Consider the following 72,089-nt stretch of genomic DNA (forward strand, 5'->3'; position numbering starts at 1 on the left):
TTATATAGTAGATATGATCAACATAGTGATGTTCACCATTGAAAACTACTCCATCTCACATGATGATCGGACATGGTTTAGTTGATATGGATCATGTGATCACTTAGATGATTAGAGGGATGACTATCTAAGTGGGAGTTCTTAAGTAATATGATTAATTGAACTTTAATTTATCATGAACTTAGTACGTGATAGTATTTTGCATGTCTATGTTGTTGTAGATAGATGGCCCGTGTTGTTGTTCCGTTGAATTTTAATGCGTTCCTAGAGAAAGCTAAGTTGAAAGATGATGGTAGCAATTACACGGACTGGGTCCGTAACTTGAGGATTATCCTCATTGCTGCACAGAAGAATTACGTCCTGGAAGCACCGCTAGGTGACAAACCTGCTGCAGGAGCAACATCAAATGTTATGAACATCTGGCAGAGCAAAGCTGATGACTACTCGATAGTTTAGTGTGCCATGCTTTACGGCTTAGAACCGGGACTTCAACGATGTTTTCAACATGACGGAGCATATGAGATGTTCCAGGAGTTGAAGTTAATATTTCAAGCAAATGCCCGGATTGAGAGATATGAAGTCTCCAATAAGTTCTACAGCTGCAAAGATGGAGGAGAATAGTTCTGTCAGTGAACATATACTCAGAATGTCTAGGTACCACAACCACTTGACTCAACTGGGAGTTATCTTCCTGATGATAGTGTCATTGACAGAGTTCTTCAATCACTACCACCAAGCTACAAGAGCTTCGTGATGAACTATAATATGCAAGGGATGGATAAGACGATTCCCGAGCTCTTCCCAATGCTAAAGGTTGCGGAGGTAGAAATCAAGAAGGAGCATCAAGTGTTGATGGTCAACAAGACCACCAGTTTCAAGAAGAAGGGCAAAGGGAAGAAGGGGAACTTCAAGAAGAACGACAAGCAAGTTTCTACTCAAGTGAAGAAGCCCAAGTCTGGACCTAAGCCTGAAACTGAGTGCTTCTACTGCAAAGGGACTGGTCACTAGAAGCGGAACTGCCCCAAGTATTTGGCGGAGAAGAAGGATGGCAAAGTGAAAGGTATATTTCATATACATGTTATTGATGTGTACCTTACTAATGCTCGCAGTAGCGCCTGGGTATTCGATACTGGTTCTGTTGCTAATATTTGCAACTCGAAACAGGGGCTACGGATTAAGCGGAGATTGGCCAAGGACGAGGTGACGATGCGCGTGGGAAATGGTTCCAAAGTCGATGTGATCGCCATCGGCACACTACCTCTACATCTACCTTCGGGATTAGTTTTAGACCTAAATAATTGTTATTTGGTGCCAACGTTGAGCATGAACATTATATCTAGATCTTGTTTAATGTGAGATGGTTATTCATTTACATCAGAGAATAATGGTTGTTCTATTTATATGAATAATATCTTTTATGGTCATGCACCCTTGATGAGTGGTCTATTTTTAGTAAATCTTGATAGTAGTACACATGTTCATAGTATTGAAGCCAAAAGATATAAGTTTAATAATGATAGTGCAACTTATTTGTGGCACTGTCGTTTAGGTCATATTGGTGTAAAGCGCATGAAGAAACTCCATGATGATGGGATTTTGGAATCACTTGATTATGAATCACTTGATGCTTGCGAACCATACCTCATGGGCAAGATGACTAAGACTTTGTTCTCCGGAACAATGGAGCGAGCAACAGACTTGTTGGAAATAATACATACTGATGTATGCGGTCCGATGAGTGTTGATGCTCGCGGCGAGTATCATTATTTTCTAACCTTCACAGATGATTTGAGAAAATATGGGTATATCTACTTGATGAAACATAAGTCTGAAACATTTGAAAAGTTCAAAGAATTTTAGAGTGAAGTGGAAAATCATCATAACAAGAAAATTAAGTTTCTACGATCTGATTGCGGAGGTGAATATTTGAGTTATGAGTTTGGTCTTCATTTGAAACAATGAAGAATAGTTTCGCAACTCACGCCACCTGGAACACCACAACGTAATGGTGTGTCCGAACGTCGTAACCGCACTTTATTAGACATAGTGCGATCTATGATGTCTCTTACTGATTTACCGCTATCGTTTTGGGGTTATGCTTTAGAGATGGTTGCATTCATGTTAAATAGGGCACCATCAAAATCCGTTGAGACGACACCTTATGAACTGTGGTTTGGCAAGAAACCCAAGTTGTCGTTTCTTAAAGTTTGTGGCTGCGATGCTTATGTGAAAAAGCTTCAACCTGATAAGCTCGAACCCAAATCGGAGAAATGTGTCTTCATAGGATACCCAAAGGAGACTGTTGGGTACACCTTCTATAAATCATCCAAAGGCAAGATATTCATTGCTAAGAATGGATCCTTTATAGAGAAGGAGTTTCTCTCGAAAGAAGTGAGTGGGAGGAAAGTAGAACTTGATGAGGTAATTGTACCTACTCCCTTATTGGAAAGTAGTTCATCACAGAAATCAGTTCCAGTGATTCCTACACCAGTAAGTGAGGAAGCTAATGATGATCATGAAACTTCTGATCAAGTTACTACCAAAACTTGTAGGTCAACCAGAATAAGATCCGCACCAGAGTGGTACGATAATCATGTTCTGGAAGTCATGTTGCTTGACCATGACGAACCTACGAACTATGAGGAAGCGATGATGAGCCCAGATTCCGCAAAATGGCTTGAGGCCATGAAATCTGAGATGGGATCCATGTATGAGAACAAAGTGTGGGCTTTGGTTGACTTGCCCGATGATCGGCAATCCATAGAGAATAAATGGATCTTCAAGAAGAAGACTGACGCTGACGGTAATATTACTGTCTACAAAGCTCGACTTGTTGCGAAAGGTTTTCCACAAGTTCAAGGAGTTGACTACGATGAGACCTTCTCACCCGTAGCGATGCTTAATTCCGTCCGAATCATGTTAGCAATTGCCACATTTTATGATTATGAAATTTGGCAAATGGATTTCAAAACTGCATTCCTTAATGGATATCTTAAAGAAGAGTTGTATATGATGCAACCAGAAGGTTTTGTCGATCCAAAAGGTGCTAACAAAGTGTGCAAGCTCCAGCGATCCATTTATGGACTGGTGCAAGCCTCTCAGAGTTGGAATATACGCTTTGATAGTGTGATCAAAGCATATGGTTTTATACAGACTTTTGGAGAAGCCTGTATTTACAAGAAAGTGAGTGGGAGCTCTGTAGCATTTCTGGTATTATATGTGGATGACATATTGTTGATCGGAAATGATACTGAATTTCTGAATAGCATAAAAGGATACTTGAATAAGAATTTTTCAATGAAAGACCTCGGTGAAGCTGCTTATATATTGGGCATCAAGATCTACAAAGATAGATCAAGATGCTTAATTGGACTTTCACAAAGCACATACCTTGATAAAATTTTGAAGAAGTTCAAAATGGATCAAACAAAGAAAGGGTTCTTGCCTGTGTTACAAGGTGTGAAGTTGAGTCAGACTCAATGCCCGACCACTGCAGAAGATAGAGAGAAAATGAAAGTCATTCCCTATGCTTCAGCCATAGGTTCTATCATGTATGCAATGTTGTGTACCAGACCTGAAGTGTGCCTTGCTATTAGTTTAGCAGGGAGGTACCAAAGTAATCCAGGAGTGGATCACTGGACAGCGGTCAAGAACATCCTGAAATACCTGAAAAGGACTAACGATATGTTTCTCGTTTATGAGGTGACAAAGAGCTCGTCGTAAACGATTACATCGATGCAAGCTTTGTCACTGATATGGATGACTCTAAGTCACAAAACGGATACGTATTTTTATTGAATGGTGGAGCTGTCAGTTGGTGCAGTTCCAAGCAGAGCGTGGTGGCGGGATCTACGTGTGAAGCGGAGTACATAGCTGCTTCGGAAGAAGCAAATCAAGGAGTCTGGATGAAGGAGTTCATATCCAATCTAGGTGTCATACCTAGTGCATCGGGTGCAATGAAAATCTTTTGTGACAATACTGGTGCAATTGTCTTGGCAAAGGAATCCAAATTTCACAAGAGAACCAAGCACATCAAGAAAGCTGCAATTCCATCTGCGACCAAGTCAAGGAGGGAGACATAGAGATTTGCAAGATACATACGGATCTGAATGTTGCAGGCCCGTTGACTAAGCCTCTCTCACGAGCAAAACATGATCAACACCAAGACTCCATGGGTGTTAGAATCATTACTGTGTAATCTAGATTATTGACTCTAGTGCAAGTGGGAGACTGAAGGAAATATGCCCTAGAGGCAATAATAAAGTTGTTGTTTATATTTCCTTATATCATGATAAATGTTTATTATTCATGCTAGAATTGTATTAACCGGAAACTTAGTACATGTGTGAATACATAGACAAAATGAGTGTCACTAGTATGCCTCTACTTGACTAGCTCATTAATCAAAGATGGTTAAGTTTCCTAGCCATGGACATGAGTTGTCATTTGATTAACGGGATCACATCATTAGAGAATGATGTGATTGACTTGACCCATCCGTTAGCTTAGCACTATGATCGTTTAGTTTATTGCTATTGCTTTCTCCATAACTTATACATGTTCCTATGAATATGAGATTATGCAACTCCCAAAAACCGGAGGAACACTTAGTGTGCTATCAAACGCCACAACGTAACTGGGTGACTATAAAGATGCTCTACAGGTGTCTCCGATGGTGTTTGTTGAGTTGGCATAGATCGAGATTAGGATTTGTCACTCCGTGTATCGGAGAGGTATCTCTAAGCCCTCTCGGTAATGCACATCACTATAAGCCTTGCAAGCAATGTGACTAATGAGTTAGTTACGGGATGTTGCATGGCGGAACGAGTAAAGAGACTTGCCAGTAACGAGATTGTACTAGGTATTGAGATACCGACGATCGAATCTCGGGCAAGTAACATACCGATGACAAAAGGAACAACGTATGTTGTTGTGCGGTTTGACCGATAAAGATCTTCGTACAATATGTAGGAACCAATATGAGCATCCAGGTTTCGCTATTGGTTATTGACCGGAGATGAGTCTCAGTCATGTCTACATAGTTCTCGAACCCGTAGGGTTCGCACGCTTAACGTTCGATGACGATCGGTATTATGAGTTTATGTGTTTTGATGTACCGAAGGTAGTTCGGAGTCCCAGATGTGATCACGGACATGACGAGGAGTCTCAAAATGGTCGAGACATAAAGATCAATACATTGGAAGGCTATGTTTGGACATCAGAATGGTTCTGGATGAGTTCGGGCATTTACCGAAGTACCCGGGGGTTACCGGAGCTCCCCAGGGAGTGTACGGGCCTTATTGGGCCTTAGTGGGAGAGAGGAGGAGGCGGCCAAGGTGGAGCCCCCCTTTCCTTTCCTCTTTCTCCCCCTTCCTTCCTCTCCTACTCCAACTAGGGAAGGGGGAATCCTACTCCCACCGGGAGTAGGACTCCCCCCTTGGGCGCGCCATGAGAGGGCCGGCCCTCCCCCTCCTCCACTCCTTTATATACGGGGGAAGGGGCACCCCATAGACACACAAGTTGATTGTTTAGCCGTGTGCAGTGCCCCCCTCCATAGATTTCCACCTCGGTCATATTGTTGTAGAGCTTAGGCGAAGCCCTCCGTCATTAACTTCATCATCACCATCATCACGCCGTCGTGCTGACGAAATTCTCCCTCGTCCTCAGCTGGATCTAGAGTTCGTGGGACGTCACTGAGCTGAACGTGTGCAGATCGCGGAGGCGCCGTACCTTCGGTGCTAGGATCGGTCGGATCGTGAAGACGTATGACTACATCAACCGCGTTGTCATAACGCTTCCGCTTACGGTCTATGAGGGTACGTGAACAACACTCTCCCCTCTCGTTGCTATGCATCACCTAGATGGATCTTGCGTGTGCATAGGAATTTTTTTTGAAATTACTGCGTTCCCCAACACTGTGTTCATCCCGCACCGCGCGGTACTACCACTCAGAGGAGTGGCAGTACCGCCCGGGCACTAGTGCAGTGCAAAGGAGCGGGTCCTCGGGCCGATAGTGCCACCTGAGGGGTACTACCGCTTGCCCCAGCGGTACTACCGCTGGGGTCGCAGTACATGGAAAACAGGGAAGGGCTCGGAGGGCAGAGCCACGAGCGGCATGTTGGAAATATGCCCTAGAGGCAATAATAAATTGGTTATTATTATATTTCCTTGTTCATGATAATCGTTTATTATCCATGCTAGAATTGTATTGATAGGAAACTCAGATACATGTGTGGATACATAGACAACACCATGTCCCTATTAAGCCTCTAGTTGACTAGCTCGTTGATCAATAGATGGTTGCGGTTTCCTGACCATGGACATTGGATGTCGTTGATAACGGGATCACATCATTAGGAGAATGATGTGATGGACAAGACCCAATCCTAAGCCTAGCACAAAGATCGTGTAGTTCGTATGCTAAAGCTTTTCTAAATGTCAAGTATCATTTCCTTAGACCATGAGATTGTGCAACTCCCGGATACCATAGGAATACTTTGGGTGTGCCAAACGTCACAACGTAACTGGGTGGCTATAAAGGTACACTACAGGTATCTCCGAAAGTGTCTGTTGGGTTGGCACGAATCGAGACTGGGATTTGTCACTCCGTGTAAACGGAGAGGTATCTCTGGGCCCACTCGGTAGGACATCATCATAATGTGCACAATGTGATCAAGGAGTTGATCACAGGATGATGTGTTACGGAACGAGTAAAAGAGACTTGCCGGTAACGAGATTGAACAAGGTATCGGGATACCGATGATCGAATCTCGGGCAAGTACAATACCGCTAGACAAAGGGAATTGTATACGTGATTGATCGAATCCTCGACATCGTGGTTCATCCGATGAGATCATCGTGGAACATGTGGGAACCAACATGGGTATCCAGATCCCGCTGTTGGTTATTGACCGGAGAACGTCTCGGTCATGTCTGCATGGTTCCCGAACCCGTAGGGTCTACACACTTAAGGTTCGATGACGCTAGGGTTATAAAGGAAGTTTGTATGTGGTTATCGAATGTTGTTCGGAGTCCCGGATGATATCCCGGACATCACGAGGAGTTCCGGAATGGTCCGGAGGTAAAGATTTATATATGGGAAGTCCTGTTTTGGTCACCGGAAAAGTTTCGGGTTTTACCGGTAGTGTACCGGGACCACCGGAGGGGTCCGGGGGTCCACCAAGTGGGGCCACCAGCCCCGGAGGGCTGCATGGGCCAAGTGTGGGAGGGGACCAGCCCCAGGTGGGCTGGTGCGCCCCCCCACCAAGGCCCAAGGCGCCTCCAAGAGGGAAAGGGGGCAAACCCTAGGGCAGATGGGCCCTAAGGCCCACCCCAGGTGCGCCTCCCCCTCTCCCCCTTGTGGCCGCCACCCAGATGGGATCTGGGGGCTGCCGCCACCCCTAGGGAGGGAACCCTAGGTGGGGGCGCAGCCCCTCCCCTCCCCCTATATATACTTGAGGTTTGGGCTGCCCAAGACACACGAGTTCCTCTCCTTCTTGGCGCAGCCCTACCCTTCTCCCTCCTCGTCTCTTGCGGTGCTTGGCAAAGCCCTGCTGGAGTACCACGCTCCTCCACCACCACCACGCCGTTGTGCTGCTGCTGGATGGAGTCTTCCTCAACCTCTCCCTCTCTCCTTGCTGGATCAAGGCATGGGAGACGTCACCGGGCTGTACGTGTGTTGAACGCGGAGGTGTCGTCCGTTCGGCACTAGGATCTCCGGTGATTTGGATCACGACGAGTACGACTCCTTCAACCTGTTCTCTTGAACGCTTCCGCATAGCGATCTACAAGGGTATGTAGATGCACTCTCCTTCCCCTCGTTGCTGGTTTCTCCATAGATAGATCTTGGTGACACGTATGAAAATTTTTGAATTTCTGCTACGTTACCCAACAGTGGCATCATGAGCTAGGTCTATTGCGTAGATTCTATGCACGAGTAGAACACAAAGTAGTTGTGGGCGTTGATTTTGTTCAATATGCTTACCGTTACTAGTCCAATCTTGTTTCGACGGTATTGTGGGATGAAGCGGCCCGGACCGACCTTACACGTACTCTTACGTGAGACTGGTTCCACCGACTGACATGCACTAGTTGCATAAGGTGGATAGCGGGTGTCTTTATCTCCCACTTTAGTCGGAACGGATTCGATGAAAAGGGTCCTTATGAAGGGTAAATAGCAATTGGCATATCACGTTGTGGTTTTGCGTAGGTAAGAAACGTTCTTGCTAGAAACCCATAGCAACCACGTAAAACATGCAAACAACAATTAGAGGACGTCTAACTTGTTTTTGCAGGGTATGCTATGTGATGTGATATGGCCAAGAAGAATGTGATGAATGATATGTGATGTATGAGATTGATCATGTTCTTGTAATAGGAATCACGACTTGCATGTCGATGAGTATGACAACCGGCAGGAGCCATAGGAGTTGTCTTTATTTATTGTATGACCTGCGTGTCATTGAACAACGCCATGTAATTACTTTACTTTATTGCTAAACGTGTTAGCCATAGTAGTAGAAGTAATAGTTGGCGAGCAACTTCATGGAGACACGATGATGGAGATCATGGTGTCATGCCGATGACAAGATGATCATGGAGCCCCAAGATGGAGATCAAAGGAGCTATATGATATTGGCCATATCATGTCACTATTATTTGATTGCGTGTGATGTTTATCATGTTTTTGCATCTTGTTTACTTAGAACGACGGTAGTAAATAAGATGATCCCTCATAATAATTTCAAGAAAGTGTTCCCCCTAACTGTGCACCATTGCGACAGTTCGTTGTTTCGAAGCACCACGTGATGATCGGGTGTGATAGATTCTAACGTTCACATACAACGGGTGTAAGATAGATTTACACACGCGAAACACTTAGGTTGACTTGACGAGCCTAGCATGTACAGACATGGCCTCGGAACACAAGAGACCGAAAGGTCGAGCATGAGTCGTATGGTAGATACGATCAACATGAAGATGTTCACCGATGATGACTAGTCCGTCTAACGTGATGATCGGACACGGCCTAGTTGACTCGGATCATGTAATCACTTCGATGACTAGAGGGATGTCTATCTGAGTGGGAGTTCATAAGATGAACTTAATTATCCTGAACATAGTCAAAAGGTCTTCGCAAATTATGTCGTGGCTCGCGCTTCAGTTCTACTGTTTAGATATGTTCCTAGAGAAAATTTAGTTGAAAGTTGATAGTAGCAATTATGCGGACTAGGTCCGTAAACTGAGGATTGTCCTCATTGCTTCATAGAAGGCTTATGTCCTTAATGCACTGCTCAGTGTGCTGAACCTCGAACATCGTCTGTGGATGTTGCGAACATCTGACATACACATTTTGATAACTACGTGATAGTTCAGTTAAACGGTTTAGAATTGAGGCACCGAAGACGTTTTGAAACGTCGCGAAACATATGAGATGTTTCGAGGGCTGAAATTGGGATTTCAGGCTCGTGCCCACGTCAAGAGGTATAAGACCTCCGACGATTTTCTTAGCCCACAAACTAAGGGAGAAAAGCTCAATTGTTGAGCTTGTGCTCAGATTGTCTGAGTACAACAATCATTTGAATCGAGTGGGAGTTGATCTTCCAGATGAGATAGTGATTTTTCTCCGAAGTCATTACCACCAAGCTGCTAGAGCTTCGTGATGAACTATAATATATCAGGGACATATATGATGATCCTTGAGATATTCGCGATGTTTGACACCATAAAATTAGAAATCAAGAAGGAGCATCAATTGTTGATGGTTGGTGAAACCACTAGTTTCAAGAAGGGCAAGGGCAAAAAGGGATACTTCATGAAACGGCAATTCAGCTGCTGCTCTAGTGAAGAAACCCAAGGTTGAACTCAAACCCGAGACTAAGTGCTTCTGTAATAAGGGGAACAGACACTGGAGCAGAATTACCCTAGATATTTGGTAGATGAGAAGGCTGGCAAGGTCGATAGAAGTATATTGGATGTACATTGTGTTAATGTGTACTTTACTAGTACTCCTAGTAGCACCATGGTATTAGATACCGGTTCGGTTGCTAAATGTTAGTAAACTCGAAATAAAAGGTTGTGGAGTAAACGGAGACTAGCTAAAGGTGAGCTGGCAATATGTGTTGGAAGTTTTTCCAAGCTTGATGTGATCAAGCATCGCACGCTCCCTCTACCATCGAGATTGGTGTTTGCGTTGAGCATAGACATGATTGGATTATGTCTATCGCAATACGGTTATTCATTTAAGGAGAATAATGGTTACTCTGTTTATTTGAATAATACCTTCAATGGTCTTGCACCTAAAATGAATGGTTTGTTGAATCTCGATCGTAGTGATACACATGTTCATGCCAAAAGATATAAGATAGTAATGATAGTACCACCTACTTGTGGCACTGCCACGTAAGTCATATCGGTATAAAACGCATGAAGAAGCTCCATGTTGATGGATCTTTGGGCTCACTCATTTTGAAGAGTTTGAGACATGCAAACCATGTCTATTGGTGTATATGCATGAAGAAACTCCATGCAAATGGACCGTTTGGACTCACTTGGTTTTGAATCACTTGAGACATGCAAATCATACCACATGGGCAAGATGACTGAAAGCCTCGTTTTCAGTAAAATGGAACTAGAAAGCAACTTGCTGGAAGTAATACATTTTGATGTGTGCAGTCCAATGAGTGCTGAGGCATGCAGTGGACATCGTTATGTTCTTACTTCACAGATGATTTGAGTAGATGTTGAGTATATTTACTTGATGAATCACGAGTCTGAATTATTGAAAGGTTCAAGTAATTTCAGGGTGAAGTTGAAAGATCGTCGTGACAAGAGGATAAAAGATCTATGATATGATCATAGAGATGAATATCTGAATTACGAGTTTGGCACAGAATTAAGACATTGTGGAAATTGTTTCACAACTAATACAGCCTGGAACACCATAGTGTGATGGTGTGTCCGAACATCATAACTGCACCCTATTGGATATGATGCATACCATGATGTCTCTTATCGAATTACCACGATAGTTTATGGGTTAGGCATTAGAGACAACCACATTCACTTTAAATAGGGCACCACGTAATTCCGATGAGATGACACCATATGAACTATGGTTTAGAGAAACCTAAGCTGTCATTTCTTAAAAGTTTGGGGCTGCAACGCTTATGTGAAAAAGTTTCAGGCTGATAAGCTTGAACCCAAAGCGGATAAATGCATCTTCATAGGACACCCAAAACAGTTGGGTATACCTCCTGTCTCAGATCCGAAAGCAATAAGGGATTGTTTCTAGAATCGGGTCCTTTCTAGAGGAAAAGTTTCTCTCGAAAGAATTGAGTGGGAGGATGGTGAAGACTTGATGAGGTTATTGAACCGTCTCTTCAACTAGTGTATAGCAGGGCACAAAGAGTTGTTCCTGTGGCACCTACACCAATTGAAGTGGAAGCTTATGATATTGATCATGAGACTTCGGATCAAGTCACTCCCAAACCTCGTAGGATGACAAGGATGCGTACTACTTCAGAGTGGTATGTAATCCTGTCTTGGAATTCATGTTGCTAGACAACAATGAACCTACGAGATATGGAGAAGCGATGGTGGGCCCGGATTCCGATAAATGGCTCGAGGCCATAAAATCTGAGAGAGGATCCATGTATGAAAACAAAGTGTAGACTTTGGCAGAACGGCTTGATGGTCGTAAGGCTGTTGAGTACAGCTGGATTTTTAAAAGGAAGACGGACAATGATGGTAAATGTCACCATTAAGAAAGCTCGACTTATCGTTAAGATGTTTTCCGACAAGTTCAAGGAGTTGACTATGATGAGACTTTCTCACTCGTAGCGATGCTAAGAGTCTGTTGGAATTATATTAGCATTATTTATGAAATCTTGCAGATAGGATGTCAAAACATTGTTTCCTCGACGATTTTCTTGAGGAAAGGTTGTATGTGATACAACTGGAAGGTTTTGTCAATCCTGAAAGATGCTAATAAGTATGCAAAGCTCTAGCAATCCTTCTAAGGACTGGAGTAAGCATCTCGGAGTTGGAATGTATGCTTTGATGAGATGATCAAAGATTTTGGGTGTATACAAAGTTTATGAGAAACTTGTATTTCCAAAGAAGTGAGTGGGAGCACTATAGAATTTCTGATGAGTATATGTTGTTGACATATTGTGGATCAGAAATGACGTAGAATTTCTGGAAAGCATATAGGGTTATTTGGAAAGTGTTTTTCAATGGAAAGCCTGGATTAAGCTACTTGAACATTGAGCATCAAGATCTATAAGGATAGATCAAAACGCTTAATGGTACTTTCAAATGAGCACATACCTTGACATGATCTTGAAGGTGTTCAAGATGGATCAGTCAAAGAAGGAGTTCTTGCCTGAGTTGTAAGGTATGAAGTTAAGACTTAAAGCTCGACCACGGCAGAAGAAAGAGAAAGGACGAATGTCGTCCCCTATGCTTTTGTCATAGGCTCTATACGGTATGCCATGCTGAGTACCGCACCTGATGTGTGCCTTGCCACATGTCTAGCAAGAGGGTACAAAGGTGATCTAGGAGTAGATCACCAGATAGAGGTCTAAATTATCCTTAGAGGAATAAGGATATGTTTCTCGGTTATGGAGGTGATAAAGAGTTCGACGTAAAGAGTTACATCGATGCAAGCTTAACACCTATCCGGATAGCTCTGAGTAGAGATACCGGATACGTATAATGGACCAATAGTTTAGAATAGCTCCAAGTAGAACAGTTATTTGAAATGGCTCCAAATGTAGTGTAGTAGTTGCATCTACAAGATGACATAGAAATTTGCGAAGTACATACGGATCTGAATGCTACAGACCCGTTGACTGAAACCTCTCTCACAAGCATAACATGATCAAACCCAGAACTCTTGGGTGTTAGTCACATGGGGATGTGACCTTGAGTGTTAATCACACATCGATGTGAACTGGATTATTGACTCTAGTGCAAGTGGGAGACTGTTGGAAATATGCCCTAGAGGCAATAATAAATTGGTTATTATTATATTTCCTTGTTCATGATAATCGTTTATTATCCATGCTAGAATTGTATTGATAGGAAACTCAGATACATGTGTGGATACATAGACAACACCATGTCCCTAGTAAGCCTCTAGTTGACTAGCTCGTTGATCAATAGATGGTTGCGGTTTCCTGACCATGGACATTGGATGTCGTTGATAACGGGATCACATCATTAGGAGAATGATGTGATGGACAAGACCCAATCCTAAGCCTAGCACAAAGATCGTGTAGTTCGTATGCTAAAGCTTTTCTAAATGTCAAGTATCATTTCCTTAGACCATGAGATTGTGCAACTCCCGGATACCGTAGGAATACTTTGGGTGTGCCAAACGTCACAACGTAACTGGGTGGCTATAAAGGTGTATGGCCTGGATTATTAGGGATGATAGACTACTCATATCAATAAGGAATTCCTTCTTTTCCGAGAGCCCATTCGGACAGAACTCCAAAGTTAAGCGTGCTTAGCTTGGAGTAGTGTCAGGATGGGTGACCGACCGGGAAGTTTCTCCTGGGTGCACACGAGTGAGGACAAAGTGCACAGAAAAGACTAGTATTGATCTGTGGGGCCAGTCTAGATCCCGCCAGGAGTAACGACCACCGGCGGGTGTGTCCGGGGCGTTACAAGTTGGTATCAGAGCCGACCCTCGCGGTTACACGGATGGTTGCGGACAGGTGCGTGGTCATGTTGTTCATGACGTTTGTGACCCGTCGTGGCACCCGGCATGGCACATGTACCGGACTGGAAGCACAGACGTTTGTGCCAAGAGGGAACGTTCCTGTGGCCCGACGAGGACGTCGGTTCCTCTGAGTGGGGGTGTATGTGATGGCCTGGATTATTAGGGATGATAGACTACTCATATCAATAAGGAATTCCTTCTTTTCCGGGAGCCCATTCGGACAGAACTCCAAAGTTAAGCGTGCTTAGCTTGGAGTAGTGTCAGGATGGGTGACCGACCGGGAAGTTTCTCCTGGGTGCGCACGAGTGAGGACAAAGTGCACAGAAAATACTAGTATTGATCTGTGGGGCCAGTCTAGATCCCGCCAGGAGTAACGACCACCGGCGGGTGTGTCCGGGGCATTACAAAAGGTACACTACAGGTATCTCCGGAAGTGTCTGTTGGGTTGGCACGAATCGAGACTGGGATTTGTCACTCCGTGTAAACGGAGAGGTATCTCTGGGCCCACTCGGTAGGACATCATCATAATGTGCACAATGTGATCAAGGAGTTGATCACGGGATGATGTGTTACGGAACGAGTAAAAGAGACTTGCCGGTAACGAGATTGAACAAGGTATCGGGATACCGACGATCGAATCTTGGGCAAGTACAATACCGCTAGACAAAGGGAATTGTATACGTGATTGATCGAATCCTCGACATCGTGGTTCATCCGATGAGATCATCGTGGAACATGTGGGAACCAACATGGGTATCCAGATCCCGCTGTTGGTTATTGATCGGAGAACGTCTCGGTCATGTCTGCATGGTTCCCGAACCCGTAGGGTCTACACACTTAAGGTTCGATGACGCTAGGGTTATAAAGGAAGTTTGTATGTGGTTACCGAATGTTGTTCGGAGTCCCGGATGATATCCCGGACATCACGAGGAGTTCCGGAATGGTCCGGAGGTAAAGATTTATATATGGGAAGTCTTGTTTTGGTCACCGGAAAAGTTTCGGGTTTTACCGGTAGTGTACCGGGACCACCGGAGGGGTCCGGGGGTCCACCAAGTGGGGCCACCAGCCCCGGAGGGCTGCATGGGCCAAGTGTGGGAGGGGACCAGCCCCAGGTGGGCTGGTGCGCCCCCCCCCCCCACCAAGGCCCAAGGCGCCTCCAAGAGGGAAAGGGGGCAAACCCTAGGGCAGATGGGCCCTAAGGCCCACCCCAGGTGCGCCTCCCCCTCTCCCCCTTGTGGCCGCCACCCAGATGGGATCTGGGGGCTGCCGCCACCCCTAGGGAGGGAACCCTAGGTGGGGGCGCAGCCCCTCCCCTCCCCCTATATATACTTGAGGTTTGGGCTGCCCAAGACACACGAGTTCCTCTCCGTCTTGGCGCAGCCCTACCCTTCTCCCTCCTCGTCTCTTGCGGTGCTTGGCGAAGCCTTGCTGGAGTACCACGCTCCTCCACCACCACCACGCCGTTGTGCTACTGCTGGATGGAGTCTTCCTCAACCTCTTCCTCTCTCCTTGCTGGATCAAGGCATGGGAGACGTCACCGGGCTGTACGTGTGTTGAACGCGGAGGTGTCGTCCGTTCGGCACTAGGATCTCCGGTGATTTGGATCATGACGAGTACGACTCCTTCAACCTGTTCTCTTGAACGCTTCCGCATAGCGATCTACAAGGGTATGTAGATGCACTCTCCTTCCCCTTGTTGCTGGTTTCTCCATAGATAGATCTTGGTGACACGTAGAAAGTTTTTTGAATTTCTGCTACGTTACCCAACACGGCAGTGGCAACGGTAGTAGGCGTGGTACTACCGCTAATAGGAGGTACTATCGCTCCTACTGCTGCTTGCTCAACTGGGTCAAGTTGGGGTCAGCGATAGTATGCCAATGGGACCACCGCTGGACTACCGCTAAACCCGACACGATAAAATCGAGACCTGAATCGAGGCGGCAGTACGAGCGGTACTGGGAGCGGTACTACCGCCCACAAGCGGTACTACCGCTGGCAGCATTCCAAGAGACTCCGAAATAAAAGGAAGGGAAACTCCATGGAAACGGAAAGATACGAAGGGTGCAATTGGAGATGTGTACGTGTTGATTCCACCCAGACCTTTCTGAAGCAGACCCCCTCTTGATAGTACGGTAAATCCTACGACTCAAGCCCACCAAAAATGAAACGAAGGAAAATAATACGTTTTCTGTTTAAAACTTCCAGGGGCATCAATCTTCTTGTGCCAAATGATGAATTATCTGAAATGCTCAATGCACACGAATAGTCCGCAAACGTATTATCGTAAATCAACAAAACCGCTAAGGGATAAATATGCCCTAAAATAAATTATCATGAAGCAAATGGAATAGCACATGATAACCAAAGGTTCACTCGAATGTCCTTCGTGTACTCATAGGGATCAATATGGATGTCCACGGTTCCGTTATCGGTCATTGAACAAAAGGGGTTTTGTTCATGTCTATATTTTACCGAACCTATAGGGTCACAACCTTAAGGTACTCATGATTGCCATCCTCGGTCAAATAATTCAAAGACGAGGTGTCATTTTCCTGGACTGGCGCACCTTCACTGAGTCACTGAGTCAGTCAGTCAGTCCAGGAAAATGACACCTCATCTTTGAATTATTTGACCGAGGATGGCAAGATGAAACTTAAGACAGAAAAGCAAAAGGGACTTACCTCTGGAGCTCGATGCACCTCATAGTAGCCAACATAGTTGCCTTCAAGCCGGAAGGACTGGCCCTTGGCCTTGAAAAGGAGGGTCTGCATCCCTCTAATGTCCTTTCCTCGGAAGAAACATCGGATGACTGAGGTCTGGTCACCAGGAGCAAACTTCCATAGAGGAGAAGCTCCGTCTTGGAGTGGTTGAACTCGGTGGTGGAGCATGACGTGTACGACATCAATCAAGTTAACGCCCTCCCTGATGTAGTACTCCACCCGAGCTTGGAGCATTTTGACCTCTTCTTTGTTCCCCCGTTCAAGGTTCTTCGTCATCCATGAGTGGAGCCAATCCAATGGCGCTGCTGAGAAAGCTGGGACTCCTTCCTTGTCCTAGGACGACACATCGACCATATAAAACCGTTCATCATTCTAGTGCTTCAGCATTTCGATGAATTTTCCCTCTAGCCATTTGACGCGTGGATCTTGCTAGCCATGGCACCTCAACACTCCGTGATATGGTGGGCATTTGTTTGTGGCTTGACACAAAAAATCTTGAGCCAAAGCCCGAAGTGGGGCTCTATGCATAGGAAAGCCTCGCAGAAGACGATGTAGGAGGCGATATGGAGGATGGAATTGGGGGCAAGGTGGTGGAATTGCAGGCCGTAGAAGTAGAGGAGGCCCTGGAGGGAGGGGTGGATCGGAAACCCCGGACCTTGTACAAGGTGGGGGTGAACATGACGCGCTCACCTTCCCGAGGTTCTAGAACCCGGGTGGCGGAGCAAATTACCTTCCCGACAAGAGGGGAACGACACTTCACCTTACCCCGTGGGGGCAGGTAGCCGAGCACCTGGAGCTTGGTGATGTCGGCGGCGGCGACGGTCGAGTGGGGCCATATCCCCCTCTTGCTTGCCGCCTTTTCCTCCTCCGCCGCCGCCACCCCGGTGTGCTTTCCCTTCCCAATAATCGGTGGAGATGGGGAGGGAAGGAAGGGGGGATTGGTAGGCTCTGTTTGAAGTTTTGATATCTGGGCGCCGGAGCTTGGGAATCACAAGAGCTGGGAGCAAGGGTGAAGGTGTGAAAATGGAGTAAATCCACCATTTGGATTTTATAAGCCGGTAAAAACACTCAACGTACGGATTGCGCGGCAATAATCTCGCAAGTTCCCAACGCGACGTGCGTTATGTGCGCGCGTGGATTGAGGTGTTTTATTGGTAATGCCGCCGAAAATCCAGGGCACGATCTCTTAACTGATGAGACGTGCCAATAGCAACGGCCGCGAGCTACGCTACCCATGACATAATGAGTACTGATGAGACCTTTCGGTTCTACAATATATGGTGGTGCTTCGAGTTCGGTCAAAAGTTGTCAGAACCTGACCCAACCAGGCGCACCCACTCTTCCTCGGGAGAGACTTTGTTGTTAAGCTAACTAGTCGGGGTAAGGGTCCTCGGGTCCGACAATAAAAATACTCTTCGGGAAGAGCTCGTTTGGGGATCCTCCGGAGTCCGAGGTATATAATTCCTCTTACACAGGCTACGTTTATGTCAAAGAAGGAAGCACAAAGGTGAGTGTTGAACCAGTTTGCAAGATCAAAGACTAACACATAGAAGAGCAAGTCTTCCGAGGATTATCCTCAGCTTGGAAGACCGGTTCAGGGGCTACTGATGGTGTACTACATAAAAGGGTGCTAACCACGTCGGCCCCGAGCATGGGCTAGGCCAAAGACCCCCAAACTATCAACCAGTGGGACACGCATGTCGGGCCCTCGGCGTACTCAAGATGAAATCTTCCGAATACTTGGCACCTGCTCCAAGAAAAAATGCGATCCTCAGCATGTTTATATCCTGATGTTACCGACCTAGGTGCAACCCTAGGTACCCCTTATGTCTATATGAGCCAAGGGGTTTAGGACCCTAGACCTAGATTCATTCACATAAGATCTCGAGGTAGATCAACCTGTACTTTATATCCCATCCACAATTAATACAATACAAACAGAACGTGGTTCACTTCTTTGAGAGGTCCCTAACCATGGTAAATATTGTGTCTCTTTTCATCCTATTACCATCTAGCCAAGATCACCCCCTTCTCGAGATCTGTCAGATTTAACTCCATCACCTACCTACAACGTCCGCCTACAATGTCCGTTCGTCACATGTAGCAACCATCGTCTACAACATTGATGCCCAACCTTGCAACAATTGGTGGCGGGAATCGTTTGGTTGCCGTTGCACGACCTCTTAGCAAACACCGACGTGTCACATCACTGTTGTGCGGCCATGCCGCTCCAAATTTGCCATCACGCTGATTGCAATAAAGACACGCGTCGCAGCAGTGGACATCCATGCCATCCGGAGGCAAAGCGATGAAGAAGCGACACAGTGGTTGTGCGATGCGGCGGTGTAGGTGGAGGGGAAGGACGGGAATGGGGCAAGATACGGGAAGAAGAGACGGGGTAGAGAAAGATAGAGAGAGGCGACTCGCACGAGAGCCACATAGCCACGCGGCGAGAGAGAGAGGAGGCTGACGAAACCAGTCGATCAGTCGGGGCGATTAAAAAAAATTGAAATGAAAGGTAGATCCTTCTACCTTATATATTCAAAACAGGCAAAGACTGAAGACCAGTGGTCAATTACATGAGGCTTGTGATGTGCACCGTGGTGCAAAGGGCCACAAGCAGCCTACAGAGAAAGAAAGGAAGGCAGGGGCAAGAGGAACAACTTATGCAACACTCCAACTTATGTGCCCAAGCCAACAGAGTCCCTATCCTCCACCTTGCGCTGTGTTCTGTTGCTCCAAAGCCTGAGCATTTCAGGCGCATATGTACTGATGTAGGCAGCAGACCAGCGCTTGTTGTTGAATCATTCTGAGCGTGCCAAAGCGTGACAGCGCACGCAGGAAAGACAACGTACCATTGGTGTGGAGAGGCTAGGTGGTGAGCCGCACGCCCCATGAAATCCATCTGATCAGTAGATATGCAAGCCACGGATGACAAATTGAGCTTCGCCCAGAGCAAGTGAGCAGGCAAGCATCTGAGAATCAAGTGACAAATAGACTGGGCAAACATCAAAATGTGAGGCGAAAGAAATACCATGCAACTCATTCCTCTTATGTGAAAAGGACAATGTATTGGCATGGCATCAAGCCGAAACGAATTGATGCAATCATTTCCATCCCGGATATTTTCTATGGACAGGTGAAACTCACAAAAAGGAGTGCTTTTACATGTACAAGAAACGCACACGACACCCGACCTCTGTAACAGAAAAAACTGTACATGCTATGTACTTGCAATCCACCTGCAGTCGCTCTGAAGAGCTAACCAACTCCAAAATGTTCACGCCATCGTCAAGAAGCTGAGATCAGCGTGTTTTTCAACTTGTGCGCTACGAATGCCGCCGCCCGCTGGCAGGATTTACAGGACCAGTCGGTGGAGGAGGAGATGACGATGGTAGACGGACCAGGGCGGGTTGAGGCGAGGGCGCCGCCGTGAGGGCATAGGTGAGCCTTGAAGATGAGCTCTCAATAAGCCCTGCAACTCCGGCAGCAGAAGTTTGTGCGTTGGATGGAAGGAACAGGTCATGTTTCTGGTCTTTGTAAGCGCTCCATACCTGCGAAAGACAGAAAAAAGATCTTAATTAACTAACTAGAGTTCTTGTTTACTGCCGAGTGAGTTGCTTCATCAATGATCTACTCCTGCAATTTCATAAGCTAATATGAACTGTAGAGTTCTATAGACTCACATCAGAAGAATTAAGGATTTCTCGAACTTTAGCACAGTGAGCGCCTTCCGTTGCAAAAGCATGAAGTACCTGTTTAGATAAAACAAAACAAAAAACAAGTACATCAAATATTATCAACAAAACACAAGCCGTAGAGGCTATTCAAGTATTAAGAAATTGAATTTTCAAACGACTCAAACCTAAAATGCATAAATACCACAACGAGGCCTTGACAGGATCCAAGGATTGCACCCTCTTATATCATGCTTTAACTACTCAATAGTCAGGAGACTAATGCTCTGAAGACTTGACGACACGAAATGTAGTTCAGCCAATTCTTTGGGCAAACACTTGATTTATTTTCAGGTCAAATATTTCAGGGCAATCTTACACTCATACCACCCAGTACACAAAACAAGCAAAATGGAAGATGCACTTTGGACATCAGCTCCCTAGAGACTGTCTATGATCAAACCAATTCTCTTTTGATTGCATCTAACTGCTCAGTGCAATAGCAAGATTTAGCTAAAATGCTACCCAGAATATGATGCTTACCTCCACTGCTAGTACACGCCCAATTGAAGCCTCTGATTCATTCCACTTCATTTGGTTACAGAGTCCCTGCCTTCCACCAGCTCGCCAGTCAAGAATGCCAAGGAGCACATCAACAAGACCAACCCTATTTTGGTTCGTAGTAAATACAGAGTAAAAAAATAGTTATTGAGCTGTTTTCACTGAAAAACAGTAGCTCTACCGCTGCAGTGACTAACAAGATGAAGCAAGTAGACACTGGTAGTGGTTGGTCCTGGTTAGGATTCCTTTTCATTCAAAAAAAGTATCAATATATTGCAAATGATGGTTATTTAGACAAAAGGTGTATTCCAAAGTCTAACCAGAAGAAAAACAATACAAGTTAATATGTTTTAGTTCTGTAAAATGTCAAAAGAATGGGGTAAAGGCAGATGCTGAGATGCTGCAGAATACCTAATTTTCCAATCAGAAAAAAATAGCTATATTGAACAAGTTTTGATCAGAAAGGTTTTCAACATAAATGGAACCCACTAAATGCAAATGTTTCATAAATTACCAGGTGCATCCTTTAAAGTTGCATATTCACGCAAGTCTGCCCTCTAACAATATATAGCACCAAAGCATTGAATAGTGATTGTTGAAGGCCACTTCAAATTTACGAAATTAAATGATACTCCCCCGTAAAGAAATATAAGAGCGTAGTGATCTAAACGCTCTTATATTTCTTTACGGAGGGAGTATTTGGGAAATGGAATGTTCTATTCTATATTTAAAGACCTATAGCTAAACTGGAGCAGCTTACTTTAACCCCTGTGCAACAAGCGCGTCTCTAGCTCGATTACCAGCGCCAACAACACGCTTTAGTGTCTCTAATGCCAGTATACTTCCACCTTGCCATCCAATTGCTTTCATAAGCAGTGCAACAACCTGCAAGGTAGTTCAAGAAATAGATCACGATGGGCCCTTAGATGCCATTTATGAAAAGATGTGCTACGCCAATCATATTGGATTTCCTCTTCTGGCTTCTCCCCCCATAAGTTCTACAGAATTCAAACTATAAAGGCAAACATCTTGTAAATTTAAGAGATAAATAGTTATTGTTGAAGCGACGCCAGAAAAGGAATTTTCAGTCATAATTTCTTTAAACACCAAGGTTCACACTGAACTTAGTATTATCAAGCTTTGTCACCAAACGTTTTCAGATGAAGTCAAATTACATTAGTGGCCATGCTGCTGTATCAGCAAAAAAGATCAATATGCAATGTTCCCCTCAAGAGTCATAACAAACACAAATAAGTTCATTATAATTTAATACCTGAGGAGTTCCTGCACTTGTTGCCGCCATAGCTTCAGCACAAGTGGTGCTAGACGCCAGCTGATGTAGTACTCGCAAACAACTAAGGCGAACCCTCTCTTGTGGAGTCTGCACAGTGGTCTCAGGGACACCATCAGAGTTATCGTGCTCAATAGGTTCTGCTTGCACTCTACTTGTGTCCTGTCCAGATGCCATAGTCTCCCTTCTTCCCTCATAAGCCATAGCTGCAACCAGCTTTGGAACATAACCTAGGTAACCAACATGGTCTGCAAGTGCCGGATGAACACGCAACAAAGAAACAAGTGCGGCAGAAAGCAGCAAAGGAAGTTCTGGATCAACAGCATTTGCTTCATAGTGGGTAGCAGCAACTGAAGAAACATACTGATCTAGGAGCCCTTCAAGGAATCTTTTAGGGTTTCTCAGTGGAAACTTGGGATCCTTTAGGAAAAGTCTCACATATATTCCACCAACCTGAAATTTGCACAGCATGATAATACCTAAGCCAATGTTATGAAATGCAGATACCAGAATAATTCTAGAACAAGCACTATACCTGTGGTTCATCCTTCATTACATGTTGGCCAGAGGCTTGTTCCGGCACATCCCAATCAACAAGACGTCCTTTCATCTGCTCTTGGTAAAGGTCTGCCGCCATGGTAGACAGCTGCGCAGAAAGAGAAGCTGCCATTGCAGGTGTCCATACAAGTTCAGGAGTTTCTGTTGTCTGTTCAAGAGATGAAACAACAGCTTCACCAGGTCCATCTCTAATTGCAGAAACCAAACCATCGGGCAAGAATCTAGCAAGCGTGATGGCCACCCTGGGACCATGCATCGGCTGCCCAGCAAGTTTGCCCAATAAGGATGCAGCTGCAGCTCTTTGCTGCATAGGGATTTCCTCTACATGATATAAACTAAGTGAGTAATATGTTGTGCATAATTAGATCTCTAAACTAGTGGTAGTTAAACATGAAAAAACCAATGTGAACGGTAAGAAGTTAAAAATAGAACAAAGTTTCATAAACACATATAGGAAACTTAAAGGTGGTGGATCAGTGCAAGATACTGGTGAGAAGTTCACACTACATTTAAAAAAAATCAATTAATTAAACATACTATTGCTCATCAAATAACATCTGGTGCCAACAAAACAGCAAGAGCATGAAGAATGTGAAACGTGTAAACTACACATTAGTTTCTGAAATAGCAACAACACCATAGCCTCATATAAATATCTAAATGTAGCAAAAAATGCCAAAATAGAGATTGTCACCTTGAAGGGGTAACATAAGTTCGAGAATGTACACTACACCACCATGCTTGGCAGCAGCCCAGGCCAACTCTGGCGTGCTGGCCAAAGAATAGAGGACAGCAAGCGCCCCATCCCTACAAGAAGGATTGCAGTGTAGTATCTGAAATAGCAAAATGAGACTCGTCCTTTCTGCGACCATGGCCTCCAAACAAGGAGCATGCTTTGTCAAGAGAGAAAGAACACTTAAACAAATTTGTGGGATATTGCTTTCAGGAGGAACAGGCAGCGCAAGGCATTCAAATAGAGGTGTCAATCGTTCCTTGGAAGCAAAAACAGCAGCCAAGCCTGGATTACTTGTCAGAAGATTCTGTAGCAAAAAGAATGAAAAAAAAAGTCAGAAAATGAGCAGCATACACAGAAAACTTGAGAAACCTGTTCCAAAAGAGTACCTGAAGCGATGTTAACCCACTTCTGAGGTTTGTAATAACTTCACAATCTCCACCAGTTTCATATTTACTGCCTTTTTCAAATGAATTATCCTCTTTTCCTTCATTAGTTGAATCACTGGCTCCACCATTTTCAGTAGATGTATCGATAACCGAATCATGTTCGTGCGTCATATTTTCCTCCGAATTTATGGAACTCCACTTTTGCACTAGACCTGCTATAAACTTAAGAAGAGCAATGCAAAATCCTTCCTGATCACTTATTTCATAATCTGGTTGATTGTTGTAAACTCTCAAGTAAACATCACCAACATTCAATTCTTTTGACAAAGCTTCATAGTTGAAAGACTGTGATTCTGTCAAATCATACGAACCATCAGGACCTTGGCTAGTTCGCTGCTGATCTACAAACTTGAGGAGCTCTCCTCTGGTTGAAGAATTCCATATGATCTACAAACAAGAAAAAATTCTTAAGCTATAAAAATCAAGTCCACACATACAACTAAACAGTAGTAGATTGTCGTGTAATAATCTCTCAAACGTGTTCATGAAAAGCAGCTTGCAATTGCTCACTTAAAGCAATGTGTAAACTAGTGAAGCCATCATCAGATATATATAGAACCAAACTGTAGTAGATTTTTCGAAAGTTACTCCTTCCATTTGTAACTAGATTACCTTTCATACAGTCTCCAAGATGCAATTTTGGCCACTACTTTCCATACGAATATTTTAGTACAAACTACCAAATTGTCATATTATGGAAATAATTTTCATGACATTTATAACAATATTGTTTTTACTTAACTAATCTAAAAAATATTACAAGTTAAATGTAGAGAAGTTTAACAGCATACACTCAAGGAAGTCGTCCATTTGCGAACTGACATAGTACATAAGTAGTGAAATACTCCCTCCGTTCACAAATATTAAATATTCTAACTTTTTTCTGAATCGGATATGTATATACACGTTTTAGTGGGTTTGGTCACTCATTTCAGTCCGTATGTAGTCCATGTTGAAATATCTAATGCATCTTACATTTTTGAACGGAGGAAGTAGTTTATAATTGCTCCCTATGAAGCAATTGCGTGGTTGATTAAATAAACAACAACATCACTACTCAGAGTGTGCGTCTGTTTATACCCATAGAGAACATCACTTCCATAGCTAATTAATATCAAGTCGGGACTAGAGACTAAGTAAGACTATGAAACTGCTCTTGCTACATCTTTGAAGCTAGAGCCACTGTCATGGAATTCACTAAGTCCAGTGAGGTGTACCCACATGTGCATGGATTATGTGCCAGTAATAATAATAGTAAAGTAGTAAGCTTAGCAAATTGCCTAATATACAATTGAACAGAGAACCTATTACCTCTGGTGACTCCAAGTTTGAATTCAGATTTGATAATAGATCTTTGGGTGGCCGGTTTCTCAGCATGTCAGCAAGCTTGGGAGTAAGAAGTGCTCTTAATGTATTGAAAGCAGGAAGGTTAGATGGGCTTGATGTTCCGTCACCACCAAGACCACAAAGCTTTGACAAAGCCTGAGCTGCATGTACTGCATGAAGATTTTTGGCAATCTGCACCCTTGCCCCAACACCATGTGATTCATTTGTCTCATTCTCTTCTGCTGTCGAATCGTATTGAAACAGTAAGGGCAAGACAAACCTGCAAAAACATTTGAATATGTCACTGCTATGGCTTCACATTACCTACTTTTTTGCTAATGTATATGTCAATTTGATTCAGTCAAGTATGATATGTACAGAATTCGTTCAGTACTAACTCCATGTTACTATAGCTTCTTTTCTTTTAGAGAGAGGAGGGAATCATCATATTATAATAGCAATAGCAAAAAGATGGCAGGACAGTACCATAAAAAGCCAGCGGCAAGCAGAGCATTTTGCAGTTCAGATGAAACTGAAACATTAGCAGCTGTCTGCAGAGCAGCATCCACAGCCGATGGAACAAATTCAAGTTCTGTACAGTGCACAATATCCTCAACAAGGCCAGCAAACTTAAGAATCTCAACTCTTCCTGACTCAAACAAGCTGAGCGCTGAAAATGTGTGCATTATATTGGTGACTATTTTTGCCGCTGGTTCGTGTGCCGGAGTTGTGGGCTGAACGATGCACATGCAACGTGAAAGCAGTGTTGCCAACAACGGGATACCGCTGTCTCGTATAAGCTCTTCTCCATTTAGTGAAGATGATGAACATCTGGCAGCAGATGAGAAGAACATGAGAGGCAATGAAAATAAACAGTTTCTGAAAAAATATATAAACATAGCTAAACTAAGTTTCTTTTAGCTTACGTCAGCCAAATCAGCTCTGAAGCGGCTATCAAAAGAGGGGCTCTATCAGATGAAAGGAAATTGCTATCATCCTTGTCTACAGTAACTGCATTTAGCAACATAGGATAGCCAGCATATTTGAATGGTTCCAAGACATGTCCATATCTCTTGTACAAGATACACTGTGCCTTAAGTAAGAGTATCAGCCTCCAGAGCTGTGGTCCCTGCAATCCTTGCATACTTGCCTGCATACATAGATATTGCATTCACAGTAAATATCTTTAAAAGGACTCAATGTCAATAGTCAAACACTGTGGGAATAATCTTAACAGTACTCAATGTTTATTCACATGTTCCCTTTTGCCTTACTCCAATTTGTAGGGCGAATGTTACGAGGTGGAAAATGATTTGTGAAGTGCACAGAAGAAATCTGCTCATACAGTTACCCCAATAAAAGAAAAGGACGGACCAAATAAGAATAAGAAACAAAAAGAGAAGGCAAAACATGGAGAACAGCTTAATCAAATTCAACAAGCAAATGCTTTTCCATACACAATTATAATTTAGATTTAGAGATCTTCCGCAGGAGAAAACTTAAAGCTAAGAAAAAAAGAAACACCTACTTCCTTAGAAAGGATAACCTGAGATTTATTACACTCGTTTTATGTTGCTAGCAATCCTCCTCGAAAAATTACTCTATACTAAAAATGATCCAGTTATAACTCCATATAACTAACCCGTCTATCATTTTATTTATGGTGCCTCCAATTTAATTAATTAATTTAACTATAAGAAATCAAGCATACCAAAGGTGGCATGGTGTCAACAGTCATAGAAACAATGGAATACCTGCAATCGCTCGTAAGCCTTTTGCACAGCAACAAACTTTTCTCTTCCCTCAGGGTTCTTGTCTGGATGGTATTTTATTGCCAGCTTCCGGTATTGGCGCTTAAGCTTCTCTTCGTCGATGTTTTCAATATTTTTTGCCAAACTGGCCAGATTTAACTCGGATGACTTTTTGCTACTACCCTTCTCGCCAATTACAAGATCATCAAGAGTAATCTCCAGTATCTTGCAGGCTTCTTCTTCAGACAAATCCATTGGACGGCGAGTTAACTCTTCACGCCACATTGCCAGTAGTGACTGCAAAAACTCTACGTGTTCAACGATGGGCCAGTTAGGAAACCTGATTTCATCACATAGGTTCCGAAGGTAGTAACGATGGCACCACATCTCATCTTTCAGATTCGGGTAGGTCACAGGTGGCATAGGAGCATAATCATACAATGAATGGCAATGTTGAGCCAATTTCTGAGAAAAATCACCGAGATGCTGCAGGACCTAAGAAAACAAGTAGAACGCAAAAAAGTATTTGAAAGATTAAAATCCAGAAATTTCAAAGCAAATGTCTTAAAAAATAGCAATGAAGGCTACACAGGCAAAATACCTGACGAATAAGATGTTCTGCCCTCATTTTGTGGGTCCATATAATCTCTGGTGTGTCAGAATCAGACACCATTGCGGCAGCAAAAGCAGAAGGACCACTACGTTCTAAGACATACAGCAGTGATTCTGGGAGCAGTCCACCTAGTACACTGCGCTTTGCCAAAGGCAATGATGAAGATACTGCAGCCTCTTCACCGCCATGAAAGGCTTGATGAGTATGCGTGGCCGAAAAAAGTTGTGCGATTGATAGAAGGTTTGAACCAGGGTATGCCAATGCAAAGTAAAAGGCACCAGTACTATATAATCGAATCATAGCTTTGGGGTTTCTTGTGACAATAGCCTTAAGCAAAGAGGCAGATACTTCAACAATGCTTGGTTCCCCAGTAAGCATGGCCTATATATAATTTCAAAATGTTTTGTTTCATCAGTGTTTGATTGATAAAATGATTCCAGAAGTAATGAAAAATAAGTCAACAGAATAACTGAAGAGTTAAACCAATTTATCACAATATAAGCATGAGGTTTACTGGTACAACAACAGCTTATCATAAAAACAAAGGCTAGATCAGTAACGGTGATAACTACGCTAACAGGTTAACTAGGGATTTATAGTCTGCTGGCACGTTCTGGGATTGTTACTTCATCTGCACACTTTGCTGTTTAGATTATGTTTATCAAACATGTTCCTATCTGTATCCTAGTTGCGGATTAAGGAGTATGTTAGTGGTATTTTATGGGAATAAATTCCCATATCATGCACCTGTATGATCAATAGTATAAACAGGATAGCTACATAGTATCCACTGATGATAGAAAACAAAGCAAACTTGAGGCTAAAAAACACCTGAGCAACATGAGGAAGGCATCTTGGACTTGACAATATACGTTTCACCCTAGGAGTTGGGGTCACTATCTCTCCCGCATCATCAAGATCAGAATGTGCAGATGCCATACTATGCAATATAGACAAGGCAGCATCCGCAATCTGCGTACAGAAATACATTTTCATGAATCAACGACAGTACAGAAAAATTGCATGTGGGCCGCGTGAGTGCACATGATCATAAAGCTGCAGACTGAATACCTGAGTAGAAGTCAGAACAGGTGTTCTAACAGAAAGTGCCCAACGCAGCTCTCGAATGTCACGTAATCTTTTCCAGTCAGACATACTGGAGGCCCAACATTTTGTTGTCCAATCAATTGACTTCTTTGACCACAGCCTTCTAATAGCATCCTTTTCAAGTGGACCAACTTTTGTACCATCGTTGTCAATATACATCCACTCTTTTGAAGGCTCCATAAATGCGGTTGATGCAATGAGATTAGACTGTAGAGGAATAGCTGTCCGCTCAGATGCTTCATGAGCAACAGTTAACAAATCAACAGCCAAAACACAGCCTCCAACAAGAACACACGCTTCAACATTTGAAAGGTCATTCATGAAGGCCTACAAAAAGAGGGGAAACCAAAGTGAAATTTATCAGCATGGAAAAGACGCGCCACATCAGCAAATAACCTATTGATAATTGATCTTGATAAGATTGTATAAAATTATTGCCCACATTCGCTGTTCTACGGGTATCTAAAGGTATTATGGATGATACTGATGTGGCCAGGAAAACTCCATGTGAATAAAGCTCATTGATGTTTTCATATCTAGTGCATCTTATGTAATCTTACCAGATGATAAGATGGGAAAGAAAAACAAGGGGGGGTCATGGTGTAGCACAACAAACCTTTAACAGAAGTAGCAATCGGTGTCTTAAAGCCCTATCATCTGTTCTGTCTAAGAGAACTGTAATATGTGCTGTGCCATCAAAAGGCCCAATAACTTTGTAATGTTGCTCATAAACTATAGCCATTGCCCTTGAACAAAGCTCTCTTACTGAGGAACCTCCACCCCCACCAAACCCATCCAACCTTCCCATGTCACACCAATCATCAGATGAACCCAGTTCATCAGGAACTGCACCATCCACAGTTAGACCAACATCCGCATCACACAAGAAACGATGGTACAGAGCTCTAAAAAAAGCAACAGGGTCACGTAGTGGAAAATCCTGTGCTCGGTAATTACTTCCACTTTCAAGCAGCAACCGTAAGTAATATTGCCCAACACAGACTTCTTTAGACAAGCTAGGGTAGCTGACAAAAAATTCAGCATAGTTCCATGAAATTCGCGGTAAGGTGTCACAACCACCATCATCCTCACTTACCGAACTTCCAGGGTCAATATCATCGGTTCTTTCTTTCTCAACATCAAGGTTATGAACTTCAGTTTGCAATGCTTCCCTTAATTCTTGCCTTGTGCGTTCATTCCATATCAAATCTGCTCTATTGTGATCTAGACCAAATGCTCTCCAAAATCCAAACCAATTACATAGTAGCCTGCCAGATCCCACAGGAGTGTTTTCCACCACAATCTGTGCAGGTACTGAGAAATCTGAATGTGAGGACTCAATAAGGTCACCATTAGCAGTGGGGTCCACTGAATAAGTGTGTGAATCCAGCTGTGGTGTTCCAAGTTGATGATTTTCAGAAACAGACTGAGGTACAGCACCATGTGGAACTGCATGAGAAGGGTCAATACTCGTAGCAGGAGAAGGGGTGTGGGCGGTTGAGTACTGGCCGACATGCCTCTGATTGACATCTGCTCCTCCATAAGGACCCACACTGGTGTGCCTGAAGAAATCTCCATCATCAACACTATTGGGGGGCATTCCTTGTTCTGGTGTTTCCATGTTCTTACCACCAAGAGCCCTCCTCTGCTGAAGTATCCGCTTCTGCCTTCTGCTTAGCGGTACTTCGTCATACTGGTTCTGAGAATCTTCATCTGACCTCGTATGAAGATAAGCAACAAGTCCAGGAGGAAGTATTCTGGACAGCAGATCCAGCGCAGGTTGATAAGAATCAGCCCACAGAGCAACAAGCTGCCGACTAACATCACGCCGCTCGCCGGCAGGGAAGAAGAAAGCATTTAACAAATGCCTCAGAAGCGCACCATCCTTCAAGGCAGCATCACGCATAGACTCTGCTGCTATTGCATCTTCCTCAGCAATTGTACGCATAATAACTGAAATGGTCTCTCTTACACTTTCAGCAGGGTGCGCAAATAAGGCAAACAACCGACGGCGCAAACCAGCAACTTGGCGTAGTAACTCAACAAATGTAGCATGTTGGGTTGTTTCACCATGGGGATCACAAAGCATAGCTTCAAGGATTTCCACAACAGACAGAGAAAGTAATGGTGAAACTGATAATGGCTTTAATCTGCTAACAAGGACTGGAACATAGATCGGTTGTGCAAACAGTACAGACTTTGCATGCATGTAGGTAGCATGGGATTCTCCCCTCGTATCCATCAACATCGATGTATCACCAGGACCACCACCAATTAGCATAGCCACAAGCCCAGCAGCCTCAGCTGCCACTCCCTCTGAGCCATTCCTAAGCAAACCCATTATTCTCCCAACAGCAACAGGAAATGCCATCACATGTGATGACACACTTCTTGATGTAAGTAGCCTCCGTAAGCATGCAACGAACCCCATTATTGTCGCTGCTGCTTTTGGTGATGGAGGCGGAAGAGGTGGAGCATCAGCAGGAAGATTTTGCGGGGTGGCTGGAAGAAGACTAATTAAAGCCATTAGGACCACCTCAGGCACTTCAATATTGATGGGCACTCCGGTATATGGTATACATGCATTAAACTCCCTTATTCTACGCCATAATCTGATTTTTGCTCCCGGAACAGTGTCAGATGAAGCTACAGCCTCTTTCGCGACCACAGCTAAATGTTTTACGTACATGTTAGCAGCTTCCATATCAACAGTAGCATTATGAGGTATCTGAAGATGGGCAACCCCACAAGGTGGATCTATACGATGACCAGGCATAGTCAACCTTGGCAGCACTGGAATTGCACATTGCCTCTGCAAGCAACAAGGAGATTAAAATAAAGAGAATGCTTGGCCGCAGAGATCAAGGTGAGCATAGTAGACAAACACATGCAAGACGAACATCAACTGATAAGAAAGGAAGGCTGAATTGTACTATGCATTCTAAGCATGTGGTAGTGATCTATGCTAGAGGAGTATAACTGTAGAAGAAACTCATGTCATGGGCACGAGAAAAAGATAAATCAATTTAGTACAGAACAGAGCTACATGACAGTTGAATTGCTTTAATGTAGACCAAGTAGTTATGCAGTCATCGGAGTGATTTCTTTCATGTAACACCACCACATTAGGTGATCAGTAACTATACACGACATGTGAACTTAGTAACTTACACTGTGCTAGTGAGATTAAGTGTATATGTAATGGGGCCAGGTGTGGTACATATCCATGTGTTTTGTTTCACTGCACTTCTAGTGCCTAGAAAGCACTTTGGTGTTTGCACTCAGTAATTGCTAAGCTGTATATTGTGAATATGTAACACGTACACACGAAGAAACTGTACTCTTCAATGTCTTCATACAGCTAATCAGGCACGACTAGAGATAATGACTTGGAAAAAAAAAGGGCAGCCCAGTGCATGTAGCTCCCGCTTGCGCAGGGTCCGGGGAAGGGTCCTACCACTTTGGGTCTTTTGTACGCAGCCTTTCCCTGCATTTCTGCAAGAGGCTGTTCCCAGGACTTGAACCTGTGACCACATGGTCACAAGGCAACAGCTTTAGCACTGCACCAAGGCTCCCCTTCAGATAGTGACTTGGAACCGCAAACTAAATTCTAACCAGGATGTATGTCTTTATTTTCATTAAGTATTGACTTAGATGAGCTAAAAGTACAAGTCACTTCAAGCTTGCTAAGAAGGACCGTAAATCTGAGTATTGGAATATATCAGGGTAGAACTAGTACAATTTTCCACCTCCACGAAACATTATATCAACTCTGTTAACTTCAAGTGGTGCAAAGTCGAGAAAGATCAAAGAAGTGATACCTGGGTTTGTAAAACATCAACAACTGTTGCAATTAAATTATCACGGGACGTACTTGCATATACCTGAGTGAGAAACAGAAGACAATTAGAAGGCGTTCCTGGCATTGGGCTTAGAGACTATTATATTATATTGCATACTACTTACATGAATCGGGCAACCATCATTGAATTCGAATGCAAACATCTGCGGCTCTTCTGCAAATCGCACAAGGGCACTTACTGCTGATAGAGGCCGGACGATAGTAGCCTGGAAAGATAAGATACAGTGCAACCAAGTAAGAAACCTACCATACCAAAGTCATAGCAGAAAGAAGGAACAAGCAATCTAACAGAAACATATCCACAATTGGTGTAAGTGCCCTTAGACCTTGTACTCAAGACTACCATTTATTGAAAGCTGATTTGCGAATGGCAGCATACTTGCAGCATGTGCATATGCTATCAAAAGTTTCAGTGTGAATGATTTATACAAAAATAAAAAATAAAAAATGGCTACCTCATAATTCTCAGGGCGCCTTTCCACAAGTGATGTGTTTGTAAGAACGAGCTGCCGAGAAACAGAATCACCCTGTTCTCCAAGTCCTCCCCGTGGTCCAACACCCAAACTCAAGCTCTCAATACAGGCAGTGCCATGTGCAGCAGGACGTAATCTTATTACTGACCATTCTCCATGCCGAGTTTCAGCAGCTCCAACTGCCTCATTAGCTAAAATGAAAATCAAGTGAGATGATAGCCACAGGGAACACAGAGAACATCAGTTCAAGTTTTACTCCTTTGTTGCATGAGGCAGATGTAGATTTGATGACATTGTAGATAAACTTGAAACTAATACATGAGATAGATGTGAATTTTATGTACCAATCTGAAACTTGGTGCTATTTCGCTGAGTCTGTTTGTTTTATATTGATATTGAAGCTGTATACTGAAAAAATGTATTGAAAACTGTATATATGCATTAATATGTGCAGCCTCATCATCATAAACAATAAAAGGGCAGCCCGGTGCATGTAGCTCCCGCTTGCGCAGGGTCCGGGGAAGGGTCCGACCACTTTGGGTCTATTGTACACAGCCTTTCCCTACATTTCTGTAAGAGGCGGTTTCCAGGACTTGAACCCGTGACCTCATGGTTGTTACAGTATATGTGGATTGCACTGGCCCTTTCCATCAGTTCGGACTTTTGGTTGCGTTGGCTAATGCATGAAGCTTAACATGGTATCGGAGCTAAGGTCTTGAGTTCAAGTCCTGACTTTCGCAATTTATTAAAAATTGCTTATGGCCCCCCTTTGTGTCCACGTAGAGGCCTCTTGAGTCATGTGAGTTTTGCGCGCCATCGCTCTCTTTCGGTTGCACGTGTTGACTTGTCTTCCCCGTCACACGTGAGAGGGAGTGTTACAGCATATGTGGATTGCACTAGCCCTTTCCATCAGTTCGGACTTTTGGTTGCGTTGGCTAGTGCGTGAAGCTTAAAAATGGTCACAAGGCAGCAGCTTTACCACTGCGCCAAAGGCTCCCCTTCCCTCATCATCATAAACAATAGTCACCTAAAAATCTACTCAATATCCCCAACAAAACGGCAGCACAAGTAAAATTCATCATCACCAGATATACAATATTCACCTCTCCTTGCTATGAAGTCAGCAGCTGTCATTGACTGTGAATTGTCAACGGAGAGTGATAATCCAATTGCTGACTTGGCAGTTTTTGTCTGAAAGATAACTGGCATTAGAATGCTACATCAACTTGTAACAGGCAATGAAACAACTAACAAAGAAGAATACAAAAAAGCATACCAAAGATGATATAATCAGAGTGTTTGTACTGCCTGATGCAGCCATAAATGCTTTCGACTTCCTTCCATAAAGGGGGCATAGCACAAATCCTCCGCCTTCAGCGCTCCTCCTCCCATAATTATCCCCCAAGAGCAAGATAGCAGGAGAATCCATATCTCTAAAGTCCAAGCACCAGCGTAGATTACCAGAGTGTACTTCAAGGAGCTCAATTCCCAACGAAGTGACCTTAATTTTCTACATAATGTTTTTCAATGCCAGTAACCAAGATATCATCAGATGTTAAACAGCTGATGATTTAAAACAGTAGATTCATCTCAAACAGCATGGTGTAAGTAAATTACAGTAGAGGTACTCTACAATCAGCTGCCCGTCTAACTATTCATCAACCCAGTGCAGTAATGTTCATTTATTATTAACTACTTAAATGCTTGGTACTAGCATTGCGGTCTTGCGGCACAATTTGAAAACTGAGTGACTTAGTTTTCAGCCATTTATTGTAGCACGGTTTGAAAATTGGTGTTCATTTGTTAATTTTGTCCATAAATAGAGAGATTAAAACCAATTGCGTGAAAAAATACTACTACCTCTGTACCAAAATATAAGACGTTTTTGTAGGCTAAACTAGCCTACAAAAATGTCTTATATCTTGATACGGAGGGAGAATTATACAAGTATGCTACACTATTTTTAATTCCCCTTCAATTAGTAGCTTTGTAAACTAAGTTCGGCACCAAAAAGATGGAATTATGGCACGATCCGAAGATCATTTATTTTTTACATCCCTTCAATTTGTAGCTTTGTAAACTAAGCCCCATGCCAAAAAAAATGACCACATGACAATATGAGAATCAGCAAGGATTTTGCCGCCGGGATTAGCAACAGCTAGCTAACTATTTGACTTCAGTACAGGCATATAAGATCACCCTCTTCTCAATTCCACCTCATTTGGCTAATTGGACAATTCTTTGGCTAGTTATAACTGATGCAGCCCTTTAAATATGAAGTTCCAGAAATGCAGTTATCAGTACCATATACCCCAAAACTAAGTTGGATTGGGCATGAAAGCATCGACTGATGACCGTGGAGATGTTATATTCCAACCTTGTATTATTCAGAATAGTAGCACGGCTGGATAGTGCTCGGGCGAGAAGATAAGAAAGGCGCGATGGGGCAAGGGCGGAGAACTTACAAAGGGTGCCCACTCTTGGGTGCGGCGGCGGAGGTGGAGGACGGGGAACTCCACGACCGGGTGCACGGGGCGCAGGCGGTGGAGCTCGGTGAGGATCCCGGCGCGGAGCGGCGAGGAGAAGCGCATGGCCTTGAACTTGCCCTTGCCGTCAGAGCGGACGCTGAGCGAGAATTCGGCGGCGGCGTTGGGGTCGGGCGCCGCGCGGTCGAAGTCTGCGGCGAAGTCGTAGGAGTTGGTGACGGCGAGCGTGGTCGGGTCGAGCGTGACGACGCCCGAGGCGGCGATGCAGAGGATCCGGCGGTACCTCCCCCGCCACGAGTGCTTGACGACGAAGTACCTGGCGAGGTACTCGGGCTCCTCGGTGACGGCGGAGGAGGAGGCGTCGGCCCCGGCGTTGGCCGACGGGGCCGAGGCGGTGTGGCGGCTGGCGAAGTCCATGTTCTCTAGGAGGCTTCGGCGGCGGGCATTAGGGTTCCGCCAGGGGAGCGGGAGCTGGAAGAAGGGGGAGCGCGGTGCCGCCGGAGAGTGGCGGGAGTGATTCGCCCCCAGCGCGGCCGATCTGGGCGACGAGATCCCCCCACCCGGCGATCCTGTCCAGGGTGGCCCGCGGGTACGCCGATCGCCGGAGACCGGTAGGGTGGTCGGAGATTGAGAATTTCGCTGTCTTCTCGTCGGCGTCCGATCGATTTCGTTGATTTGATTTTGGCTTTTGTGTATTAGTTTTGTGCTTTTGTTGAGCGAAGCTGTACCACCTTCCGATCTCCGTTTTTCCACGGCTGTGGTGAAATCGTCGTGGTATCGTATCGTGGCAGGGAAGTGGAGCTGGCTCGACTCAGCCCCGCGAGGACAGGTTCACTCCATCATCGTCAACTTGTCATAAAATCAAATCAAATTATTTTTCTTCTCTTCTTAGAAACAATCAATTTCTATGAAATCACTCCCGCCCCTAGTAGTAGATAGAGTAGAAAATAAAAGGAATTCATCAGTTGTGAAAGTTCATCATGACATACAAATTGATGGTTCCAAATGCATGGTATTATAAGTTTTAATGTAGATGACTCATCAAAGAAAATCCACCTGAGGTTGTTATGAAAATATACCTGGAGGCAATAATAATTGTATTGTTTATTTTTGAGTTTATAATTAAGTGTTTATATTCCATGTTATGACTGTTATGGTTCTTGAATATGTAATTCAGAGGAAAATTGATAAGCACGTGTAGAGTCATATGATTTGAATGGAACTAATCCGGACTAACGTTGTTTTCAGCAGAACTACCGTGCCGTTGTTTTTTGTGCAGAAATAAAATTTCTTATAATTGACTGAAATTTCTTATAATTGATCATTATTTTCTGATCTGCATAGATGATTTGAGCAGATATGAGTATATCTACTTGATGAAACATAAGTCTGAAACATTTGAAAAGTTCAAAGAACTTCAGAGTGAAGTGAAAAATCATCGTAACAAGAAAATAAAGTTTCTACGATCTGATCGTAGAGAAGAGTATTTGAGTTACGAGTTTGGCTTTCAGTTAAAAACAATGTGAAATAGTTTCACTACTCACGCCACCTGGAACACCACAGCATAATGGTGTGTCCGAATGTCATAACCGTACTTTATTAGATATGGTGCGATCTATGATGTCTCTTACCGATCTACCACTATCGTTTTGGGGTTATGCATTAGAGACAGATGCATTCACGTTAAATAGGGCACCATCTAAGTCCGTTGAGACGACACAATCTGAATTGTGGTTTGGCAAGAAACCAAAGTTGTCGTTTCTTAAAGTTTGGGGTTGTGATATGAAAAGGTTTTATCCTAATAAGCTCAAACCCAAATCGGAGAAATATGTCTTCATAGGATACCCAAAGGAGACTGTTGGGTACACCTTCTATCACAAATCCGAAGGCAAGACTTTTGTTGCTAAATTCGGAGTTTTTCTAGAGAAGGAGTTTCTCTCGAAAGAAGTGAGTGGGAGGAAAGTAGAACTTGATGAGGTAACTGTACCTGCTCCCTTATTGGAAAGTAGTTCATCACAAAAATCTGTTCCTGTGACTACTACACCAATTAGTGAGGAAGCTAATGATGATGATCATGTAACTTCAGATCAAGTTACTACCAAATCTCGTAGGTAAACCAGAGTGAGATCCGCACCAGAGTGGTACGGTAAACCTGTTCTGGAAGTCATGTTACTAGACCATGACGAACTTGCGAACTATGAGGAAGCGATGATGAGCCCAGATTCCACGAAATGGTTTGAGGCCATGAAATCTGAGATATGATCCATGTATGAGAACAAAGTATGGACTTTGATGGATTTGCCCGATGATCGGCAAGCCATAGAAAATAAATGGATCTTCAAGAGGAAGACGGACGCTGATAGTAGTATTACTATCTACAAAGCTAGAATTGTCGCAAAAGGTTTTCGACAAGTTCAAGGTGTTGACTACGATGAGATTTTCTCACTCGTATCTATACTTAAGTCTGTCCGAATCATGTTAGCAATTGCCGCATTTTATGAAACCTGGCAAATGGATAAACAAAACTGCATTCCTTAATAGATTTATTAAAGAAGAGTTGTATATGATACAACCAGAAGGTTTTGTCAATCCTAAAGGTGCTAACAAAATATGCAAGCTCCAGCGATCCATCTATGGACTGGTGCAAGCATCTCGGAGTTGGAATATACGCTTTGATAAGTTGATCAAAGCATATAAGTTTTATACAGACTTGCGGTGAAGCCTGTATTTACAAGAAAGTGAGTGGGAGCACTACATCATTTCTGATAAGTATATGTGTATGACATATTGTAGATCGGAAATAATGTAGAATTATTCTACAAAGCATAAAGGAGTGTTTGAAAGGATTTTTTCAAAGAAAGACCTCGGTAAAGCTGCTTACATATTGAGCATCAAGATCTATAGAGATAGATCAAGACGCTTGATAAGTTTTTTCAATGAGTACATACCTTGACAAGATTTTGAAGTAGTTCAAAATGGAACAGTCAAAGAAAGAGTTCTTGCCTGTGTTGCAAGGTGTGAAATTGAGTAAGACTCAAAGCCCGACCACGGCAGAAGATAGAAATAGAATGAAAGTCATTCCCTATGCCTCAGCCATAGGTTCTATAAAGTATGCCATGCCGTGTACCAGATCTATTGTATACCCTACACTGTGTTAAGAAAGGGAGTACAATAGTAATCTAAGAGTAGATCACTGGACAGCGGTCAAAATTATCCTTAGTGGAATAAGGAAATATTTCTCAATTATGGAGGTGACAAAAAGGTTCGTCGTAAAAAGTTACGTCGATGCAAGTTTTGACACAGATCTGGATGACTCTAAGTCTCGATCTAGATACATATTGAAAGTGGGAGCAATAAGCTAGAGTAGCTCCGTGCAGAGCATTGTTGCCATAGAAATTCGCAAAATACTTACGGATCTGAATGTGACAGACCCGTTGACTAAAATTATCTCACAAGCAAAACATGATCACACCTTAGTACTCTTTGGGTGTTAATCACATAGCGATGTGAACTAGATTATTGACTCTAGTAAACCCTTTGGGTATTTATCACATATCGATGTGAACTATGGGTGTTAATCACATGGTGATGTGAACTATTGCTGTTAAATCACATGGCGATGTGAACTAGATTATTGACTCTAGTGCAAGTGGGAGACTGAAGGAAATCTGCCCTAGAGGCAATAATAAAGTTATTATTTATTTCCTTATAATCATGATAAATGTTTATTATTCATGCTAGAATTGTATTAACCGGAAACATAATACATGTGTGAATACATAGACAAACAAAGTGTCACTAGTATGCCTCTACTTGACTAGCTCGTTAATCAAAGATGGTTATGTTTCCTAACCATGAACAATGAGTTGTTATTTGATTAACGGGATCACATCATTAAGAGAATGATCTGATTGACATGACCCATTCCATTAGCTTAGCACCCGATCGTTTATATGTTGCTATTGCTTTCTTCATGACTTATACATGTTCCTATAACTATGAGATTATGCAACTCCCGTTTACCGGAGGAACACTTTGGGTACTACCAAACGTCACAACGTAACTGGGTGATTATAAAGGAGTACTACAGGTGTCTCCAAAGGTACATGTTGGGTTGGCGCATTTCGAGATTAGGTTTTGTCACTCTGATTGTCGGAGAGGTATCTCTAGGCCCTCTCGGTAATGCACATCACTTAAGCCTTGCAAGCATTGCAACTAAATGAGTTAGTTGTGGGATGATGTATTACAGAACGAGTAAAGATACTTGCCGGCAACGAGATTGAACTAGGTATTGGAATACCGACGATCGAATCTCGGGCAAGTAACATACCGATGACAAAGGGAACGATGTATGTTGTTATGCGGTCTGACCGATAAAGATCTTCGTAGAATATGTAGGAGCCAATATGGGCATCGAGGTCCCGCTATTGGTTATTGACTGGAGACATGTCTCGTTCATGTCTACATTGTTCTCGAACCCGTAGGGTCCGCACGCTTAAGGTTTCGATGACAGTTATATTATGAGTTTATGAGTTTTGATGTACCGAAGGAGTTCGGAGTCCCGGATGAGATCGGGGACATGACGAGGAGTCTCAAAATGGTCGAGACGTAAAGATTGATATATTGGACGACTATATACGGACATCAGAAAGGTTCCGAGTGATTCGGGTATTTTTCGGAGTACCGGGTAGTTACGGGAGAAGCAATGGGCCTTGATGGGCTTTAGTGGGAAGAGGAGAAAGGGCCAAGGGGCTGCTGCGCCCCCCCTCCCCTCTAGTCCGAATTGGACTAGGGAAAAGGGGCCCGGCCACCTCTCCTTCTCCTCCACTTCCTTCTCCCTTCCTCCCCTCTTGGTGGACTCCTACTAGGACTTGGAGTCCTAGTAGGACTCCACATCCTGGCCGCACCAACCTTGGCCGGCCTCCTCCTCCTCCATCCTTTATATACTGAGGAAAGGGGCACCCCAAAGACACAAGTTGATCCACGTGATCTGTTCCTTAGCCGTGTGCGGCGCCCCCAGCCACCATAGTCCTCGATAATACTGTAGCGGAGTTTAGGCGAAGCCCTGCTGCTATAATGCATCAAGATCGTCACCACGCCGTCGTGCTGACGGAACTCTTCCCCGACACTTTGCTGGATCAGAGTCCGGGGATCGTCATCGGGCTGAACGTGTGCTCGAACTCGGAGGTGCCGTAGTTTCGGTGCTTGATCGGTTGGATCGTGAAGACGTACGACTACATCAACCAAACGCTTCCGTTGTCGATCTACTAGGTATGCAGATCACACTCCCCCCTTGTTGCTATGCATCACATGATCTTGCGTGTGCGTAGGAAATTTTTTGAAATTACTACGTTCCCCAACAGGTGCTTCGGAGATGGAGATCACAGGCACAAGATGATGATGGCCATATCATATCACTTATATTGATTGCATGTGATGTTTATCTTTTATGCATCTTATCTTGCTTTGATTGACGGTAGCATTATAAGATGATCTCTCACTAAATTATCAAGAAGTGTTCTCCCTGAGTATGCACCATTGCCAAAGTTCGCCGTGCCCAGACACCACGTGATGATCGGGTGTGATAAGCTCTACGTCCATCTACAACAGGTGCAAGCCAGTTTTTGCACACGCAGAATACTCAGGTTAAACTTGACGAGCCTAGCATATGCAGATATGGCCTCGGAACACGGAGACCGAAAGGTCGAGCGTGAATCATATAGTAGATATGATCAACATAACGATGTTCACCATTGAAAACTACTCCATCTCACGTGATGATCGGTTATGGTTTAGTGGATTTGGATCACGTGATCACTTAGAGGATTAGAGGGATGTCTATCTAAGTGGGAGTTCTTTAAATTTGATTAATTGAACTTAAATTTATCATGAACTTAGTCCCTGATAGTATCTTGCTTGTTTATGTTGGTTGTAGATAGATGGCTCGTGCTGTTGTTCTGTTGAATTTTAATGCGTTCCTTGAGAAAGCAAAGTTGAAAGATGATGGTAGCAATTACACGGACTGGGTCCGTAACTTGAGGATTATCCTCATTGCTGCACAGAAGAATTACGTCCTGGAAGCACCGCTGGGTGCCAGGCCTGCTGCTGGAGCAATACCAGATGTTATGAACGTCTGGCAGAGCAAAGCTGATGACTACTCGATAGTTCAGTGTGCCATGCTTTACGGCTTAGAATCGGGACTTCAACGATGTTTTGAACGTCATGGAGCATATGAGATGTTCCAGGAGTTGAAGTTAATATTTCAAGCAAATGCCCGGATTGAGAGATATGAAGTCTCCAATAAGTTCTATAGCTGCAAGATGGAGGAGAACAGTTCTGTCAGTGAGCATATACTCAAAATGTCTGGGTATAATAATCACTTGATTCAATTGGGAGTTAATCTTCCAGATGATTGCGTCATTGACAGAATTCTCCAATCACTGCCACCAAGCTACAAGAGCTTCATGATGAACTATAATATGCAAGGGATGAATAAGACTATTCCCGAGCTCTTCGCAATGCTGAAAGCTGCGGAGGTAGAAATCAAGAAGGAGCATCAAGTGTTGATGGTCAACAAGACCACTAGTTTCAAGAAAAAGGGCAAAGGGAAGAAGAAGGGGAACTTCAAAAAGAACGGCAAGCAAGTTGCTACTCAAGAGAAGAAACCCAAGTCTGGACCTAAGCCTGAAACTGAGTGCTTCTACTGCAAGCAGACTGGTCACTGGAAGCGGAACTGCCCCAAGTATTTGGCGGACAAGAAGGATGGCAAGGTGAACAAAGGTATATGTGATATACATGTTATTGATGTGTACCTTACTAGAGCTTGCAGTAGCACCTGGGTATTTGATACTGGTTCTGTTGCTAATATTTGCAACTCGAAACAGGGACTACGGATTAAGCGAACACTGGCAAAGGACGAGGTGACGATGCGCGTGGGAAATGGTTCCAAAGTCGATGTGATCGCGGTCGGCACGCTACCTCTACATCTACCTTCGGGATTAGTATTAGACCTAAATAATTGTTATTTGGTGCCTGCGTTGAGCATGAACATTATATCTGGATCTTGTTTGATGCGAGACGGTTATTCATTTAAATCAGAGAATAATGGTTGTTCTATTTATATGAGTAATATCTTTTATGGTCATGAACCTTTGAAGAGTGGTCTATTTTTGATGAATCTCGATAGTAGTGATACACATATTCATAATGTTGAAGCCAAAAGATGCAGAGTTGATAATGATAGTGCAACTTATTTGTGGCACTACCGTTTAGGTCATATCGGTGTAAAACGCATGAAGAAACTCCATACCGATGGGCTTTTGGAACCACTTGATTATGAATCACTTGGTGCTTGCGAACCGTGCCTCATGGGCAAGATGACTAAAACACCGTTCTCCGGTACTATGGAGAGAGCAACAGATTTGTTGGAAATCATACATACAGATGTATGTGGTCCGATGAATATTGAGGCTCGTGGCGAATATCGTTATTTTCTCACCTTCACAGATGATTTAAGCAGATATGGGTATATCTACTTAATGAAACATAAGTCTGAAACATTTGAAAAGTTCAAAGAATTTCAGAGTGAAGTTGAAAATCATCGTAACAAGAAAATAAAGTTTCTACGATCTGATCATGGAGGAGAATATTTGAGTTACGAGTTTGGTGTACATTTGAAAAATTGTGGAATAGTTTCGCAACTCACGCCACCCGGAACACCACAGCGTAATGGTGTGTCCGAACGTCGTAATCGTACTTTATTAGATATGGTGCGATCTATGATGTCTCTTACAGATTTACCGCTATGGTTTTGGGGTTATGCTCTAGAGACGGCCGCATTCATGTTAAATAGGGCACCATCAAAATCCGTTGAGACGACGCCTTATGAACTATGGTTTGGCAAGAAACCAAAGTTGTCGTTTCTTAAAGTTTGGGGCTGCGATGCTTATGTGAAAAAGCTTCAACCTGATAAGCTCGAACCCAAATCGGAGAAATGTGTCTTCATAGGATACCCAAAGGAGACTGTTGGGTACACCTTCTATCACAGATCCGAAGGCAAGACATTCGTTGCTAAGAATGGATCTTCTCTAGAGAAGGAGTTTCTCTCGAAAGAAGTGAGTGGGAGGAAAGTAGAACTTGACGAGGTAACTGTACCTGCTCCCTTATTGGAAAGTAGTACATCACAGAAAACTGTTTCAGTGACACCTACACCAGTTAGTGAGGAAGCTAATGATGATGATCATGAAACTTTAGATCAAGATACTACTGAACCTCGTAGATCAACCAGAGCGAGATCCGCACTAGAGTCGTACGGTAATCCTGTTTTAGAAGTCATGCTACTAGATCATGATGAACCTACGAACTATGAAGAAGCGATGGTGAGCCCAGATTCCGCAAAATGGCTTGAAGCCATGAAATCTGAGATGGGATCCATGTATGAGAACAAAGTATGGACTTTGGTTGACTTGCCCGATGATCGGAAAGCAATTGAGAATAAATGGATCTTCAAGAAGAAGACTGACGCTGACCGTAATATTACTGTCTATAAAGCTCGACTTGTCGCAAAAGGTTTTCGACAAGTTCAAGGGATTGACTACGATGAGACCTTCTCACCTGTAGCGATGCTTAAGTCTATCCGAATCATGTTAGCAATTGCCGCATTTTATGATTATGAAATTTGGCAGATGGATGTCAAAACTGCATTCCTGAATGGATTTCTGGAAGAAGAGTTGTATATGATGCAACCAGAAGGTTTTGTCGATCCAAAGGGAGCTAACAAAGTATGCAAGCTCCAGCGATCCATTTATGGACTGGTGCAAGCCTCTCGGAGTTGGAATAAACGCTTTGATAGTGTGATCAAAGCATTTGGTTTTATACAGACTTTTGGAGAAGCCTGTATTTACAACAAAGTGAGTGGGAGCTCTGTAGCATTTCTGATATTATATGTAGATGACATATTACTGATTGGAAATGATATAGAATTTCTGGATAGCATAAAGGGATACTTGAATAAGAATTTTTCAATGAAAGACCTCAGTGAAGCTGCTTATATATTAGGCATTAAGATCTATAGAGATAGATCAAGACGCCTAATTGGACTTTCACAAAGCACATACCTTGACAAAATTTTGAAAAAGTTCAAAATGGATCAAGCAAAGAAAGGGTTCTTGCCTGTGTTACAAGGTGTGAAATTGAGTAAGACTCAAAGCCCGACCACTGCAGAAGATAGAGAGAAAATGAAAGATGTTCCCTATGCTTCAGCCATAGGCTCTATCATGTATGCAATGCTGTGTACCAGACCTGATGTGTGCCTTGCTATAAGTTTAGCAGGGAGGTACCAAAGTAATCCAGGAATGGATCACTGGACAGCGGTCAAGAACATCCTGAAATACCTAAAAAGGACTAAGGATATGTTTCTCATATATGGAGGTGACAATGAGCTCATCATAAAAGGTTACGTTGATGCAAGCTTTGACACTGATTCGGACGATTCTAAATCGCAAACCGGATACGTGTTTACATTAAACGGTGGAGCTGTCAGTTGGTGCAGTTCTAAACAAAGCGTCGTAGCGGGATCTACATGTGAAGCGGAATACATAGCTGCTTCGGAAGCAGCAAATGAAGGAGTCTGGATGAAGGAGTTCATATCCGATCTAGGTGTCATACCTAGTGCATCGGGTCCAATGAAAATCTTTTGTGACAATACTGGTGCAATTGCCTTGGCAAAGGAATCCAGATTTCACAAGAGAACCAAGCACATCAAGAGACGCTTCAATTCCATCTGGGATCTAGTCCAGGTGGGAGACATAGAGATTTGCAAGATACATACGGATCTGAATGTTGCAGACCCGTTGACTAAGCCTCTTCCACGAGCAAAACATGATCAGCACCAAGGCTCCATGGGTGTTAGAATCATTACGGTGTAATCTAGATTATTGACTCTAGTGCAAGTGGGAGACTGAAGGAAATATGCCCTAGAGGCAATAATAAAGTTATTATTTATTTCCTTATATCATGATAAATGTTTATTATTCATGCTAGAATTGTATTAACCGAAAACATAATGCATGTGTGAATACATAGACAAACAGAGTGTCACTAGTATGCCTCTACTAGACTAGCTCATTAATCAAAGATGGTTATGTTTCCTAACCATAGACAAAATAGTTGTTATTTGATTAATGGGATCACATCATTAGTTGAATGATCTGATTGACAAGACCCATTCCATTAGCTTAGCACCCGATCGTTTAGTATGTTGCTATTGCTTTCTTCATAACTTATACATGTTCCTATGACTATGAGATTATGCAACTCCCGTTTACCGGAGGAACACTTTGGGTACTACCAAACGTCACAACGTAACTGGGTGATTATAAAGGAGTACTACAGGTGTTTCCAAAGGTAGATGTTGGGTTGGCGTATTTCGAGATTAGGATTTGTCACTCCGATTGTCGGAGAGGTATCTCTGGGCCCTCTCGGTAATGCACATCACATAAGCCTTGCAAGCATTACAACTAATATGTTAGTTGTGAGATGATGTATTACGGAATGAGTAAAGAGACTTGCCGGTAACGAGATTGAACTAGGTATTGGATACCGACGATCGAATCTCGGGCAATTAACATACTGATGACAAAGGGAACAACGTATGTTGTTATGCGGTCTGACCGATAAAGATCTTCGCAGAATATGTAGGAGCCAATATGGGCATCCAGGTCCCGCTATTGGTTATTGACCGAGATGTGTCTCGGTCATGTCTACATTGTTCTCGAACCGTAGGGTCCGCACGCTTAACGTTACGATGACAGTTATTATGAGTTTTATGCATTTTGATGTATCGAAGTTAGTTCGGAGTCCCGGATGTGATCACGGACATGACGAGGAGTCTCGAAATGGTCGAGACATAAAGATTGATATATTGGATGACTATATTCGGACACCGGAAGTGTTCCGGATGAATTTCGGATAAAACCGGAGCACCGGAGGGTTACCGGAACCCCCCGGGGGGTTAATGGGCCTTATGGGCCTAATGTGGAGAAGAGGAAGGGGCTGCCAGGGCAGGCCGCGCGCCCCCTCTTCCCCTAGTACGAATTGGACAAGGAGGGAGGGGCAGCGCCCCCCCCCCCCCTTTCCTTCTCTCCCCCCTCTCTCCTACTTGGACAAGGAAAAGGGGGAGGAGTCCTACTCCCGGTAGGAGTAGGACTCCTCCTGCGCCCACCTCCTGGCCGGCCGCACCCCTCCCCCTTGCTCCTTTATATACGGGGGCAGGGGGGCACCCTAGAGACACACAAGTTGATCCTCGTGATCATTCCTTAGCCGTGTGCGGTGCCCCCTGCCACCATATTCCACCTCGGTCATACCGTTGTAGTGCTTAGGCGAAGCCCTGCGTCGGTAGAACATCATCATCGTCACCACGCCGTCATGCTGACAGAACTCATCCCCGAAGCTTTGCTGGATCGAAGCCCGGGGAGCGTCATCGAGCTGTACGTGTGCTAAGAACTCGGAGGTGCCGGAGTAACGGTGCTTGGATCGGTCGGATCGGGAAGACGTACGACTACTTCCTCTACGTTGTGTCAACGCTTCCGCAGTCGGTCTGCGGGTACGTAGACAACACTCTTCCCTCTCGTTGCTATGCATCACCATGATCTTGCGTGTGCGTAGGAAAATTTTGAAATTGCTACGTTCCCCAACAGGAGCATGAGAACTCGAAGTTTTGTCAAAGAAAACCCTAAGGCAGGAGATATCAACTATGGAAGATAGTTTATGGAAATGACAAGAGCAGAAACACGGTCATCCGTGATGTCATCACCCACTTATGCTATTGTCACCGTGCTAAGTTAAGCATGCATATGCATGGAAGGATTGTATGGTAGAAGGCTGATGGAGCATCTATCAGCAAGAGGTGAAGTTAACCTTAGCTAGTGTATCACCAGGATCTGGAGTGTTACATCAAGAAGTTAAGATGGACCTTTAGGAAGCTATATTTGACAAGGAGCATTTCATGGAGAACGCATGATCCAGAAGTTGAAAGTAGCCAAGCTGGAGGAGCAAAACTTTGAGATACAGGAGATTCGTTAAGAACTGAAGGACAGTAGGATCATGGTTCAGGTCGAGTTTGATGAAACCCAGAAGTTTGGAATGCAACTCCAGAATATTAAAGGATGTCACGAGAGACTTCGCGTCAACAGAGATGAGCTGGCAAAAAGGATTTGAGAAAGACAAGCACGATCGGAAGAGGCCATCAGAGACATGAAGAAGACCTGAAGAGTCTGGCGATGTTGAAGATTAATTGACCTTTAGAAGACCAAACCCCTGTTATATACCTACGATAGATGCGAAGTTTGTGAGCTGTCATTTGTTTGATGTTTTTCCCGACAGCCACAAATAAAATCTGTCTTTTCAAAACTTTTGTTTGTATTGTGTGTATCCCTCTCCCTCTCTCTTATCTTACCCCAAACCCATGGACCCAATAGAGGATGAATGAAGATGGGCTTATATTTTCTGGACCGATGGGTCAGTTGGAGACAGACCGATGGATTCAGAACATGGAGGATTACATGAAGAATAACCCTGTAGTCGGAAGGGATATGACCCAGCATGCTCTTCAGTGCTTTGAAAGAGGTGCTGCTACTTGGTGGAGGATGTACCAAACCATGAATGGATGGCAAGGAGTAACCTCTTGGAAAGATTTTAAGTTGACTTTGCTAAAGTCTCGGTTTGTGTCCCAGAAGTTGAAGCCTTATGGAAAGGATATGAAGAAACCTTGTGCATGCAAGATTTGTGGAGAAATAGGACACACCCATAAAGAACACAAGGATGAATGCCCTAATTGTGAAGGGAGTCACCCAGTTGAAGAATGCCCAACTAGGCAGATTACTTCTTTCTTGTGTGAAGGGACTACCCACTATCCTGCTTAGTGTCACATTTACCCCATGGTACAACGAACCATCCAGCAGAAGAAAGAAGTAATGAAAGGAGCCCTCATGGAAATTTTAGAAGAAGCTGTGATGAAGGAAGAGATGGAGGACACATCTAAAGGAGAACCAATTAAACCCTGCACCAAGTCGTGCTATTCATGTGGAGAAGAAGGACACATCTCCCAAATTGTTTGAATGGGGATCTAGTAGAATTCCCGACGGAGGAAGTAGAGTATGACCCACAAGAAATAGAATCCATGATCGGAACGGAAAAGTCCAGGAAGAGAAGTAGATTGGATACCAGGAAGGACCTGAGTCATATCACCTGTTACAGGTGCAAGGAGTTAGGGCACTACCTCAACAGTTGCCCAAAAAGGAAACCTCGATACTTGTCAGAAGTAATATGTTTTAGTTGTAATGGAGCAGGGCACTTTGCTAGAGAATGCCCCAAGGAGAAGGAAACTTGTGCTAGATAGTTGAGTTTGCAACAAAAGAAATGGAGTAGTAGAAGTGAGAACATTTTCTTTTATATTAAGGTGTTGAGTTGAGACTTGTAATGGAAAAGCAAGAGATTGTAATCACTTGAGAATGAATAAAGTTAGCATCATTGGTACTGATATGGATTTTATGAGTTGCTACTCTGTGAAGAAGAATTTTGGCCATTATGAGGATATGAGAAATATGGTCCATGGAAGATTTGTGCATTTTAAGGGTGGTAGTACCCTGTAAGAACTGTTGACCCCTGGAAAAGATAAGGATACTCCACTGAGTGGATTTCAGATAAAATGAATACGAGTTTTGTCTCGATATGTGTGATACCCCAAGAGTATGTGGGATGAAGTTGGAGACCGTCAGTTGTTTGGACCAAATGTGATCAAGGAGTCAGAAGAGAATGTTAAAGTTGATTCGAGATAGACTGAAGGTAGCCCAGTCCAGGCAGAAGAGTTATGTAGACTCAAAAACTCAAGGAGGTAGTCTATGAAATTGGAGACAGAGCATGTCTTCGTGTGCCCCCTCTGCGAGGAGTTACATGAATTGGAGTTAAGGGGAAGTTAGCCCCGAGATTTGTAGGACCATACCGAGTTTTGGAGCGTATGGGAGAAGTGGCCAACAAGTTGGAGTCACCCGAAGGACTGTCAGGAGTTCATGATGTGTTTCACATTTCCTAGTTGAAGAAGTGCCATGCAGAGATGGCCAATATTCCCCTGTAAGGACGCTTGACCTTGGAAAGGATAATGATGTTCCACGAAGTGGAATATGGACTTCATAAGTATAAGTTTTTATCTCGGTATGCGGGATATCCCACGAGGATGAAGAGATAAATTACTATTGGATATAAAGGAGGTATGATGTTGGAAATATGGATCAATGGAAACTCCATGATGAGTCTGAGTAATCATGTCCTAGTTTGGTGCCAATAGAAGGAAGGAAGACGATACAATTGGATGGATTTTAAGTATGCTAGGGATCTGGAAGTTGGAAGTTGGAATAATGATCAGTTGCCCGATGATAAGTTCAAGGACTACAAGTGATGAGATGGGCCATAACCCACAGGCCCCAGGACCTGCCAAGAAGCAAAGCACATTCTTGCTGAAGGAAAAACCCTGGACGAAGTTACGATTTTATCGATAAGACGATCTTATAGGAGTAACGCAAAACCTGAGGGTTGTGAAGGAACGATAGATGTTTGTTTGGCTTGCAAAATCAATGGATTATTCCGAACGCAGTTCATGGACAAGAGAAATTCTGCAATGCTTGTGAGGATGACCGAGTGTTAGAATGCGAGATTCGCTAAACCGTATACAAGGTAATGATTTGGGTGCGGGATGGATTGATCACCATACTGACTTACTCTTATTATTCGCCTTGATATATGGGATGGTAAATCTGAGTGACTTACCTATAGTAGAGAGACGACAATATTAAACCTTGTTTAAACCTTAGAATGGTATAGCAATTTTTCCCTTGTACAAGGCAGCTTTTGCCAACCGTAGGTTATACGGTGAGGATCAACCCAGACCCATTCCCTGCAGGAGAAACCATAATTGGTTGACCACCATGAGATATCGATAGTTGTTTAGTTTTGGCGCCAGACCCGTCAGCTAAGAAGACCCAATCTCGGAATAACCTTACCAAGATGAAAGGACAAAAGAATTGTGGTAAAGGTTATGCCACTACCGAAAGAGCCCAGATAAGGAATTATCCTGACGATCTGAGAAGACCGACACTGTTAACAATATGGATGGAGTATATGAGTTTTGATGGAACAGTAAACCATGCTTCTAAGGGTGGTAGCACCCCAGACCCCTGTGATGATCGATGGATTTTGAGGAGACCCCCAAACCCTAACCTTTCTTGCTAGCCTCTCCGAATCTCGAGGACGAGATTCATTTTAAGGGTGGTAGGTTTGTAACATCCCAAAATTCTAAATTTTGGAATGTTATATTAAATAGATAGATTTGAATGATTGTCTGAAAGTGAGTGAATTCGAAGCTTTTTGAAAGTTAAATGAGAGGGAATAAAAGGACTTTCCCAAACTTTCATATTTGCTTTCTGATCTCCGTGAATTCAAATTCTTTTCACCACAAAACCCTGGAGAGAAGATGACATGACTTCTTCCATTTATTTAAATGACAAGGGGTGTTGAAAATATTTGAATTTCATTTGGAACTATTTTCCCATTCTGAAACTTTATGCAACTCAATGATTTTCATGAGCGAAGATAAAATGACTTCTTCAAATTATATGAAATATGAGTTGGGAGTTTCAAAGAATTAAATTCAAAGTTCTTTTGAATTTATTTTCAATTTGGAGTTAATTGAGTTTTATTCAAATAATGTTTCTCCAAAAATAAAATATATGAAAATTAGGGTAACATGATTCCCTACATTAGAAAATTGGAGAAAAATTAATTTGAAATCATTTTGGTATTTTTTTAAATGATTTTGTTGGATTTTATTAGACCAGTAGCACTGTTTGAATTATTTGAATTTGTGTGTATTTTATTTGACTCTAGGAAAATGTTCATGTCGTAGAAAATCTTTTTCTGAAAATTTTGATATATTATATGCCTATATAATATTTTTAGTTATTTTCATTTTTATTATTTTAATTGTCTGGAAAAAATGTTTTAAAAAAACAAATCTTCGCCGACTGGGCCGGCCCAGCACCCAGCCAGGCCGCGGCCCAGCCAGCCCAGTCCCGCGTGTCCCCGACCTCCGCCCGGACTCCGGCTCCCGCACGCCGCCGCGCCGCCATGGACGCCGTGCGCCGCCCGGCCTCCTCTGTCCCCTCCCCCAAGCTTCGCGCCGCCCCTCTCCTCTATATAATTCGGAGCCCTGGGCCCCGCCTACCTCTCTCTCCTCCTCACATCGCGCCGCCATCGCCGCATCTCACCACCACTGCCACCGCCGCAGTCGCTGCCCTCGTCGCCGTCGACCGTCGCCGATGCCACCATCGCAACTGCCGCTCCACGCCGCCCCTCCCCATGCTATTTGCCGCATTCCCCGATGCCCGGAGTCGCCGCCCCGAACGGAGCCGAGCCGCCGCCACCGTCCTTTTCCTCGCCGCCGACGACCCGCCATCGCAGTAACCGCCGTCGCCCCTCCTCACCGTCAGATCTGGATCCAACGATCCAGATCGTTCCATTTTTTTTATTATTTTACCCGAAGCGTTTTGTTTTTATTTAGAGAACGTTCGCTGGTTAGGTATAGAAAACGAACGTTCGCCCTTTAGTTTTTTTCTTTTCTTTTTCTGTTATTTTCGGCCAGGGACCTATTTGTGATAGTTTTTCTTACAAATTAGTCCCTCGGTTTCAAACGACTATAACTTTTTACTCGTTAGTCCAAATTCAACGAAACCAACGCCCACATCTTCATTATGATCTCCTCTATCCAGTAATCCAACTCAAACATGTTTTTGAAAGTTTAAAATTTGAATTAAGATCATATTTGAATTTGAACTTCATTTGATCATAACTTGAGTTTCGTAACTCCGTTTGAGTTGATTCTTTTTGCAAAATCGAAGCTCTTGACCTAAACTTTCTGATAAGGCCAAATTCATATAATTTTGGTACTGTTAGAAATTCTTTTATGTTGCAAGAGTTATTTGCTTGGTTTTGATGTTTTCCGAATTGATTTCTTCGATCTTTCTGATCTTTTGAGTGATTGCTTATGTGTGGTTACTACTGCTTGCTTACGATAGATTGACCGGAGCGTGACGAGTAGAACTATCAAGAGTTATGAGTGCGAATCATCTTCATCTACATTGCAGGCAAGTTCACACTTTGATCATATCCCCTTCATACCCGGTTTTCATTGCATTAGATCAAACCTCAAACATTGCATGATTAGGATCTAATTAAATTGTGGGATGGGAAGTAGTTGAGGTAGTACCTATTACCTGTTTGTTATCAAACCCTTGGGAGTTACTATTACGTTATGCTTATAATGCCATGCTATGCTCGTAGACATGGATTGGGTTTTGAGAGTATCCATGACAGATGTGAGATTGTTAATTAATGGTTTACGTAAGGTGGCAACTTAAACACACATCTGGGTGGATTGAGGCACCTGGTTATTCCAGGATTGCCTGTCTAGGCACCTGGGTAGACCAGGATTGCCTGTTTTTTTACGGACCGCCACCCAGGCTCAAAGGGATCATGAGATTATTCATACTAGAAACTTCCGTGTGCAACCACAAGCTATTATGGGCTCTAGCATAGTTGACTAAGTCGTGCGAACTCTTACAGTGGTAGACTAGCAGATGTAGGGGATGTAGGTGGTACGGTCTACCCGATCGTAAGGTGCTAGCACTTCTGAAAGACTATGTCTCGGTCATCCGTCTTCTCAAACACCGTGTAGTGCGAGAAACCAAACGGAGGCGATCGAGTCTTGTGGGGAAAAGTGCGCAAACCTCTGCAGAGTGTACAAACTAATCATGATTAGCCGTGTCCCCGATTATGGACATCTTGAGTCTGTGGTACTTGGATTATCCTGTTGATCTCATCACGTTACTTTAAATTAAGTTTGTTGGGTTTAATGATGTTATTTAATTGGGATTGAGAATGCTGTCAACCATTCTCAATGTTCAACAACCACCATGATAGTTAAATAAAATTTATTCCTTTGTAGTAGGGAAAAATTGGCTTTTCGCAAAAACCTTAAATCGTAGAGCTTTTCCACCAGCCAAATATGCATGTAGTGATAGCCATTGTTCATCATTCTCTATGGTGTGAATTTGCCAGTACATTCAATGTACTGACCCTTTGTGGCTGCAACATCTCATGTTGCAGGATTATCTTACGACGAGTAAGTGATACGTTAGGGTTACAATTTCTACACTCAACTTTGCCGTTGGTGTTGATGGGAATCCACAACCTTGTTACTTCCGCTATTTTGGATTGAGGTAATATTATTTACGTTACTTTTTACATGTGATTTACCTCTGTTTTAAATCCTCGAGTACTGTGTGTGTCAGCATACCGATCCAGGGATGACACTTAAGCACAGAGACTTGATCCATTCGGGTCGGGTCGCTACAGGTTGCCTCATATGCTTCATCTTTATAATGTCTTTCATGAAAATGATGGATCGGGAAATTGTGCCAAAGCATTAAAAGAAGAATTCAACAAAATGTCTGGCATAAAATCCTTGAATGATAATCATGATTGCGATGTTGCTAGTATGAATTCTCTGAATATCCATGACACTAGTGATATTCAAAGCCATAAGCTTGGGGATGATATGTTTGGTGAAGATGATATTTTTAGTCCCCCAAGTTTTGATGTGTAAATTTGTTATGGTGATTGCATGCCTCCTATTTATCATGATTGCAATATTTATGAAAGTGAGTTTGGAAGGGTGTCAACTTTAGTTAATAATTGTCCCACTATTTTGGAGGGTTTTCAATCTTATTATAATGATAAAAGTGGATTTGGTGAGTTCATGACTTTATTTAGTGATGAATCCACTATTTTGGAAGAGGTTTCAATTGATTGTGACAACAAAGTTGCTATCTATGATGATTATTGTGATGACATGTATGCTATAAAGAATAGCGATAACCATGAAACTTGTCATCATGATTTCAATTTTCAATTGGATTATCCCAAACAAGTATCACATGATAGTTATTTTGTTGAGTTTGCTCCCACTACTATTCATGAGAGTAAACTTGCTTATGGGAGAGTAAAAAAAATTATGATTGTGTATCATGAAAAGAATGCTTTATGTGATAGCTATATTGTTGAATTCATTCATGATGCTACTAAAAATTACTTTGAGAGAGGAACATATGCTTGTAGGTATTGCAATAATATCAAGTTTCCTCTCTATGTGTTGCAAATCTTGATGTTTTGCTTGTTTTTGTCTTCCTATGCTAGTTGATTCTTGTTCCCATGAATTGTTTGCTCACAAAATCCATATGCATAGGAAGTGGGTTAGGCTTAAATGTGCTAGTCATATGCTTCATGATGCTCTCTTTGTGTTTCAATTCTTTACTTTTATGTGAGCATCATTGAAATCATTATGCCTAGCTAAAAAGGCACTAAAGAAAAACACTTGTTGGGAGACAACCCAATATATCTACCTACTGTTTTTGTGTGTTCACATGATTAAGATACTGTAGTACTCACGTTTTATAGCTTTTGTTTCAATAAAGTGCCAAGTAAAGCCTTTGGGATACTGTGGATGATAGTTGACTTGATTTTGTGCAAAAACAGAAACTTTTGCGCCCAGTAACAAAATTGTTTAAAACCACTGGAGCATCAAAATTTTCTGAATTGTTTACACATGATTGATATACAAATTGCCTACGTTTTTCTATCTTTTCAGAATTTTTGGATTTACAGAAGTATGGTCATTGTTCAGATCATTATAGATTGTTTTGTTTTTGACAAATTATGTTTTCAATGCATAGTTTGCTTGTTTTCTAGTTTCTATGGCTTATATTGGTCAATATAAATTGTATAAATGATTGGGTATAGTAGGCATTGTGTGAAACAATTATGAATCTTGTCTTGACAGTACCAAAGTGAATGATTTGCTCTTTATCATACTAACCCATCTCACGAAGTTCTGTTTAGTTTGGTGCAATTGAAGTTTCCAAGTTTTGTATGAGATATCGATATGTGGAGAATAAGGAGTGGAAATACCCTAAGCCTAGGGATTTTCAAGGCACCCCAAGGTAAAATTCAAGGAAGACCCAAGCGTCCAAGCTTGGGGATTCCCCGGATGGCATCCCCTCTTACGTCTTCAACATTATCGGTAAGCTTACTTGGAGCTATATTTCTATTCGTCACATGATACGAGCTTTGCTTGGAGCATCATTTTCTTTTTTTGAGGATTTGCTTTCTGTTATTTATAATAATGTTTTGTATCTTTATTTCATTAAAAATTATAGGTATAGCCTTTACCATGCTTATTTGGCAAGTCTATATGTTGTTGTTTGAAAACAGAAAGTTTTCTATTATTGCCTGCATTCTTCGGAAAAGTCAGAATGTGGTAAAATCTTGATTTTTTTACACAGTAAGCTATGATAATTTTTCTATAGTGTGGTCATTTTTCAGGATTTCTGGAGTTAAAGAAGTATGAATCTTCATTCGTCCTTTACAGACTATTCTGTTTTGACAGATTGCTGTTATGTTTGCATTGTTTGCATATCTTTGTTTGTTTAATGATTCTATTTGAGGATAGGAGTATTGTGAAGGAAATATGCCCTAGAGGCAAAAATAAAGTTGTTATTTATATTTCCTTAGATCATGATAAATGTTTATTATTCATGCTAGAATTGTATTAACCGGAAACTTAGTACATGTGTGAATACATAGACAAACAAAGTGTCACTAGTATGCCTCTACTTGACTAGCTCGTTGAATCAAAGATGGTTAAGTTTCCTAGCCATAGACATGAGTTGTCATTTTATTAACGGGATCACATCATTAGGGAATGATGTGATTGACTTGACCCATCCGTTAGCATTAGCACGATGATCGTTTAGTTTGTTGCTATTGCTTTCTTCATGACTTATACATGTTCCTATGACTATGAGATTATGCAACTCCCGAATACCGAAGGAACACTTTGTGTGCTACCAAACGTCACAACGTAACTGGGTGATTATAAAGATGCTCTACAGGTGTCTCCGATGGTACTTGTTGAGTTCATAGATCAAGATTAGGATTTGTCACTTCGATTGTCGGAGAGGTATCTCTAGGCCCTCTCGGTAATGCACATCACTATAAGACTTGCAAGCAATGTAACTAATGAATTAGTTGCGGGATGATGCATTACGAAACGAGTAAAGAGACTTGCCGGTAACGAGATTGAACTAGGTATTGAGATACCGACGATCGAATCTCGGGCAAGTAACATACCGATGACAAAGGGAACAACGTATGTTGTTATGCGGTTTGACCGATAAAGATCTTCGTAGAATATGTAGGAACCAATATGAGAAGCCAGGTTCCGCTATTGGTTATTGATCGGAGATGAGTCTCGGTCATGTCTACATAGTTCTCGAACCCGTAGGGTCCGCACGCTTAATGTTCGGTGACGATCGGTATTATGAGTTTATGTGTTTTGATGTACCGAAGGTAGTTAGGAGTCTCAGATGAGATCAGGGACATGACGAGGAGTCTCGAAATGGTCGAGACGTAAATATCAATACATTGGACGACTATATTCGGACATCGGAAAGGTTCCGAGTGATTCGGGTATTTTTTGGGAGTACCGGAGAGTAACGGGAATTCGCCGGGGAATATATGGGACTTATTGGGCTTTAGGGGAAAGAGAGAGAGGAGGCTGCGACCCTCCCAAGGCCTATTCCGAATTTGACTAGGGGGAGGGCGGCGCCCCCTCCTTCCTTCTCTTCTCTTTTCCCTTTCCTTCTCTCCTACTCCTACTACCCGGGAGTAGGATTCCCCAGGGTGCTCCATAGGAGGGCCGGCCGTCCCCCCTCCTCCACTCCTTTATATACGTGGCCAGGGGAACCCTATAGACACAAAAGTTGATCATTGATCTCTTAGTTGTGTGCGGTGCCCCCTCCACCATAATCCACCTCGATCATATCGTAGTGGTGCTTAGGCGAAGCCCTGCGTCGGTAGCAACATCATCACTGTCATCACGCCGTCGTGCTGACAGAACTCTCCCGTGAAGCTCTGCTAGTTCGGAGTTCGTTGGACGTCATCGAGCTGAATGTGTGCTGAACTCGGAGGTGCGGTGCGTTCGGTACTTGGATCGGTCGGATCGTGAAGACGTTAGACTACATCAACCGCGTTCTCATAACGCTTCCGCTTACGGTCTACGAGGGTACGTAGATGATGCTCTCCCCTCTCGTTGTTGTGCATCACCATGATCTTGCGTGTGCGTAGGAAATTTTTGAAATTACTACGTTCCCCAACAGTGGCATCTGAGCCAGGTTTATGCATAGATGTTATATGCACGAGTAGAACACAAAGGAGTTGTGGGCGTGGGTATATACATATTGCATGCCGTCACTAGTTGATTCTTGATTCAGCGGCATTGTTGGATGAAGCGGCCTAGACCGACATTATGTGTACGCTTACACGAGACTGGTTCTACCGACGTGCTTCGCACACAGGTGGCTAGTGGGTGTCTGTTTCTACAGCTTTAGTTGAATCGGATTCAATGAACAGGGTTCTTTCTGAAGATCAAAAAGCAATCACTATACCGCGTTGTGGTTTTTTGATGCGTAGGTAAGAACGGTTCTTGCTCAGCCCGTAGCAGCCACGTAAAACTTGTAACAACAAAGTAGAGGACGTCTAACTTGTTTTTGCAGGGCATGTTGTGATGTGATATGGTCAAGGCATGATGCTATATTTTATTGTATGAGATGATCATGTTTTGCAACGGAGTTATCGGCAATTGGCAGGAGCCATATGGTTGTCGCTTTATTGTATGCAATGCAATCGCCCTGTAATCGCTTTACTTTATCACTAAACGGTAGCGATAGTCGTGAAAGCAATATTTGGCGAGACGACAATGATGCTATGATGGAGATCAAGGTGTCGCACCGGTGATGATGGTGATCATGACAGTGCTTTGGAGATGGAGATCAAAGGCACAAGATGATGATGGCCATATCATATCACTTATATTGATTGCATGTGATGTTTATCCTTTATGCATCTTATTCTGCTGGATTGATGGTAGCATTATAAGATGATCTCTCACTAAATTTCAAGGTACAAGTGTTCTCCCTGAGTATGCATCGTTGCCAAAGTTCGTCGTGCCGAGACACCACGTGATGATCGGGTATGATAAGCTCTATGTTCATATACAACGGGTGCAAGACAGTTTTGCACACGCAGAAATACTCGGGTTAAACTTGACGAGCCTAGAATATGCAGATATGGCCTCGAAACACTGAGACCGAAAGGTCGAGCGTGAATCATATAGTAGATATGATCAACATAGTGATGTTCACCATTGAAAACTACTCCATCTCATGTGATGATCGGACATGGTTTAGTTGATATGGATCACGTGATCACTTAGATGATTAGAGGGATGTCTATCTAAGTGGGAGTTCTTAAGTAATATGATTAATTGAACTTAAATTTATCATGAACTTAGTCCTGATAGTATTTTGATATCTATGTTGTAGATCAATAGCTCGCGATGTAGCTCCCTGTTTATTTTTGATATGTTCCTAGAGAAAAACTAAGTTGAAAGATGTTAGTAGCAATGATGCGGATTGGATCTGTGATTTGAGGATTATCCTCATTGCTGCACAGAAAAATTATGTCCTTGATGCGCCACTAGGTGACAGACCTATTGCAGGAGCATATGCACACGTTATGAACGTTTGACAAAGCTCGGTATGATGACTACTTGATAGTTTAGTGCGCCATGCTTTATGGCTTAGAACCGGGACTTCAAAAATGTTTTGAACGCCACGGAGCATATAAGATGTTCCAAGAGCTGAAATTGGTATTTCAGACTCATGCCCGAGTCGAGAGGTATGAGGCCTCTGACAAGTACTTTACCTACAAGATGGAGGAGAATAGCTCAGCTAGTGAGCATGTGCTTAGAATGTCTGAGTACTACAATCACTTGAATCAAGTGGGAGTTAATCTCCTAGATAAGATAGTGATCAACAAAGTTCTCTAGTCACTATCACCAAGTTACTAGAACTTCGTGATGAACTATAATATGCAAGGGATAACGGAAATGATTCCCAAGCTCTTCGTGATGCTAAAATCGACGAAGGTAGAAATCAAGAAAAACATCGAGTGTTGATGGTTGACAAGACCACTAGTTTCAAGTAAAAGGGCAAGGGAAAGAAAGGGAACTTCAAGAAGAATGGCAAGCAAGTTGCCACTCCCATGAAGAAGCCTAAAGCTAGACCCAAGCCTGAAACTGAGTGCTTCTACTACAAAGGAAATGGTCACTGGAAGTGGAATTGCCCTAGATACTTGGCGGATAAGAAGGATGGCAAAGTGAACAAAGGTATATTTGATATACATGTTATTGATGTGTACTTTACTAGTGTTCATAGCAACCCCTCGGTATTTTGATACTGGTTCAGTTACTAAAGAGTAGTAACTCAAAACGGGAGTTGCAGCATGAACATAGACTAGTTAAGGGTGAAGTGACGATGTGTGTTGGAAGTGGCTCCAAGATTGATATGATCATCATCGCACACTCCCTATACTTTTGGGATTAGTGTTAAACCTAAATAAATGTTATTTGGTGTTTGTGTTGAGCATGAATATGATTTGATCATGTTTATTGCAATATGGTTATTCATTTAAGTCAAAGAATAATTGTTATTCTATTTACATGAATAAAACCTTCTATGGTCATACACTCAATATAAATGGTTTATTGAATCTCGATCGTAGTGATACACATATTCATAATATTGAAGCCAAAAGATGCAAAGTTAATAATGATAGTGCAACTTATTTGTGGCACTGCCGTTTAGGTCATATTGGTGTAAAGCGCATGAAGAAAATCCATGCTGATGGGCTTTTGGAATGACTTGATTATGAATCAGTTGATGCTTGCGAACCATGCCTCATAGGCAAGATGACTAAGACTCCGTTCTCCGGAACAATGGAGCGAGCGACTGACTTATTGGAAATACTACATACTGATGTATGCGGTCTGATGAGTGTTGAGACTCGTGGCGGGTATCGTTATTTTCTGACCTTCACAGATGATTTGAGCAGATATGGGTATATCTACTTGATGAAACATAAGTCTGAAACATTTGAAAAGTTCAAAGAATTTTAGAGTGAAGTGGAAAATCACCGTAACAAGAAAATAAAGTTTCTACGATCTGATCGTGGAGGAGAATATTTGAGTTACGAGTTTGGTCTTCATTTGATACAATGCGGAATAGTTTCGCAACTCATGCCACCTGGAACACCACAGCGTAATGGTGTGTCTGAACGTCGTAATCGCACTTTACTAGATATAGTGCGATCTATGACATCTCTTACTGATTTACCGCTATCGTTTTGGGGTTATGCATTAGAGACAACTGCATTCACGTTAAATAGGGCACCATCTAAATCCGTTGAGATGACACCGTATGAACTATGGTTTGGCAAGAAACCAAAGCTGTCATTTCTTAAAGTTTGGGGTTACAATGCTCATGTGAAAAAGTTTCAAACTGATAAGCTCGAACCCAAATCGAAGTAGTGTGTCTTCATAGGATACCCAGAAGAAACTATTGGGTACACCTTCTATCACAGATCCGAAGGCAAGATATTTTGTTGCTAAAAGTGGATCCTTTCTAGAGAAGAAGTTTCTCTCGAAAGAAGTGAGTGGGAGGAATGTATAACTTGATAAGGTAATTATACCTTCTCCCGAATTGAAAAGTAGTTCATCACAGAAATTAGTGAGGAAGCTAATGATGATGATCATGAAACTTCAGATCAAGTTACTACCGAACCTCGTAGGACAACCAGAGTATGGTCCGCACCAGAGTGGTACGATAATCCTTTCTGGAAGTCATGTTACTTGACCACGACGAACCTACGAACTATGAGGAAGCGATGATGAGCCCAGATTTAGCAAAATGGCTTGAGGCCATGAAATCTGAGATGGGATCCATGTATGAGAACAAAGTGTGGACTTTGATTGACTTGCCCGATGATCGGTGAGTCATTAAGAATAAATGGATCTTCAAGAGGAAGATGGACGCTGATAGTAGTGTTACTATCTACAAAGCTCGACTTGTTGCAAAAGGTTTTTGACAAGTTCAAGGGGTTGACTACGATGAGACTTTCTCACCCGTAGCGATGCTTAAGTCTGTCTGAATCATGTTAGCAGTTGCCGCATTTTATGAAATCTGGCAAATGGATGTCAAAATTGCATTCCTTAATGGATTTCTTAAAGAAGAGTTGTATATGATGCAACCAGAAGGTTTTGTCGATCCTAAAGGTGCTAACAAAGTGAGCAAGCTCCAGCGATCCATCTATGGACTGGTGCAAGCATCTCGGAGTTGGAATATATGCTTTGATAAAGTGATCAAAACATATGGTGTTATACAGGCTTGCGGTGAAGCCTGTATTTACAAGAAAGTGAGTGGGAGCACTACATCATTTCTAATAAGTATATGTGAATGACATATTGTTGATTAGAAATAATGTAGAATTTTTTGGAAAGCATAAAGGAGTGTTTGAAAAGAATTTTTCAAAGAAAGACCTCGATGAAGCTGCTTACACATTGAGCATCAAGATCTATAGAGATAGATCAAGACACTTGATAAGTTTTTTTTCAATGAGTACATACCTTGACAAGATTTTGAAGTAGTTCAAAATGGAATAGTCAAAAAAGGAGTTCTTGCCTGTGTTGCAAGGTGTGAAGTTGAGTAAAGACTCAAAACCCAACCACGGCAGAAAATAGAAAGAGCATGAAAAGTTATTCCCTATGCCTCAGTCATAGGTTCTACAAAGTATGCTATGCTGTGTACTAGACCTATTGTGTACCTCACCATAAGTTTGGCAAGAGGGTACAATAGTGATCTAGGAGTAGATCACTGGACAGCGGTAAAAAATATCCTTATTGGAATAAGGAAATGTTTCTCGGTTATGGAGGTGACAAAGAGTTCGTCGTAAAGAGTTACGTCGATGCAAGCTTTGACGCCGATCTGGATGACTCTAAGTCTCGATCTAGATACATATTGAAAGTGGGAGCAATTAGCTAGAGTAGCTCCGTGCAAAGAATTGTAGACATAGAAAATTTGCAAAATACATACGGCTCTGGATGTGGTAGACCAGTTGACTAAATTTCTCTCACAAGCAAAACATGATCACTCTTTGGGTGTTAATCACATAGCGATGTGAACTAGATTATCGACTCTAGTAAACCCTTTGGGTGTTAGTCATGTGGAGATGTGAACTAATCACATAAAGATGTGAACTATTGATGTTAAATCACATGACGATGTGAACTAGATTACTGACTCTAGTGAAAGTGGGAGACTAAAGGAAATATGCCCTAGAGGCAATAATAAAGTTGTTACTTATATTTCCTGATATCATGATAAATGTTTATTATTCATGCTAGAATTGTATTAACCGGAAACTTAGTACATGTGTGAATACATATACAAACAAAGTGTCACTAGTATGCCTCTACTTGACTAGCTCGTTGAATCAAAGATGGTTAAGTTTCCTAGCCATAGACATGAGTTGTCATTTTATTAATGGGATCACATCATTAGGGAATGATGTGATAGACTTGACCCATCAGTTAGCATTAGCATGATGATCATTTAGTTTGTTGCTATTGCTTTCTTCATGACTTATACATGTTCCTATGACTATGAGATTATGCAACTCCCGAATACCGGAGGAACACTTTGTGTGCTACCAAACGTCACAATGTAAATGGGTGATTATAAAGGTGCTCTACAGGTGTCTCCGATGGTACTTATTGAGTTGGCATAGATCAAGATTAGGATTTGTCACTTCGATTGTCGGAGAGGTATCTTTGGGCCCTCTCGGTAATGCACATCACTATAAGCCTTGCAAGCAATGTAACTAATGAGTTAGTTGTGGGATGATGCATTAAGGAACAAGTAAAGAGACTTGCCGGTAACGAGATTGAACTAGGTATTGAGATACCGACGATCGAATCTCGGGCAAGTAACATACCGATGACAAAGGGAACAACGTATGTTGTTATGCGGTTTGACCGATAAAGATCTTCGTAGAATATGTAGGAACCAATATGAGCATCCAGGTTCTGCTATTGGTTATTGACCGGAGATGAGTCTCGATCATGTCTACATAGTTCTCGAACCCGTAGGGTCCGCACGCTTAACGTTCGGTGACGATTAGTATTATGAGTTTATGTGTTTTGATATACCGAAGGTAGTTAGGAGTCCCGGATGAGATCAGGGACATGACGAGGAGTCTCGAAATGGTCGAGACGTAAAGATCGATATATTGGACGACTATATTCGGACATCGGAAAGGTTCCGAGTGATTCGGGTATTTTTTTCGGAGTACCGGAGAGTAACGAGAATTCGCCGGGGAATATATGTGCCTTATTGGGCTTTAGGGGAAAGAGAGAGAGAGGAGGCTACGACCCTCCCAAGGCCTAGTCCGAATTTGACTAGGGGGAGGGGCGGCACCCTGATACGTCTCCGTCCTATCTATAATTTTTTATTGTTCCATGCCAATATTCTACAACTTTCATATACTTTTGGCAACTTTTTATACTATTTTTGGGACTAACATATTGATCCAGTGCCCAGTGCCAGTTCCTGTTTGTTGCATGTTTTTTGTTTCGCAGAATATCCATATCAAACAGAGTCCAAACGGGATAAAAACTAACGGAGATTTTTTTGGAATATATGTGATTTTTGGGAAGTGAAATCAACGCGAGACGATGCTCGAGGGGCCCACGAGGCCAGGGGGGCGTGCCCCAGGGGGGCAGGCGTGCCCTGACCCTCGTGGCCACCCCGTAAGGCGGTTGATGCCCTTCTTTCGCTGCAAGAAAACTAATATCCAGATAGAGATCGTGTTAAAATTTCAGCCCAATCGGAGTTACGGATCTCCGGGAATATAAGAAACAATGAAAGGGTAGAATCTGAGAACGCAGAAACAGAGAGAGACAGAGAGACATATCCAATCTCGGAGGGGCTCTCGCCCCTCCCATGCCATGGAGGCCAAGGACCAGAGGGGAAACCCTTCTCCCATCCAGGGAGGAGGTCAAGGAAGAAGAAGAAGGAGGGGGCTCTCTCCCCCTCGCTTCCGGTGGCACCGGAGTGCCACCGGGGGCCATCATTATCACCGCAATCTTCACCAACAACTTCACCGCCATCATCACCAACTCTTACCCCCTCTATGCAGCGGTGTAACCCCTCTTTTACCTGCTGTAATCTCTACTTAAACATGGTGCTCAACGCTATATATTATTTCCCAATGTTGTATGGCTATCCTATGATGTTTGAGTAGATCCATTTTGTCCTATGGGTTATTTGATGATCGTGATTGGTTTGAGTTGCATGTTTTACTATTGGTGCTGTCCTATGGTGCTCTCCGTGTCGCGCAAGCGTGAGGGATTCCCGCTGTAGGGTGTTGCAATACGTTCATGATTCGCTTATAGTGGGTTGCGTGAGTGACTGAAACACAAACCCGAGTAAGGGGGTTGTTGCGTATGGGATAAAGAGGACTTGATGCTTTAATGTTATGGTTGGGTTTTACCTTAATGATCTTTAGTAGTTGCGGATGCTTGCTAGAGTTCCAATCATAAGTGCATATGATCCAAGTAGAGAAAGTATGTTAGCTTATGCCTCTCCCTCATATAAAATTGCAATAGTGATTACCGGTCTAGTTATCGATTGCCTAGGGACAAATAACTTTCTCGTAACAACAAGCTCTTTACTAAAACTAACTTAGTTGTGTCTTTATCTAAACAACCCCTACTTTTTATTTACGTACTCTTTATTATTTTGCAAACCTATCCCAAAACACCTACAAAGTACTTCTAGTTTCATACTTGTTCTAAGTAAAGCGAACGTCAAGCGTGCGTAGAGTTGTATCGGTGGTCGATAGAACTTGAGGGAATATTTGTTCTGCCTTTAGCTCCTCGTTGGGTTCAACACTCTTACTTATCGAAAGAGGCTACAATTGATCCCCTATACTTGTGGGTTATCACGCCCCCTCCTTCCTTCTCTTCTCTTTTCCCTTTCCTTCTCTCCTACTCCTACTACATGGAAGGGGGGAATCCTACTCCCGGTGGGAGTAGGACTCCCCAGGGCGCGCCATAGGAGGGTCGGCCCTCCCCCCTCCTCCACTCCTTTATATACGTGGCCAAGGGAACCCTATAGACACACAAGTTGATCATTGATCTCTTAGCCATGTGCGGTGCCCCCCTCCACCATAATCCACCTCGATCATATCATAGCGGTGCTTAGGCGAAGCCCTGCGTCGGTAGCAACATCATCACCGTCATCACGCCGTCTTGCTGACGGAACTCTCCCGTGAAGCTCTGCTGGATCGGAGTTCGTGGGACGTCATCGAGCTGAACGTGTGCTGAACTCGGAGGTGCCGTGCGTTCGGTACTTGTATCGGTCAGATCGTGAAGATGTTCGACTACATCAACCGTGTTCTCATAATGCTTCCGCTTACGGTCTGCGAGGGTACGTATACGATACTCTCCCCTCTCGTTGCTGTGCATCACCATGATCTTGCGTGTGCATAGGAAATTTTTGAAATTACTACATTCCCCAACATATTGAATATGCAAAGGCATTTAGTTTGCAATGTTAAATATTAATTTCAGTGATTTGTTATAGTATAGAAAGATAAGGTTTTGCATTGATTTATATTAACTTATCTCGCGAGTTCTTGTTGAGTTTTGTGTGGATGAAGTTTTTGAGATTTAGGGAAACCGTGATATGATAGGAATTAAGGAGACACAAGAGCTCAAGCTTGGGGTGACCAAGGCATCCCAAGATAATATTCCAAGAAGTCTCAAGCATCTAAGATTGGGGATGCCTCGGTAGGCATCCCACCTTTCTTCATCAACGATTATTGATTAGTCTTGGTTGAGCCTAAGTTTTTGCTTCTTCACATGATATGTGCTATTCTTGGAATGTCATTTTATTTTGTTTTCTTTGTTGTTTGAATAAAATACTTAAGATCTGAAAATTTTAAATGAGAGAGTGTCCTCACATAACTACCTATCTACTTAACTACTCATTTGATCTTCACTTATATCTTTTTGGAGTAGTTTGTCATTTACTCTTGTGCTTCACTTATATCCTATGAGTAAATTTTTGAATGAATTGAATATCATAAATATGAAATTATATGTGCTTCATATACTTGTATCATGCCTAGTAGTAGCTTCACATTGGGTTTAGAAAGTAAAATTTATTGAAATTTGACAATCACAATATTGGTCATACAAGCAATTCATAACTGATCAGTATATGGAAGAGAACTTTCACATACAAATATATTATCTTGGACTTCTTTTATGATTGTGAATACCCATTAATCATTTTCAAACTTGAGCAAATTAGTTGAAGTTGGACAAGGAAGACAACGTAATGAGTTATGATTGGGTATATTTGCATCGAAGTTATATTGTTATGGATCCTCCGACATGTGGTGCTTGTTTAGAATCTTTTGTTAGCCAAAATTTTTGTACTAAGCGGGAATACTGCTTGTGCATCCAAATCCTTGAGCTAAGTTTCTTCCATGAGTGTCCACCATACCTACCTATAGACAGTATTAACCTGCCATTCCAAGTAAATTTGCACGTGCCATCTCTAAATCTTCAATAAACATCTATTTTCTGTGCCCGTACTGTTCATGAAGCGGCAATGGGTAGTCAGTATCTTTCATGCTAAGCGGGTTATTCTCACTATGGGTGTTTATTCACTTGTCATTGCACGAGAGAGGCTGGTAATTGGGATGCCCAGACCCATGATCAAAATGAAAAATAATGAAACAAACTCCCCCGGAAAGTTGATTGTATGGAGGGCACCCAAGGATTCGGCTAGCCATGGCTTGTGTTTGAATGGTTGAGGGGGAGTAAACTTTACCTTTTCGCTTGGGAACCACCTATAATGTGTTTAGCATGGAAGATATTGAGAACTCTCAGTCATGACGTTGACAGGAAAAGTACACCTCTCAAAATGTATTCATCCTTGTTTTAAGCAATGAGCTTTGGCACCTCTACAAATCCATGCTTCCCTCTGCAAAGGGTTTATCTTTTACTTTTTCTATTAATTTTATTTTTTTGTTGAGTCAATTTCTTATTCCAAACTATTCTTTAGTTGGCAAGCATCATGTGGTGGGGAAAGATCCACACACATATAGCCATTCAAATATATTTGATCATGAATTATTATTGCTGACAATTATCTCTATGATAAATGAGTTGGGAGGCGAAGCATTACGCCCCTATATTTCTTTGTGTTCGATGGATACCATTTGTTCTAAAAATATGCTTTGAGTACTAGCAATCATAAAAGACTATATGGTGCTTGAGTATGTGGAGCTCTTACTTAGACTTTGTTGAAAATAAGATGCATTGAAATTGTTTGGTGACTAAGAACATATGTTGTTAAGTTTCAAGAGAATGGATTGTTTAAACCCTAACTTGTGAGTTGACTGCTACTTTATCATGGTGAGTTTTATGAGAAAGAGTTGGTATTATGATGCTAGGAAAAGTGATTGAAATTATCATTGATTAAACTTATGCACCATGCTAGCATTCACACTTCATAAATTATTTCTTTTATCATTTACCTACTTGAGGACGAGCAGGAATTAAGCTTGGGGATGCTGATACGTCTCCAACGTACCTATAATTTATGAAGTATTCATGCCATATTTACAACAATTTTATATGGTTTTGGTATGATTTGAATGGAACTAACACAGACTGACGCTCTTTTCAACAGAACTACCATGGTGTTGTTTTTGTGCAGAAATAAAAGTTTGTGGAATGTGCTGAAACTTTTTGACATTTTTTTGGAACAAAAGAGACCACCGAAGCTTCGCCGGACGATCATAAGAGCCACGAGGGCCCCACTCACCACCTGGGAGCGCCCAGGGGTGATGGTGCCCAAGTGCCTCGTGGGCCCATATTAGCCCCTCTTGGCGTGATTCCAACTCTGAAAATTCCTATAAATTCCAAAACCCCCGAAATTTAACCTTCCACCACTGCAAGCCTATGTACCAATTACCAAAGAGATCCCATATGGATCCCTATTCTGGCACCCTGCTGAAGGAAATATGCCCTAGAGGCGATAATAAAGTTGTTATTTTATATTTCCTTATTCATGATAAAGATTTATTATTCATGCTAGAATTGTATTGATCGGAAATTTAAATACATGTGTGAATACATAAACAAATAACGTGTCCCTAGTGAGCCTCTACTAGACTAGCTCGTTGGTTAAGGTTTCCTAACCATGGACATGTGTTGTCATTTGATAATGGGATCATATCACTAGGAGAATGATGTGATGGACAAGACCCATCCGTTAGCTTAGCATAATGAACGTTCAGTTTTATTGCTATTGCTTTCTACATGTCAAATACATATTCCTTTGACTATGAGATTATGCAACTCCCGGATACCGGAGGAATACCTTGTGTGCTATCAAACGTCACAATGTAACTGGTTGATCATAAAGATGCTCTACAGGTATCTCCGAAAGTGTTTGTTGAGTTGACGTAGATCGAGATTAGGATTTGTCACTCCGAGTATCAGAGAGGTATCTCTAGGCCCTCTCAGTAATACACATCATAAGCTTGCAAGCAAATGACTAAGGAGTTAGTCACGAGGTGATGTATTACGGAATGAGTAAAGAGACTTGCAGGTAACGAGATTGAACTAGGTATAGATATACCACCGATCGTATCTCGGGCAAGTAACATACTGATGACAAAGGGAATTACATATGTTGTCATAACGGTTCGACCGATAGAGATCTTCATAGAATATGTAAGATCCAATATGGGCATCCAGGTTCCACTATTGGTTATTGACCAAAGAGGAGTCTCGTTCATGTCTACATAGTTCTCGAACCCGTAGGGTCTGCACGCTTAACGTTCGTTAACGATATAGTATTATATGAGTTATGTGATTTGGTGGCCGAATGTTGTTCGGAGTCCCGGATGAGATCACGTACATGACTAGGAGTCTCTAAATGGTCGAGAGGTAAATATTGATATATAGGACGATGGTATTTGGACACCGAAAGTGTTTTGGGTGGTACCGGGTACTTATCGGGTCACCGGGAGGGGTTTCGGGCAGCCCCGGTAGGTTTTTGGGCCTTATGGGCTAAAAGGGGAAGAGCACACCAGCCCACAAGGGGCTGGTGTGCCCCTACTCCCTATCCACGCACCAAAGGGGGGAGGGAAGGAAAGGGGAGGCGCCCTAAGGAAGCCATCTCCCTTTCCTTTCCCCCTCATGTCCAAATAAGGAAAGGGGGGCACAGGGCAAGGCAGCAGCCCTAGGGCTGCCACCAGGTCTCTTGAGGTGCCCTAGGGGCTGCCTCCTCCCCTCCCACCTATATATATGTGGGGAGGGTGCGCCACACAAGGACACAACATTGTCTCAGCCGAGTACGGCGCCCCAGTCCACCGTTTACTCCCTCGGTCATATTTTTGTACTGCTTAGGCGAAGCCCTGCGGAGATCACATCACCATCACCATCACCACGCCGTCGTGCTGTCGGAACTCATCTACTACCTCACCGTCTTGTTGGATCAAGAAGGCGGAGGACGTCCCCGAGTTGAATATGTGCAGAACGTGGAGGTGTCGTGTGTTCGGTACTCGATCGGTTGGAGCGCGAAGAAAGCTCGACTACATCAACTGCGTTGTGAAACACTTCCGCTTACGGGCTACGAGGGTACATAGGCACACTCTCCCCTCGTTTCTATGCATCTCCATGGATAGATCATTGCGTGTGCGTATAATTTTTTTGTTTTCCAAGCAACGATTCCCAACAGTGGCATCATGAGCCAGGTCTATGCGTAGATGATATGCACGAGTAGAGCACAAAGAGTTGTGGGTGGTGATAGTCATACTGCTTACCACCAACGTCTTAATTTGATTTGGCGGTATTGTGGGATGAAGCGTCCCGGACCAAACTTACATGTCCACGCACATGAGACCGGTTCCACCGACTGACATGCAACTAGTTTTGCATAAAGGTGGCTGGTGGGTGTCTGTTTCTCCTACTTTAGTTGAATCGAATTTGACTACGGCTGGTCCTTGAAGAAGGTTAAAACAGAAAACTTGACAAATCACCGTTGTGGTTTTTGCCGTAGGTAAGAATGGTTCTTGCTAGAAACCCGTAGCAGCCACGTAAAACTTGCAACAACAAAGTAGAGGATGTCTAACTTGTTTTTGCAGGGTATGATGTGATGTGATATGGTCAAGACATGATGTGATATATGTTATTGTATGAGATGATCATGTTTTGTAAGATATCAGGCAACTGGCAGGAGCCTTATGGTTGTCTCTTTATTGTATGAAATGCATACGCCATGTAATTACTTTACTTTATCACTATGAGTTAGCAATAGTTGTAGAAGCAATAGTTGGCGAGACGACCACGACGCAACGATGGAGATCAAGATGTCGAGCCGGTGACAATGGAAATCATGACGATGCTTTGGAGATGGAGATCAAAAGCACAAGATGATGATGGCCATATCATGTCACATATTTTGATTGCATGCGATGTTTATCTTCTATGCATCTTTTTTTGCTTTGTACGATGGTAGCATTATAAGATGATCCCTTCACTAAATTTCAAGGTAAAAGTGTTCTCCCTGAGTATGTGATGACCCCCAAGTACATGGGATCAATTGTAGACTTTTCGATAAGTAAGAGTGTCGAACCCAACGAGGAGCAGAAGGAAATGACAAGTGGTCTTCAGCAAGGTAATGTGTGCAAGTGCTAAAATTGTAAGTAACAGAGTAGTTTGATAGCGAGATAATTTGTAACGAACAAGTAATGATAGTAGTAACAAAAGTGCAGCAAGGTAGCCCAATCCTTTTGAGGCAAAGGACAGGCCAAAACGGTCTCTTATAATAAGCAAATCGTTCTTGAGGGTACACGGGAATTTCATTTAGTCACTTTCATCATGTTGGTTCGATTCGTGTTCGGTACTTTGATAATTTTATATGTGGGTGGACCAATGCTTAGGTGTTATTCTTACTTGAACAAACCCCCTACTTATGATTAACCCCCTCGCAAGCATCCGCAACTACGAGAAAAGTATTAAGAATAAATTCTAACCATAGCATTAAACTTTTGGATCCAATCGGCCCCTTACGGAATAGCGCATAAACTAGGGTTTAAGCTTTTGTCACTCTCGCAACCCATCATATAATTACTACTCCACAATGCATCCCCTTAGGCCTAAATATGGTGAAGTGTCATGTAGTCGACGTTCACATGACACCACTAAGGGAATCACAACATGCATACAATCAAAATATCGAACACATACCAAGTTCACATGATTACTTGCAACAAGATTTCTCCCATGACCTCAAGAACAAAAGTAACTACTCACAAATGATAATCATGCTCAAGATCGGAGGGGTATTAAATAGCATATTGGATCTGAACATATAATCTTCCACCAAATAAACCATATAGTAATCAACTACAAGATGTAATCAACACTACTAGTCACCCACAAACACCAATCTATAGTTCCGGTACAAAGATTGAACACAAGAGATGAACTAGGGTTTGAGATGAGATGGTGTTGTTGAAGATGTTTATGGAGATTTCCCTCCCCAATATGAGAGAGTTGTTGGGTGATGATGATGACGATGATTTCCCCCTCTGGGAGGGAAGTTCT

General features: G+C 42.8%; 1 protein-coding gene across 1 annotated transcript; it reads right to left on the minus strand.

Annotated features, from left to right (window-relative positions):
* Window positions 1–19,465: 19,465 nt before the first annotated feature.
* On the minus strand, window positions 19,466–36,134 carry GRV2 (DNAJ heat shock N-terminal domain-containing protein). Its single transcript, XM_048678390.2, has 22 exons — window positions 35,315–36,134; window positions 34,126–34,359; window positions 33,953–34,040; window positions 32,832–33,040; window positions 32,481–32,582; window positions 32,336–32,398; window positions 29,131–31,326; window positions 28,479–28,841; window positions 28,239–28,379; window positions 27,396–27,788; window positions 26,798–27,289; window positions 25,970–26,193; window positions 25,530–25,874; window positions 25,029–25,323; window positions 23,658–24,104; window positions 23,230–23,575; window positions 22,513–22,856; window positions 21,960–22,430; window positions 21,447–21,571; window positions 20,669–20,792; window positions 20,135–20,203; window positions 19,466–20,002 (listed from the first exon to the last, which is right to left on the minus strand). The coding sequence occupies exons 1-22, from the start codon at window positions 35,750–35,752 to the stop codon at window positions 19,778–19,780; spliced, it is 7,734 nt and encodes a 2,577-aa protein (XP_048534347.1). The 5' UTR covers window positions 35,753–36,134; the 3' UTR covers window positions 19,466–19,777.
* Window positions 36,135–72,089: the final 35,955 nt, after the last annotated feature.

This window comes from Triticum urartu, chromosome 1A, assembly GCF_056163025.1.
Source record: "Triticum urartu cultivar PI428250 chromosome 1A, HENAU_Tu73, whole genome shotgun sequence".
Classification (NCBI taxonomy): Eukaryota; Viridiplantae; Streptophyta; class Magnoliopsida; order Poales; family Poaceae; genus Triticum; species Triticum urartu.

Excerpts from the sequence above, each read along its gene's own strand:
- GRV2 (XM_048678390.2), bottom strand. The coding sequence starts at position 35,752 with ATGGACTTCGCCAGCCGCCACACCGCCTCGGCCCCGTCGGCCAACGCC. Across the intron at positions 22,431-22,512 it reads TAATGAAGGATGAACCACAG|GTTGGTGGAATATATGTGAG; the intron begins GTATAGTGCTTG and ends TGCAAATTTCAG. Across the intron at positions 20,003-20,134 it reads AAATCCTTAATTCTTCTGAT|GTATGGAGCGCTTACAAAGA; the intron begins GTGAGTCTATAG and ends TGTCTTTCGCAG.